Source organism: Zea mays, chromosome 10, assembly GCF_902167145.1.
Source record: "Zea mays cultivar B73 chromosome 10, Zm-B73-REFERENCE-NAM-5.0, whole genome shotgun sequence".
NCBI lineage: Eukaryota > Viridiplantae > Streptophyta > Magnoliopsida > Poales > Poaceae > Zea > Zea mays.
Window position 1 is genome coordinate 86,304,442 of NC_050105.1, and position 69,272 is coordinate 86,373,713.

At 45.0% G+C, this 69,272-nt stretch overlaps 5 protein-coding genes and 1 pseudogene across 57 annotated transcripts; 2 read left to right on the forward strand and 4 right to left on the reverse strand.

Annotated features, from left to right (window-relative positions):
- The first annotated feature begins 3,343 nt into the window (after window positions 1–3,343).
- On the forward strand, window positions 3,344–9,331 carry LOC100284258 (NOL1/NOP2/sun family protein). Of its 12 annotated transcripts, none has more exons than XR_004853046.1 (11): window positions 3,369–3,547; window positions 3,645–3,838; window positions 4,040–4,184; window positions 4,690–4,780; window positions 5,601–5,798; window positions 5,909–6,144; window positions 6,876–7,007; window positions 7,292–7,359; window positions 7,505–7,566; window positions 8,720–8,936; window positions 9,015–9,331. XR_004853046.1 is itself a non-coding variant. In XM_023301142.2 (10 exons), exons 2-10 carry the CDS (start codon window positions 3,678–3,680, stop codon window positions 8,851–8,853), a joined length of 1,227 nt encoding a protein of 408 aa, XP_023156910.1. In that variant the 5' UTR covers window positions 3,344–3,547; window positions 3,645–3,677; the 3' UTR covers window positions 8,854–9,013. The 12 variants fall into 12 exon arrangements, 10 of the variants coding, with proteins under 10 accessions (XP_023156910.1, XP_035818968.1, XP_020400678.1 ...); XR_002265456.2 differs by having other exon boundaries at window positions 3,388–3,547; window positions 3,616–3,838; XM_023301142.2 differs by lacking the exon at window positions 9,015–9,331 and having other exon boundaries at window positions 3,344–3,547; window positions 8,720–9,013.
- Window positions 9,332–9,579: 248 nt separating this feature from the next.
- LOC103641336 (non-specific lipid-transfer protein A) lies at window positions 9,580–17,239 on the reverse strand. 2 transcript variants are annotated; one of them, XM_008664692.4, is made up of 2 exons: window positions 16,732–17,239; window positions 9,580–9,826 (listed from the first exon to the last, which is right to left on the reverse strand). In XM_008664692.4, the coding sequence occupies exons 1-2, from the start codon at window positions 17,114–17,116 to the stop codon at window positions 9,798–9,800; spliced, it is 414 nt and encodes a 137-aa protein (XP_008662914.1). In that variant the 5' UTR covers window positions 17,117–17,239; the 3' UTR covers window positions 9,580–9,797. The 2 variants fall into 2 exon arrangements, with proteins under 2 accessions (XP_008662914.1, XP_023156969.1); XM_023301201.2 differs by lacking the exon at window positions 9,580–9,826 and adding an exon at window positions 12,493–13,012.
- On the forward strand, window positions 9,976–16,644 carry LOC100502448 (receptor-like serine/threonine-protein kinase pseuodgene; annotated as a pseudogene). The gene is made up of 11 exons (NR_159650.1): window positions 9,976–10,800; window positions 11,028–11,130; window positions 12,058–12,147; window positions 12,262–12,446; window positions 12,787–13,044; window positions 13,187–13,253; window positions 13,843–13,981; window positions 14,691–14,772; window positions 14,848–14,984; window positions 15,542–15,675; window positions 15,789–16,644. The product of NR_159650.1 is annotated as a receptor-like serine/threonine-protein kinase pseuodgene (transcript).
- Window positions 17,240–17,527: 288 nt separating the features above from the next.
- On the reverse strand, window positions 17,528–31,657 carry LOC100282873 (uncharacterized). Of its 40 annotated transcripts, none has more exons than XR_004853034.1 (20): window positions 31,040–31,657; window positions 30,687–30,771; window positions 30,517–30,601; window positions 30,145–30,434; window positions 29,190–29,302; window positions 28,942–29,004; window positions 28,569–28,698; window positions 27,991–28,100; window positions 27,777–27,824; window positions 27,052–27,221; window positions 26,699–26,766; window positions 26,483–26,587; window positions 25,500–25,596; window positions 25,119–25,299; window positions 24,920–25,032; window positions 23,780–23,843; window positions 23,647–23,713; window positions 20,332–23,432; window positions 19,975–20,129; window positions 18,443–19,319 (listed from the first exon to the last, which is right to left on the reverse strand). XR_004853034.1 is itself a non-coding variant. In XM_020545063.2 (4 exons), exons 3-4 carry the CDS (start codon window positions 19,294–19,296, stop codon window positions 17,689–17,691), a joined length of 1,518 nt encoding a protein of 505 aa, XP_020400652.1. In that variant the 5' UTR covers window positions 19,297–19,319; window positions 19,975–20,129; window positions 20,332–22,686; the 3' UTR covers window positions 17,528–17,688. The 40 variants fall into 40 exon arrangements, 2 of the variants coding, with proteins under 2 accessions (XP_020400652.1, NP_001149251.1); XR_004853019.1 differs by having other exon boundaries at window positions 23,780–23,938; window positions 27,991–28,108; XR_004853042.1 differs by lacking the exon at window positions 23,780–23,843 and adding an exon at window positions 23,848–23,938 and having other exon boundaries at window positions 28,569–28,862; window positions 31,040–31,651.
- LOC100501174 (RNA binding (RRM/RBD/RNP motifs) family protein) lies at window positions 23,138–28,129 on the reverse strand. Its single transcript, NM_001195965.1, has 9 exons — window positions 27,777–28,129; window positions 27,052–27,221; window positions 26,699–26,766; window positions 26,483–26,587; window positions 25,500–25,596; window positions 25,119–25,299; window positions 24,920–25,032; window positions 23,647–23,713; window positions 23,138–23,432 (listed from the first exon to the last, which is right to left on the reverse strand). Exons 4-9 carry the CDS (start codon window positions 26,514–26,516, stop codon window positions 23,406–23,408), a joined length of 519 nt encoding a protein of 172 aa, NP_001182894.1. The 5' UTR covers window positions 26,517–26,587; window positions 26,699–26,766; window positions 27,052–27,221; window positions 27,777–28,129; the 3' UTR covers window positions 23,138–23,405.
- A 475-nt stretch (window positions 31,658–32,132) lies between the features above and the next one.
- Window positions 32,133–34,122, reverse strand: LOC103642590 (formin-like protein 13). Its single transcript, XM_008665828.1, has 3 exons — window positions 34,090–34,122; window positions 33,599–33,670; window positions 32,133–33,318 (listed from the first exon to the last, which is right to left on the reverse strand). Exons 1-3 carry the CDS (start codon window positions 34,120–34,122, stop codon window positions 32,494–32,496), a joined length of 930 nt encoding a protein of 309 aa, XP_008664050.1. The 3' UTR covers window positions 32,133–32,493.
- Between the last annotated feature and the right edge of the window lie 35,150 nt (window positions 34,123–69,272).

The window sequence follows — 69,272 nt, forward strand, 5'->3', positions numbered from 1 at the left end:
CGAGAGAGGGAGCAAAACAAATCGCAAGCAAATGAAGAGTGTGACACGCGGATTTGTTTTACCGAGGTTCGGTTTTTGCAAACCTACTCCCCGTTGAGGAGGCCACAAAGGCCGGGTCTCTTTCAACCCTTCCCTCTCTCAATCGGTCCCTTGGACCGAGTGAGCTTCTCTTCTCAAATCACTTGGGAATCAAACTTCCCGCAAGGGCCACCACACAATTGGTGCCTATTGCCTCAATTACAAGTGAGTGTTTGATCACAAAAAAGGAATCAAGAAAGAAGGAAGCAATCCAAGCGCAAGAGCTCGAAAGAACACAAGCAAATCTCTCTCTCTAGTCACTAGGGCGTTGTGTGGAATATGGAGAGGATTTGATCTCTTTGGTGTGTCTAGAATTGAATGCTAGAGCTCTTGTAGTAGTTGGGAAGTAGAGAACTTGGATGCCATGAATGGTGGGGTGGTTGGGGTATTTATAGCCCCAACCACCAAACTTGACCGTTGGCTGGGCAGTCTGTTCGATGGCGCACCGGACAGTCCGGTGCACACCGGACAGTCCGGTGCCCCCGCCACGTCACCAGTGCCGTTGGAAATCGAGCGTTGGAGTTCTGACTTCTGGGTCCGCCTTGATGTCCGGTGGCGCACCGGACATGTACTGTAGAGTGTCCGGTGCGCCAGCATGGGCGTGCCTGATCTCTGCGCGCGCTGGCGCGCAATAAATGCGCCGCAGGTAGCCGTTGGCGCCTGAAGTAGTCGTTGCCCCGCAGATGCACCGGACAGTCCGGTGCACACCGGACAGTCCGGTGAATTATAGCGGAGCGGCTGGAGTGAAAACCCGAGGCTGGCGAGTTCCTGAGGACGACCTCCCTTGGAGCACCGGACACTGTCCGGTATACACCGGACAGTCCGGTGAATTATAGCGGAGTGGTCTCTGGAAATTCCCGAAGGTGGCGAGTTCGAGTTGGAGTCCTCTGGTGCACCGGACATGTCCGGTGGTGCACCGGACAGTCCGGTGTGCCAGACCAGAGGTGCCTTCGGTTACCTCTTTGCTCTTTTGTTGAACCCAACCCTTGGTCTTTTTATTGGCTAAGTGTGAACCTTTAGCACCTGTATAACTTATACACTAGAGCAAACTAGTTAGTCCAAAGATTTGTGTTGGGCAATTCAACCACCAAAATTATTTAGGAACTAGGTGTAAGCCTAATTCCCTTTCAGTAAGCCCCAATCCATTAACTTCCTCTACAAGAATATTGAGACGTGAGTACATGGCATTGGCATTTTCATTAGCAAGCATTTCAAAAGAATTTAACTTTCTCATGGCTATGTGATATCTCTCCTCACACTCACTTCTAGTTCCTTCATGTAGAGCACAAATGTCCATCCACAAATCATGAGCATTTTTATGATTTCTTACTCTATTGAACACATCTTTGCAAAGGCCTCTAAAAAGGGTGCTTTTGGCCTTAGCATTCTATTTCTCATAATTAAACTCATCACCTACAAGATTTGTGCGATCTCTAGGTTCGGGAAATCCTTGTGTGGTGGCTTTATAGACACCAATGTCTATAGCCTCTAAATATGCTTCCATACGAATTTTCCAATAAGGAAAATCGTCACCATCAAAAACGGGAGGAGGTCCATCCCCACCGGACATCGTAACTCTTAGCGGTTAAGCTAATCTAAGAGCAACAAGGCTCTGATGCCAATTGAAAGGATCACGATGCCCAAGAGGGGGTGAATTGGGCTTTTCTAAAAATCAACACTAATTAAAAGCTAAGCAAGAGCCCAACTTCACCCCAACAACTAGCACTAAGATAATAATACTAGAAATACAATAATGCTAAGACAATACTTCAAATACTTGCTAAACAAATACATAATGTAAAGTGTTTGAATTAAGTGCGGAATGTAAAGCAAGGTTTAGAAGACTCCTCCAATTTTTCCTGAGGTATCGAAGAGTCGGCACTCTCCACTAGTCCTCGTTGGAGCACCCGCGCAAGGGTATCGCTCCCCCTTGGTCCTCGCAAGAACCAAGTGCTCACTACGAGATGATCCTTTGCCACTCCGGCGCGGTGGATCCCTCGAGACCGCTTACAAACTTGAGTCGGGTCACCAACAAGATCTTCACGGTGATCACCGAGCTCCCAATGCCACCAAGCCATCTAGGTGATGCCGATCACCAAGAGTAACAAGCCGTAGACTTTCGCTTGACCAAGAGAAGTCTAATGCAAGTGGTGTGTGCTCTAGGTGGCTCTCGCTAGCGCTAATGAGGAACAAATGTGGGATTAAGATTCTCTAATCTCCTCACTAGGCTTTTGGTGCTTGCAATGCTCTAGCAATGTGCTGGAATAAATGTGGGGTGCAAGACATTGAATATGGTGGGTGGAGGGGGTATAAATAGCCTTCACCCACCAACTAGCCGTTACAGGCATTTCACTGCGCACGGGCGCACCGGACAGTCCGGTGCGCCACCGGTGCGCCAACGGTCGTTTCCAACGGCTAGTTCTGACAGTTAGCCGTTGAAGTCATGGCACACCGGACAGTGAACAGTCACTGTCCGGTGCACACCGGACAGTCCGGTGCACTGTCCGGTGCGCCACTATAATTCATTTCTGAACCAGTCGCGCTCGGGTTTTGCTGCACGTGGATACCTTCCCCTGGGCTGGCCTGGCCCACCTGGCAGATGGTGCACCGGACAGTCCGGTGCCCCAGGGCCAGAAACCCTACCTCTTGTTTTTTAGCTGATTTTCAAATCGGTTTTCGTTCTAACTTGTGAGTGAGTTCTAGAGTGACACCTAGCACTGTATGTGAGTGTGATTGTGCACCAACACTACACTAGAACTCTCTTGGTCAAACTACTCATCGACAACCCCTCTTTATAGTACGACTAAAAGAGAATAAAAGACCTAACTAAATCACGAGTGTCCACATCTCCTTGACACTAGGACTCCGTAGTCCTTCACCTTTTGTTTCGTCGTTTTAGCCGTCGCTTCGAGTTCTTATCTCCGGGATTGTTTTCACCGTTGTAGTACTTCTACCTGTAATGCGACCTAACTTACCATTTGTCTCTGCAAAACACACGTTAGTCACATATAACATTACGTTGTCATTAATCACTAAAACCAACCAGGGGTCTAGATGCTTTCACTAGTGTACAATTTATATTCAATGTTATAAAACACTTCTTTTATTAGGGTGTAGGTTTAAACCCCACCTTCTGTATCGCTATTTAACATTTTACGTCGAGTTGATTTAGAAAAAATGTAGTGTTTTTTTTAAAAAAATATGACATAAGACGAATGTTGAAACCTTTAAGTATAGTAGAGAATATTTTTTTACTAAAAGAATTACTATTCTTTTTTATTTAATAGAATACACAAGTAAAAATGTAAAATAATGACGGATCCGACCGTCCCGGCCAGCGGCGACGGCGAGCTGCCTTGGGGCCTGGCACTCCGGCAGAGTCGCAGAGAACAAACGGCTGCCACAGTGCCACGGCTTGCTCTGCGGCGAGCCTTGGGCACCGAGGCGCCTCCCATCCTCTAAGCTCCAGGTCCGTTCGCGCACACGTCATTCGAGATGAGCTCGGTTTCCGTTTTGAAGTTGTTTGCGTTTCTGCAGGATTCTCAAGTTTTCAAGTTGTTGCGCAGTTCCTTCTTCTCGGGGAAATCGATCCGGAGAGAATGGAAGAGCCGGATTGCCCAGAAGGTTCCGTTCCCGACCGCGGAGGAGAGCGGCGGACGGCTTCCCTGCCGCTGCCGGCCGCCTTCCTCGAGTTCCTCAGCGAGAACGGCCTGGACCCTGCGGTGTACTCAATGGCAGCCACCATCCCGCGCTACATAAGGTGACCGCCCCCCCCCCCCCCCCCCCCCCCCCCACTCGTGCTTGCTGTATTGCGCCTTTACACTGGTTGAGGTTGAGGGCCTCTTTGTTGCATATTTGTCTTGTATTTTGCATTTATGCTTGTTTGTTTGTTTGTTGCTATTCTAATTCCTTTTCTAAGTATGTTAAACAGGGAGCTTAATTTAGTTTTTCTTAATCCAAGGCTAAAACCAGGCATGGAGTCCAAGATCGCAGAGATTGAAGCCGAGTTGAAGTGTGCCCTTGACAAGGTTTTATGGCTGCCTGGGTTCTATGCGATTCCGCCGGAAATTCAGATTGCTGGCTCCAAGGCTTATCAGCAAGGGAAGGTAAGAGGAATTCACATTTGATTGTTCCGTTGTCCTGTTTAACGCCAGCATGATGCATTTTTTAATGTCCTATCTTTAAACGACTGTGGCAGCTAGTATAAATTGATGGCATGTGCTGTCTCATGGCGCATATGCAAAACTTTTCCAAGATGCCTTTGTCTGTAAATATACCCTATATTTTTTAGAAAAAGGAATAGTTCCGGCATCTGCGCGCACACAACCAAATTCTTATAAATTTGCCCTAAATGGCACTTGCATTCCATTTCCTTTAAAAAGTATAAATATTTGAAGAGGCGAGATGCAGTCAAACATAACTATATCAGTAAATGAGATGTTCAATTCGTAACAATGGGGTGTGAGTACAACTTATGCTGAATGCTCAACAAATACTCGCTACTGCAATTTGTGGCGGAAGCTGGAATTCCCCATGGCAAACCTACTATGTTATCATGTTTTTTCTTTTTTTCCATTTGCTTCAGCTGAAGATATTTTAAATGAATTGCAGATCTATGGAATTGATGCCGCTTCTGGAGCTGCTATATTAGCACTTGATGTTCGACCAGGAAATCATGTTCTTGACCTCTGTGCTGCCCCAGGTAAATTATCATATCAATATTTTTTTATTGGAGCATTGTTTTCTTAGTGTTAAATGGATACAATAATGACAAATGTGATGTGCTTGTTTAATGAACTGCATGGGTGCCACAGTGTAAAAGAACAACTTTAATGCATTACCATTACCATAAGAGCATGAAGTCAGTTCCAGGGTGATTGATCTTTGGTTAGGGAACATTTGATCCTGACATCCTGTTTTATCTATTGGGCCACATGTTCTATTTTTTTGATCGGAAAAGGCTATAGGGGAAATCCCTACAGCAACAAATTATATTAAATCAAAATAAACGAACTGTACAAAGAGCAAAGAGCAAAAGGAGAAAGAGAAGAACCAAAGAAAAAAGCCAAATGTTCCATTTGTATGAACTACCTGTAGTTTCAGCTATCCTTATTAAACGATAGGCTGTAACATGCAGTTTTGTGTTTTCTCCAGTAATACCTGTTGCATCCTTCATGTATTTCTAAACTTCACTCTGAGAAGTGGATGGTACCTGTGAAACTTGAGGCTGCAGCTATGTAGTCTTTCTAAAATCTTTTTGTCTATTATATTATTGTTATAGAATCATCTATTACATTTCTAAAGACTGCTGGCGTATGATTTTCCATATCTAGTGACACCCAGATGCATTCCTGTTTTCTTTGAACTATTACATCTTCAATTTAAACATGTACAATTGTTTTCTTAAAATAATGGAGCATCTTGCTATCAGTCTTGTAGCTTCTGTTAGGTTTTTCCTTTTTGTGATATTTATGTTATTCACTATGCTGACAATGCTGATATATGATATATTGGTATGCAAGGTGCAAAGCTTTGCATGCTCGCAGATACGCTTGGAACCACTGGTTCTCTGACTGGTGTTGATGTTGCAAAGCACCGCCTTGCGGCCTGTCGTACAATGTTGCAGAAGTATTCTCTTGGTGACCGTACTCGGCTCTTTGTTGCTGATGGAACTTTGTTTTCCCTTTTACCTGTGAACTCCAGGATGCAAAGAATGGAAGGTATTTTGGTTTTGAGGAACTCCTTCCCTTTCTTTCCTTGTTTCTGAAAACAGGAAAGGAAATGGCATTTTTTTGAGTTGATACATACATCTGCTTGCTGTCTGTCACAGGGTCAATTGGCGTTGAAGAAAATGGAAGCATATTCCCAGAATGGACTTCAAGGAGATCATGGAAGGATCGGCAGAAGACTAGGAAAGCAAATGCAAATGGTCAACAGCACCTACTGGCAGCTTCAGAACCTGAACTGATATACTATGGTAAACATTCAGGATTAGTTGGACAGTGTAAATCTGATGTCTTTTGTCCATCAGTTGATGATGAAGCTTGTACATCTGGCTATGACAAGGTATCCCTTTATAATCTCATAGCATATTAGCATCTTTTACTTGACGTGCGGGGATAAGATAGCCCCCGAATATTGTATTAAGAAAAAGACCTTCTCACACAGGTCGAGCAAACCACCGAACCCCTGCCCCACACATACACAGCGGCATTGAAGCCCATGTGAGAACGACCGCGACCGGGGCCGAGCCTTAGGTCTGTGCTTTGGCGTGGGACAGACGAGAGGATTTTTTTAACCACAGCCTGAAATTCGCTCCCACGGAGAGTCAAACCCAGGACCTGAGGACTAGGAGTGCTACTTAGACCACCTAACCAACTCAGCTAGAGGCCCTTTCACATATTATTAGCATCTTTTGCTTGGACTATAGCATATTAGCTCCCTTTTCTTGGTTAAATGTGCTTAGGATTATTTGAATTGAAGAGCAGTTGTGGTTCACTGGTTTGGTAAATGGTAACACTTAAGGCCTAGTTTGGGTAACTCTAGTATTGACTCCAATCCACATGTATTGACGTGGATTGGGGTTTAACTTAAACTAATTTACACCCTAATCCACCTCGTCACATGTGGATTGTGGTCAATACTAGAGTACCCAAACAAAGCCTAAGTTATTATCTTCATCTGCTGTGGTGCAAATATCTTTAGTGATGACTAATAAATTTTATTGTAACAACCTGTAGCAAGCAGCATGCACATGCTTCTCACTTTATTAGTTCATTTGAATGAAACATATGCAGGTCCTAGTGGATGCGGAGTGTACTCATGATGGATCCATAAAACATATTCAAAAATTTGAATTCTGGGGATGGAAAAGTCTAGATCGCCGCGTACTTGATGCTGAAAGAACTGAGAACCTTCTTCAGCTTCAGGTACCTCTTTCATTCAGGCAGTATCTATATTTTATCCAGTTAGGTACTTCCTCCAAATTGTAAGTCTTTTGGCTTTTCTAGAATCTAGATAGACATAGTGTATATCTAGGTGCATAGCAAAGGCTATGTACCCAGACTAGCTAAAACGACTTACATTTTGGAACAGAAGGACCGAAGGGGTATCTATTAATATGTCCTTGCGCTGAAGTTTCTGTTCCGCTACTTGTGAGATTTATGCTGTATATTCTCAACAGATGGTTTTGTAAACTTCATTTGTTATGCAGTTACATCTCCTCACAAATGGTTTTAAATTGTTGAAAACCGGTGGATCACTTGTATATAGTACTTGCAGGTGAGTAATATTTTTCTGGGAATTTGGCTTTATTGGAGTACAAACTTGGAACCTTATATATTTCTGACTCACCAAAATTCATACCCACTCCTGTGCCATTGTCATGCCATATTGTGTAATACCTACTGATTTTGTTTTCAAATAGCTTGACAGTTGCACAGAATGAATGCGTGGTTCAACAATTCCTTTCAACACACCCTTCTGCAGGTACAAACCATGTTACTCATAGTTCAGTGATTTTGTTCTATTTAGTTTGAAGAGTAGGGGCTCATTTTCTCATTTAGATTGTGTATCCTAGCTATTGTAACTTTCCTAAATGATATTCCTTATTCTTGTAAAAATGTTTAAATCAGCCGACCTCAGATTAATATGTGACCAGCATCCCAACTTTTCTTGGCCTGGTCTTCTTGTAGCTAGCCCAGTGGGCTGGACCTATATAGTTGACCGGTTGTGTCCAGAACTTAACTTGACTTGTCTTGACAAGACTCTTCCTGAATTCGTCCTGGCCTTTTAGCAAGGCATCTTAAATAATGTTTTGGTCTAGTCTCAACGTGCTGGATCTTTTTAACAGTGATCTATAGGATGACTGATGTAGGGGACAATGTTCAGTGTAGGCAACATTAGAGAAGTGTTAACTAATAAAACAAAGTGACATTAAACTCTATCGTGTCAACCAATAGAGAGAGGGCCTCTGGCGTAATGGTTAAGACTTCCGAATAGCACCTTCAGGTTCCGGGTTCGGTCCCCCTCGGGGGCGAATTTCTGGCTTGGTTAAAAAAATCTCCTCGCGGTGTCCCGCCCGCTCCCAGGTTACGTCCTGCACACCCTCCTCTGGCTAGGCCGTTGCAGAGTGGGTGGTGACGGTCCGTTAGTAATGGGAGGCCAAGGTTTGGAGATTTTCTCGGCCGGAATCATGTTTCGGTCTTTTCTTAATATAATACCGGGATGACGGTCTTTCCCTCTCCGCCCGAGTTTAGTATCAACCAATATGCGGAGAGCCTAAGACAGTAAGACATAATTAAGTGCACATATATATAAAAAAAGAAAAGTTAGATAATATGTTTTTTTAATTATGAACGACTCTAAAAGCGCAAACTTTGTTGTTTTGAAACTATTGATATTTCACTGATTGTTTATCTCAAAATGACCACATCTTCTCTAGAAAGTGCAAAATAAGGTTCGAGTAATTTTCGGTTGGAGTATGGAATTGCTGTCTTTATCCATGTTATTTGTTTTTAGTTCATTCAAGTTGATACCAAACTTCCTTGATAGCCTTCCATTATATGTTGCTTGTTTTTCCAGTTATGCTGATGCCCAGATCATGAAAATTATCCCTTGGTATCATGTTTTAAACTTCCAGATTTGCAGAAGATCAATTTGGCCGACAATTGGCCCTGCAGAAGTGGCGGCATCCCCAAAACACTGCGATTCGATCCTGCAGTTTCACAAACCAGTGGTCTTTTTGTTGCCAAGTTCTGTAAACTACCGACTTAAAGCATTTTCTGGTCTATCTTCCTGGACCATTCATGTCCTCTCACATGTAAAACTGGGTTTTCCTGTCAGCAACTAAATTACAAGTTGGTTCCCAATTCCCCTGCTTTTTTTTGTGATAAATTCTCATTTAATGTATGCTTCTAACTTTGGCGAGACAAAAGTTTCTGTTCTTGCAGTTGGATTGGTCAGTCAAATACCCAAACGATAGCAAACCAGGTACTCAAATGGCTGATGTTATCGGCATGAAACCAAATCAGTTCAAAGAGATTGGTGTTCTTTGTCCTCCTAAACGATGTTCTCTCTCCCATGATTCAAATTATGACTCATCAACTCGATTCTCTGGAAATTAGTATAGCTTTGAATATCTCCATTATTCTCTTGTAGATATATATCCAATATATACTTCTTCACTCGTTAGGCATTTTGCTCGATCCCAAACCTGGTTGTCATGCAAATATGCTATATATCGTTAAAAACATTTATGTGGTAGCTTATTAAATACAAACAAAACTTGCACCAAAACCGTGGCCTTGTGTATTGGACTTCTTTTGGAAACTTCATTTTGAAAATTAGTGCCGGCCGGATGCCTTCCACGCGTGCTCTTTCAGTCTTTCTTCATTCTTCTTCCTATGTGAACAATATAGGTGGTGGGACCCTGCTGGGGCTTATTCCTTATCGGAAATAGAGCAACAAGTTCACTTGGATAAAAAGAAGAAACAGCTTGCGTACGTATAACAAGGAGTCCTTTATTATTATTCTTATTATCTTAGTGTAAATATTATTATTATTAGGGGCGTTTACAGCGTAGCAAGTTCACTCTTGCAAGCAAGGGACTTTTACAAGAGCATGTAGCTAGTTAGTTCATTTGGAGTGTGAACATGTCTTATTTGCACACTTGCTTTTTTCCCCTCTCTTTATTTTCTCCATCTTCAGGATGGCTATTATTAGCTCCTTTGCATGCGTTCATGGAATTCTGCGTCAGAAAACCAAAACGGAAAATAGCATTATTGGTCAGTGTAATATACATGATATATATATGCTACGGTGGAGTTATTAGGATGATATATCTCTACTACTACTTATGTTAGTAGTGTAGGCGTCCACACACCCTCTCGGCGCATGGTTCTGCCTCTGCAGCCGCGACACCCGCGCGTGCCTTCGCCTCCGCCGCCGCGATGGCCGTGCCTCTGCCCCCGCCTCCTCCGCCCTCGCGACGCTGCGCCCTCCCCCGCGATGCCTGCGCCTTCGTCCCCGTGATGCTCGCGCCTACCCCCGCCTCCTCTGCCCCCGCGACACCGCGCGCGCAGCCTCCTCCCCGCGATGCCCGCCCAAGCTCCCAAATGCCGGCCCCCGTCTCCTCCACCGCGACTCCCCTCGCTCTCCCGAGACTCCCAGATGCTGGCCCCCGTATCCTCGGCCCTGATGCCGCCGCGATTCCCAGATGCCGGCCCCCGTATCCTCGGCCCCGCGCTCGCTCTCCTGAGCTCCGACGGGCTCCCGCCCTAGCCCCTGACACCATGTTGTGCCCAACCCTAAACCTAGCCACCACGCCGTCAACAACGCCACCTTCCTTCCTCGCCACCACACCTTCTTTAGATGGAAGGCGCGACTGGTGGCATCTTCCTGATCTCGGAGCACGTCTAATCCTCGCTCCAAATGCTGCTCCGCCCCCAATCCGTGCGGCATCTTCAGATGGAAGCCGGGACAATGCCCCATCCCCCTCTCCCGAGCCCCGACGACTGACATTCCAGGGATGTCGCTCTGCGATCCTCACCTCCTCGTCGTTGGCGGTCGCGCGACCTCCTGACCGTCGTCTCCGCCCGCGAGATCCCCCCGACTCGCCCACCTCTCCGTCCACAGCCGCCTCCATCACGCACCTCCACGCCGACGAGAAGGCTCGCCCACCTCTCAGTCCACGACTGCCTACGACGCGTCTTCTGAATAAAGGTCTATACATCTGATGTTTTGCTGAACGATGAATTAAGGAATCATCTCACAGTTTACAGTTTATTTAGATTACCATTTTTATTAGATTTGTTAATAAGGTTACAAGTAAATGTCTACTATCATGGATTGACTGGCCATTGAATGGAAATCTGAGTGTGAGATTAGTAATACTTGCGGATTGTTTGGCTGATTGACCTGGTTCGTTTGCGGTATGGTGGTTGGCGCAGATCTCTCGAAGCACCCGGTGGATGGGTTCTCTGCTGGGCTGGTCGACGACAGCAATGTCTTCGAGTGGCAGGTCACCATCATCGGACCGCCTGACACCCTATAGTGAGTCAGATCCTCTCCATCTCAAGCGTGCTTCCATGCCTTGTCAAGATGAATTGCTTGTTTGTTGTGTCGGTGCCATGAGCAATGGACTACGATGGTGTTTGTGTGGAGAACTGGAGATCTCGTCTGTGTGTTACTGTGGACCGGCATCTGGGACCATATGTTTTATAGAATATATTCCAAAAGCTTCACTTCTCAGAGCTAATCAAATTTGAGTTATCACGTTTTTAGTAGAACAATTCAACATATTCAGATCAGGGTCATGGATATGTTCTCGGTCAAGAGTCTTTATCTCTACTCGGTAAATACTTTCTTCAAAGATCAATCTATTAACTTGTTTACTGAGGCTACCAGATCACTCAACTGATTTTGTTCTGGCACATGGGAATATGCGTCTAAGATATGTTTTGGTTGAAAATTTGAATGGTTGAATTCTAGAATATTAAGTTTTTTTTCAAACAGAACAGTAGTAAAAGTCCTTTATTAGACAGTTAGTCTAGCTGATTTGGTTTGGCCGCAACTAACCCAGTCTTTAGCTGAGAGGCCTGAGGCCACCCGTCAAGTCTCCTTTGTTATGTAGGTCCACCGAATTGTCTACTATAAGGCAACAGTTTCATTACTATATCAACACAAGATGCATTGTATCCCCATCCTTTTCAAGATAAGTGGATTCGATCCACCACCAGTATGAGTTTTTGCTTGGCGTTTCCTTGAGTTGAAAGGGCAAAGAGTCGGTGAAGATGATGCAATGATTGTAGCAGATGTAGTTATTCTCTTATATGATCTTTTTTATTTTTTATCAAACACCCTTAAATAGAAAATTTCAATTCTAGGCCTTATCGCTGTGGAAATTAGAACCTATCCTTGCCATCTGCTGCTGCCACACTCTCATTTGGCTACAGCTGAATATGTCTCGCACTCTCGCAGGATTGGTTGTTGGACCTGTTTGGTGTTCTTCATGATGGGAAGAAGTCGTACCCGACCATTCTGGCATGTATGTTGGTAGTTTCTCTCGAGGTTTGTTTCCTGTCACTTCTGCTTAGCATCAGAATGGATTTAGTGTAATCGGTTTTTCATTTTTTCATACTATAGAACTTGGTTTGCAAGTTGTGAACAATGTTGATGATGCAGAGTTTATATTAGCCCATGGTACTGAAGTCTTTGGTTCACCTTCTAGCAATCCTCTTCCCAAAAGTCTCGAGAAGCTTGAGCAGGTTCTAATGCTTGGCCTAGAAAAGGGACTTCCAATGGTGCTGCCTAATCCAGAATTCCAGATTATGTCACTGTCGAAGCTTGAGATCTTCGTGTCATGTCTGGTATGTTTTTTTTGAACACGCTGGACATGTGTGTATCCTTATAGAGTAGAGAGATAAAATGAGAAACAATCCCATACAAAGCAACTTCTCCACCTTACCTAGGAGATAAGATAAAGTTGAAGCAAAACACCAAAGTTAATCATCTAATATACATGTAAACAATGAACCGACCTTACTGAAAACACTCGCACTGGACCCTCTCTGCGACCAAAAAAATAGCTCCTAGAGTTTTTAGGGACTAGAGGCTCAACTCATCTTTGTAGAAGTGTTGTGCTGATGGAAGTGATGGGGTTGCACCATAAAAAATGTTCCTGTAATTCCATAAGTACTTATACAATAGGGTTTGGAGGCTCGTCGGCAACCGGACAGGAAAACAGCAAGGCGGAAGGGCATTGCTCGATCGCTGGTCCGATGAGTGGCACTGTCAGGGAGCGTGACAGGGGCGACAAATCTAGACCTCCACGTCGGTAAGATGTTGTGGCAAAATGTCAGTGAGCTCACATTTTGAGGAGCTGAGGGTCAATGTCAGCGAGCTCACTGTTGAGGAGCTGAGGGTCCCTGAGTACCTGCAGTTCAAGGAACAACTTATGGAAGAAGGGTATGAATTCTTATATTCACCAATGAAGATGATCCTTTTGGTACTATTACAGGAGCAACAACAATAATAATCAATGGCACCTAAACATTTTCTTATCCTCTAAGTTCATGTATTTCATGTTTACTAATCATTCCTATTTTAGCTTTAAGGTTGAGGCTGGGAGAACTTACCATCGGACAGTTCTAGAGATACTTGACCAATTGGAAAAAGTATGTATGTTCCTAACTTTTCTATTTGAGTATATTTATATATATTGGGTTGCTTGTTGGAACTAATTTTTTGCGCTCCGAACTTCTGAAAATCTTTGCCATATCCATTTGATGATTATGTTCTGATTAAGTGATGGTGTCTAAGCACCAAAAATGAAAGCACCCTGACTCCCGCAACTGAAAATTGATATCAAGGTCTTTCTGTTTGATCTTGTTCACTGAGAATATGATGTACCCATTCACATTCTTTGCTTTCCCATATATTTTTCTAGCTTTCAATAGGATCCTTGTGAACCCAATCCACTATCATTTCTGCTTAAGTTGTCTCCCTAAAATGAAAGAAGTATAGACATTGACTTAGGAAGCATGACGAGGTAAAATGAAAATTAAACAAATCCTGACTATAGCACACATTCACGCCAAAGACCTTAAATTGCTTCATGTTTTAGCCCATTTCCCAGTGTGTGAATGGTGTTGTTGATCCTGAAATAAAATTGTTGGTTTTCTGTGCTGTTTTTCTTCACAAATTCTGGACAGTAGGTATGATTCATTTTTATCACTGAATATATTAGAATTCTTATCTTTTCAGTGTGCAAAATCATGTTCTCCTATTGATAGAAGCATTTATTTAGATTTGGCTTACATTGATGGATGAATATGATTTATATGAAGTTCCTGGTATCTATCGGCTTCATGGTATATCTCTACTACTCTTAAGAAGATACCAGGTATGTTCCTTTCCTTTCTTTTATTTTCTTAGCCCCATCTTTATCATGTTTTCACCATTACAGAGTTTGCCTACCGCCCCCGTTCGCCCGCAAGCAAACTCTAGCCGAGGAAGACGCGGTTTCTCACCTCTGCGCCCTCGCCAGTCCCACGAGCCCCGCCTTCCCTAGCCTCTCAATGCCTCCAGATTCTCTACCCCTTGCCCCCCAGTCGTTGTTTCCGCCCGCGCCGCTGACCCATGACCTCGCATGCGGGGCTAGGGTTTCCACATGCGATGGAAGTAGCGGTGATGACTTTGCTGTTGTTTGCATCTGCCTCGACTTCCTCGGTCCGGTCTTGCCATCTACCAGCGCTGCCTAGGTTTGCCTCTCCTGTCCTGCAGTGCTGAAGTTCCGCGTGTGCTGGTTGGTGTGTGTTACGCGTCTTGGAACGAGAGGGCAACTTCGATGCGGGGCTTTGATTGGCTGTTTTGTTTGTGGTGGGGGTAGTTGGGTTTGCGACATTTTTTAGGAAACCGATTGGTTTCGTTTCAGCTTGTTTTCAGAGAAGGGATAGTGGATTTGTCAACACTAGACTGGATTCCATAAAAATTTGATAGAATCAGTGCTTTCAGCTTTGAGCTAGACTACACATTTTTCTGTGAGGTTGCACCATTTTTCCCTAGATAACTTCTATGTTGAAATGGTTTAGTTCTGAAGCTGTCATTGTTAGATAATAACAAGGCAAATAGATGGTTACTGTGGCAGTCAAAAGTTTGAAGCCAGATGCGCTTCAAGGTCATAGAGAATGGGTGGTAAGTATTGTATGTCATTTTTATTTTTGAATGGAGTGTTGGAGGTATGGTTTTTAAAAATAATCACATTTCCAGGCAGAAGTTGACTTTCTGGGACAGTTGCATCATAAACACCTTATTAAGCTGATTGGATATTGTATTGAGGATGATCAAAGGTTACTTGTATATGAATTTCATGGCACGGGGAAGTCTTGAAAATCATCTTTTCAGAAGTAAGCAATCACCTAACAGAGTTAATGCTTTAAGTTGAGTAGATTTAGTGGCTTTATTAATAATTTGTTTCCCCACTTAGGCCTAACCAGTTTTTTTCTTCACTAAGTCTTCTTTCATTTTTTGAGCAACCTTGGATTTTTTTGGTTCTCTATCCTCTGTGACATCAGAGATAATTACATTCTAACTTGATTTGATTATGGTAATGTAGACCTGAACATTTTAACCTGCCCTTATTAAGTTTGATCTGTTCCAGTTACACCTGTTCAGATCTTCTTAGTTAAATACTAGATGAATTTCGCACACACAAAAAAGTTGCAATAGTACTGTAGTGAGCAAGGATACATGCCTACTACCAATGGTGGTGTTCATTCTATTGCTAACTTCTATATTGGTATTAGGTCATACCCATGTAACCATTATTATTTTGAAGGGGGGTAGGGACATTACCAGCTTTCCACAAAGTTGATTTTATTTTATGTGCCTAATCTTGTCGACCATAATTTTTCTATCTGCTCGTTCTTATGATCCTGTCATCTTACTTTGTTTAATCTTGAAGGGACTCTTCCCCTACCTTGGTCCAACAGGATGAAGATTGCTCTAGGTGCCGCGAAAGGACTAGCCTTCCTCCATGGAGGTCCCAAACCTGTTATTTACAAGGATTTTAAGACATTGAATGTTCTTCTTGATGTGGTACTTTATCTGTTCAATCTATTTCATATTGTGCCTAGACAATGCACGCTACCTTGTTAATTGTGGTGATTTTACTTCTTTTTTTTGAACATGTGGTGATTTTACTTCTGTAGGAGTACAACGCAAAACTATCTGATTTCGGTTTAGCAAAAGCTGGTCATCAGGGTGAAAAAACTCATGTATCTACTCGGGTTGTTGGCACCTATGGTTATGTTGCACCAGAGTATGTAATGACAGGTATCAGGGATAAACTTTTGACTTCAGTAGCTACCTATAGCAGAAATTATGTACCTTGTTTATCTGTTGCATGTTGGTTCTTTACACTGTTTTCTGAGCTTGTAGTTATTCTCGTGTTCACTCCATATTGGATAGTAAATTGGCTTAACATTTTTGTCCGAAGACATAAAACTAAGGTGCCATTACAAATGTTCTTCTTTCAAGTGAAACTGTGTTTTTCGTTTTTACATGCAGTAAAGGTTGTAAGGCTGTAGACTTATATAATGAATCTTGCGCTCCACTTCTTTGGGACATGATTTAACATTTCTTAACATTTCTCACTCTATAACGCTTTCAGATCACTTTTCATATGTTTTTTAGATGCACTTTTTTTTTGGAGACTAAGCCCTAAGGGCAACAATGGAGATGACCAGCGTCTTGGTTTATCAAGAGGAAGTTAATCCCTCTCAACTGAAACTCCCATCAAATTTGGGGCGTAGTGTGTCGATTCAGTTGTAACTATTATATGTCATTTTGGGTTAGCAAACTGTATCTACTAATTTCTCAGACTTATGCCTTTTGAGCTAGAAACTTGTGTAAGAATTTTTTGCACTCAGTGACATGCTGGATAGTGCGAGTAGCAGATTACAATAGTGACGGATGAACATTGTATTTTACTTTACATGATGGATTTTTTTGATGTGTAAGGCTTTTAAGGCATGTAAAAATTCTTAACTTTTAAAAGATGCTAACACGAATATAAAATTGCAATCATTATTCTTGAATTTCAATGTATCTTATCATAACATGTTCACTCCGTAGCAACGTACGGGCATTTACCTAGTATATATATATATACGCACGTGGTGCAGTCGAAGTTGAGGGTGAGCGGGAACGGCAGCGGCGCGCCGCACTGCGCGGGGAGGTCGCGGATGGCGTCGGCGTTGAGCGGCTGGTAATTGGCCGCCGCCTGCTTGACGCACTCGCACGCCTGCCGCCGCTCCGCCGGGCCGGACGGCATGGCCCTGATCCGCTTCACGCCGGCGCAGCACTCGGCGGCCGGGGCCGCCTCCTTGCCCGTCACGTAGCCGACGCAGGGGCGCAGGCTTGCGTCCACGTCCGCGCAGTTCACGTCCGCCCTAACCGCCGCCGCCGCCAGCAGGACCAACGCCACTGCTGCCACCGCTGTTGTTGCGGCGCCGCCCTTCTTCTTCATCATCGCCATCGATCGATCTGTGTCTCTCTCTCTCCCGAACTTGACTTGCTGCTGCTGGAGCTCGATCTTAGCTTGTTGCTGCTGCGTTCATGGAGCGGCTCGAGCGCTGGGGTTTTATAGGGCTTGCTGGGTCGGCGAAGCGGTTCAGCATCTTGTTGGTGCTGATGTTGCTCGTAATGGCAGCGCTTTGAGTGATGCATTGGTACGCCAAAACTGGCAGATGGATAGGGTCCCTTTTTTTTGGCCATACCGTGCATGAACGCCACGGCTAGCTGCCGTTGCAACCGTTTAATGCTTCGCTTCGTCGCCAGCTACAGCTAGCTCACCTCTCTGCTACCTCGTTACCTGGGCTGGGATCGCATTGTTACACTACTACATACCTAGAGTATATGGCTTATCACTAAACGGAGGGAAATGATGTTAACCATCAATTATATCTTCTCATATTGAAACCATAGAACGACTACATTTCATTCATCGTTTGGTTTATGCGGTGTATTGTATATGGAGGGAAGTACATCATGCGTATAATGACTAATGAGACTGGCAGTGCAGCGCACGTGCGTCAAAGTGTCATCGAACTAAGGAGCCGAGCTGCCGCCGCCGCCGCCGTACAAGTGCGGCGGCAGGCGCGGAGTGGCGACGGCGACGAGGGGCGTGGCCTTGGGCATGGTCATGCCGTACACCTCCCGGGTGTCCACGTCCTCGGGGCGGAGGCCGTCGGGCGGGGACCAGTCGAAGCAGTGGAAGAGCCTGGCGAGCGCCATGAGCACCAGCGCCACGCCCAGCGGCGCGCCGGGGCACTTGCGCTTCCCGGCGCTGAACGGCAGGATCTTGAAGTCCGGCAGGTGGCTGATCTCCACCCGCGCCCCCTCCTCCGCCGGCAGGTGCCGCTCCGGCCGGAACTCGCCCACGGAGTCCCACACGCGCGGGTTCCGCCCCAGCGCGTGCGTGTTGATGAACACGCGCGTGCGCGCCGGCACGTGGTACCCCATGATGGTCGTCGCCTTCAGCGACTCGTGCGGGATAAGGAACGGCCCCGCCGGGTGCATCCGGAATGACTCGCGCACCACGCACCGGAGGTAGGGGAGGTGGGCCAGGTCCGACTCCGCCACCATCCGGTCGCGCCCCACCACCGCGTCCAGCTCCTCCTGGACGCGCCGGAGCACGCGCGGGTTCTTGATTACCTCCGCCATCACCCACTCGTTCGTCACCGATGAAGTATCAGTAGCAGCAGCGATCATGTCCTGCCAAGAAGTATTACTCATAATAACTAGCTTCAACAAAATGAATTGAATTCCAGGGTATGCAATAGCAAAGCATACACATACACACACCTGCATCAACGCTTTGATCTCCATGTCGTCCATGTGCTCCTTCCCGTTCTCACCAGGCAAAGATAACAGCACATCGACGAAGTCCATCTCATCTTTGCCGTTGCCGCCATCTTCCTCAACGGAGGAACGACTCTTCCTGGCCTCCCTAGCTCTCCTGTGCTCATCAATGATCTTCTGGTGGAAGTCGTCCACCTTCTTCTCCACCTCCCTCATCCTCTTCTCACACCCGTACGGGTCGACCCACCTCCAAGCCGGCAAGTAGTCCCCGAGATAGATCAGGCCCAGCAGGAAGAACAGCTCGTGGGTGATGTGCATGAACTCCATTGCCTCGCCGGGGCCTGCCGACTGGATCCCAAAGTACTGCTTCCCCAGCAGCATCCGCGTGACGTTGTTCATCGAGAAGGCACCGAGAACCTCTCTGAGGTTCACGGGCTTCCCGGACTGAGATTTAGCCCACACAAACTGGCAGAGGTGCTCGGCCTCCTGAGCTCGGTGAGCAGCGAAAGACTCGAGCCGCCTGGTCGTCAGCAAGTGCTCCATGCAAACTCTCCTCATCCTTTTCCAGTTGGGTCCCAGTGGAGCTAGAGCCACATCACCACACCCATAGGCGAGATGGACGGCAGCCAGTGTCCGAGGCCGCGAAGCAAAGACCTCATCTTGCCGGATGAGTATTTCACGGATCACTTCGGGGTCATCAGTGGTGATGGCATCGATGGTTCCCAGGCGAAGATAGACGAGAGGGCCATATTTGGTGCAAAATTGGGCAAAGTCTTTGTGGGGAAGAGGGCTCAACTGGAGAAGATTGCCGAAAATTGGCCATGTTGGAGGTCCCGGTGGAAGTCTTAGCCTCATGCTGTTCAGCCTTCTCCAGTACACTACAACAAAGATCGATGAGCATAAGAGGATGGAGAGAACAAATGGATCCATGGTTCAGAAACAGATGGCAGCTAAAGTTGGATTGCAAATGCTGGCCTATTTATGGGACGTCTCAAGCTTCTTCGCTTAAGTACTAAGTAAATTGAGCCACTGAGGTTGAAGCAAATTGGTTACAGTATTAGATTGGTCATGGTTTTTGTGTTGATGTGTATGGTTAAGCATCTCAACTACCACCATGTATATAAAAACTGTCATGATCTTGACATGACTTGCGCAATGTAAACTGTAGATCACTGGGAAAATGCCAAGGAAAAAAAAAGAAGAGGACTAGAACAAAAAAAGGTCATGAAACATGACTATTAATCAAAAAGCAAGCTGACATTATGTTGCCATAATTAGGATAGTTTCCCCACTAATCTACAATTTCTCAGCCAAAAATAAGAGAAAACCCTTGTTTACCATAGTCCTACTCCACCTGCCACATCTATAACAAAGACACAGACAATCCCTATTTTTCTTGAGGAGAACATCCTTAGACCTCCATGAATTACTTGGAAGCTTCTATTGCTAAAAGAAAAGCCTAGACCTAGGGATCACCCAATTCACCTTGGTATGGTTGTCTCATCGAAATGAATGAATAAGCATAAAGATTACCTCTCTCAGCGACTCTTCTCTATCAATTGATGAGGAGAATAGATAGATCACGCAGCAAAATATTCTTGAAAGCATGCAGCAACCAATGATTTTCTTGTTGTTCAACAACAGTAGCAGATGAATTATTTGCAGAAGTGTCATCAACTCTCCAGTCTCTGAAAAAGGCGCAATAAACTTCACGATTGTAATGAATCTGAACAGCATTATATGGCATCATATTCTACTGTGGATAAGATTTACATCTGACAAAACTATTGTTTACAGGGAGAAAAAATATTTTCCATTATTCAAATACAACATCAGTTGCAGTACTGAAAATTCTATCCTGGAAACAGTGATATAAGAGGCAAGACTAACCAAAATTTGATCCAGACCACCTGGCTCTTTATTCTTCAAATCACTAGTCACCTTATCAGATATTCCTCATTCTCAGTTCTTAAGTACTAAAACTGACTCTGCACTAGCATACATCAACAAATTGATATCTCATCTTGGCGCTAGAATTGTTTTCTGTGAACCCAATATCCCTGTCTTATGAGTTATGACATGCCAGTTATCTGTAAATGGAAGTGCTCATTTTGGGCTAGTTATTTTCTGTAGTCTTATCCTGTATGATGAGGCTATACCCAGGCCTCTTACTAGCCATGTTGGACAATTGTGCAACTTTTACCATCTCTTCATCTCCCTTCAACCCTGCTGAGGAGAACATGTTTGTCAGGACCCTGTAAGCTGTTGTGTCATAAGGATCTATCTCAAGAAGCCTCTGTGCTGCTAGTTTTGCTAAATCAAGATTAGAATGGAGGCTACTAGAGCTAAGCAAAGCTGCCCATGCATCAGGATAATCTTTCTGGGGCATCGAATTAATCATTTCCAATGCTTCATCAAGGAAGCCTGCATGGCCTAAAAGATTAACCATACATGTGTAGTGGTCAGGGTTTGGTTGAATGCCATAGACTGATCTCATAGATTCAAAGTAGTTATAGCCTTGTTGAACCAAACCAGCTCGAGCACATGCAGTCAGTATTCCCAAGAATGTCACATGATTAGGCCTTTGGCCATCATATTGCATTCTGTTAAAAAGTTTGAGTGCATCTTCAGCCAAGCCATGTTGTGCAAATGCTGAAATCATAGAATTAATGGCAACAAGGCTTGGATTTCTAATGCATGAGAAAACACGATGAGCCTCAGCCAACCTACCACATTTTGCATACATTGTCACCAAAGAAGCATGGACAGCTGAGTCAAATATCCATCCCATGTTGACTGCATAAGCATGAGCTTGCAATCCCTGATTCAGCATAGCCAGGCTAGCCAAAGCACTCAGCAAACAACTAAAAGCAGCGGTATTAGGTCTGCATCCTTCCTGTGACATCTGACAAAACCAACGCACCACACTCACATGGTTTCCATTTGCAATAAAGCTAGAAATAACTGCAGTCCAGGCAATATCGTCTTTTACAGGCATTTGCTCAAAGAGTTCAACAGACTCTCTCATCCAACCTCTATTAGCAAACCCAACCACCACTGACGTCCAAGAAATAGCATCCCTCTCTGGCATCAACTTGAACAGCACATGAGCATCTTCAATCATGTTATTCTGAACATAACCAGTGATCAATGAGTTCCAAGATACTATGTCTTTCTGCTTCATGAAAGCAAAAACCCTTCTAGCATCAACCATCCAGCCAAATCTAGAATACATTATTATCAGTGAACCATCCAAAAATATATCAGTTACAAAGCCCATTCTCGTCATCAAGCAGTGAACCTGGATCCCTTCGCCGACAAGACTGGCCTGAGCACAACCATCTAGTACAACAGAGAGTGTAATCGCATTAACCTGAACACCTTCCCTTCTCATGTCCAGGAACAGCAAGAGACCTTCTCTGTACATCCCGCATTTCACATATCCTCGGACCATCGAGGTCCAGGACACCACGTTCCGCTCCGGCATTGCCTCAAACAGCCTCCTGGCCTCGGACACAGTCCCATACTTACATAGCCCATCAACCATAGAACTCCAAGAAATGACGTCCCTTGCAGCCATTGTATCGAACACCCTCAGCGCCATGTCAATCTCCCCGGCCCTGAGGTACCCTAAAATCATCGCGTTGGACCCCACGGGGTCCCTCAACCGCGGTGGCATCTCCCCATAAACCGCCTGAGCCTCCCGCAGCATGCCCGCCCTGGCGAGGCCCGTTATGATGACGCCGTAGGACACGGCGTTCTTGGCGGGCGTCTTGCAGAACAGCGCGTGCGCAGCCGCGGGCCGCCCCGCGCCGAGGTAGAGGGAGAGCAGCGCGTTCCAGGAGACGGCGTTGCGGCGGGGCATGTCGTCGAAGACGAGGCGCGCGGAGGCGAAGTCGCCGCCTTCGGCGTAGGCGGTGAGGAGGGCCGTCCAGGAGATGACGTCGCGGCGGGGCATCCGGTCGAACAGCTGCTGGGCGTCCTGGATGCGGCCGCGGCGGCCGTAGGACGTGAGCAGCGCGTTGAGGTGGGCCCTGTTGGGTAGAACCCGCACCGGCAGCGGATGCTCTGGGGTCGCGAGGCGGTGCGGAACGCCCGCGGCGGCCAGGCCGGCCGTGGCCGGTGCTCTTGATAACCGCAGCGCGGCCATTGCCGCAATGCCGCCACCCGCCGTTGCCAGAGGCTAGAGCGAGCACTCGGACGTCACGGTTTTGTGTGTCTCACGCTGACGAGTGACGAATGCCTCGTCTTTATTTCAGTTTTGACAACAAAGAAAGATTAAATTATTCAAATCACTTGCAATTCGCATCACTGCTGGCCTATAAAGAGTTCCAAATCATCTTATATGGCGACCTAGTTCTGTGCCTCCATTAATACTAAGACCCCATTCAAATGGAGGAAAAAATTCATGTTTCCTATGTTTTTCACTAGGTATATGCCCGTGCGTTGCAACGGAGACATATAATACATAAGTCCCGGGCACTCACCTAGTGAGAAGAATGAAGGCAAAAGCATCAGGTATCTTGCTACCAGGAACACCGTCAGGGAGAATAGCAGATGGAGTTGCTGACGAGGGGGTTTCTCGGTTGTCGATGTTCCGCGCGGCCACTCGCCCTTCTCTATCTTTCGCCGCCAGGAAGAAGCGAGGGAGAAACAACCCCAAACGTACGCACGGCGAACTCAAATAAAATAAATTGATGTCGAACACACATTACAATATCATATATATTATTTCTAAAGAATCAACATAGAATTACATGAACATATAATATCATGTAATTTATGTATACGAAGTACAATTCCGACTTTCTAAAGCTTGTGTGGTGCTTCAGGGTGTCGGTCGAAAGGAGGGTCCTCTTGAGAGTGACATTAAGTTGCTCAAGCAAACCAGTTGTAGTGAGCAATGGTGCCGCTAGATGAGAATCAACCTACTCATCATTGATGAGGCACCGTCTCCCCCACATTTATATCTGAGATGTATGAACATCAACCTGCAAGGAGCCAGGGACAAACAATTATAATCAGGTAAACGAGGTCATCAAAAGGGGACAAATGCAATAAGAGGAGAATGTGTCATACTGAAAATAAGCATAAGTGAATACTGAAAATAAGCATAAGTGAAACTGATGGTGGCACTGTTAAAAATAACATTATTTCAATAAGAAAGGATGCTAGAATTGTAGTTTGCAAGGAAAGCTGCACAACCTGATGGAGAATTGTTGTAACTGTTCTTGTAGATGCACATATAATTCTGACGCTCCACGTATATCTCCTGAAAGATAATACATTATGAGCTCATATTTGTCTAGACCCGCAACAAATCAGTAAAAGAACAGACCCAATGCTGACGGCTCCCGCATGAGTCGGGTCTGGGGAAGTAATAACCAAGGCAAGCCTTAACCCTACATTTTTGCGCAGAGGCTGCGTCAAACCCAGGCCCTTTGGCTCAGTGGAAAGGCCTCTCACCACTGCACCAGGCCTGTCCTTCAGGGAAAAACTAATTGATTTATGTAACAACATGCATGTATAAGGATAGCTAAACCAAGGAGTCACGGGAACATACCAACATATTGAAGAATTATGTAGAGAAAGTAAAGATGAGGAGCAGTGTGTGTTCTAGAAGACCACCAGAACTCTAATTTCACATGTTCTTCAACAAAGATACCACTCAAATATAATCTATATTAGACATGTTGCAAGCATGCACATTTCAGTATACACAACGTTTTCTACACTACAAAAAAAGACATCCTAACTCCATTTTGGTTAATGCCTTAATGATAATCCCTAACTCAATTCTGGTTAATGATAAAACAATGCATGTTTCTGGCACAACAAAGTTTCAGAATACATCGAAACACTATCCTAGGATTTCCAAGAGAAATCACCCATAAAGAAAAAAAACACATCCCAGGAGAACAATATAAAGTACTCAAACCGAGAAAAAAATAGACATTTCATTAAAAGATGATTTTTATCTATATCTGCACACACAGGATTGGGTTCTGATCCTATCCCACAAACAGATATCTTGCATCTATCTGATTCTTTGAATTTCACACCAATAATACAATACATATCCTAATGTCAGCAATGAGGATAAAAATGTTACTTTCAAGCACGGGCTGTGCGGCTATGCAAATCAAGAGGCTACAGGAAAATCACACTGCTAAGTAGCCTAGATTAAACTTAAATGACTGAACTGCTTGCAAGGATATGGACATAATTATCACATTTTCACCAGGTTCAATAGAAAACCACATAACAATATTGAAGTTTGAATTTACTTTCTTATAATACCAATGTTCCAGTATTACAAGGCAGCATTAGAAACTTGAAACATGCAATTGCATAGAATCAGTAGATAGTTATTTGATATTCCATCAGGCTAATTGACCAGTACTGAAAGTATAAATCTAAATTCATATGAAGTATGAACAGATCATGCATGTACACCGTATAATTCAGAGAGACATACACACTAATACTGCTGTTTGCTGATGCCTGCTGAGAGGGAGGCCCAGTCGGACGGGAAACTAAAACCTTCAAAACTTTCCCATAATGACCAAAGTACTCCCTACGCTCAAGTACCTAAACAAGAAATAATAGTAGAGTTGATATGAGAAGTAAAATTTAAACATATCACACGACTTGGACAAAAGTGGATGTGAACTCACGCTCTCATTGCATAAATGCGCAGGTAGCCCAATTATGTACACCAGATTTCTCTGGATAACCCTGATAGTAGCAAGATGCTTCTTAGATTCTACGGTTGATGTTGTTGTTGCTGTTGGTGCTGCCTTTGGCTTAACCCTTTGGGCCTTTTGCTTCTTCTCCGCATTTTTATCTGCCACTGTCCTGCTTCCATCACCAATGTAAAAGGTAAGTTTGAGACCTAGTGGCAAGGTCAACTTTCACAGATGGTTCCAATTATCTGAGACAGAGAGACCTACCTCTTCCTATTTCCCATGATATATAAAAGGGTAATCACTTGCAAATGTTGTAGTTTGCTTAAGTGAAAAAAATTGATTGGTAAGGAGAGAAGCATCAGGACGGACCTGTCACAAGTGGCGGCCATCTTGACGATCATATCCTTGTCATAACGTGTGTGGCAGGCAGGGCAGCGGCCCTTTGTTTCCTCCTTCTCAGCCATGTCTATGATGTGGTGCCAGTACGAAACACAAATCTGAGTTAAGTAGCAGTTATTTGATGATGGCGCACAGTGCATGCAAGGCAGGCTGCAATCTAATTGATCTGATCTGATAATGATTAGATAGGAGGAAGATCAAACTCGCAGGGCAAGTCATCTGACCAGCAGACTATGACCAGCAGGAAGAGGACAATGAACAAGAAGTCAAAGACAGTAGAATCTTCCCAACCAAATGTTGGAAAGGATAAAGAAGAGCTCAATGAAGAGAGTACCAAATGGCAATGTTCCCGCACCGAGCACATCTAGAGACAATTCCACAATTCCTGCTCACATTATGTGCCCGTGCGTTGCTACGAGAGTTAAAAATTAGTGCTACCAAGAAAGCTTGATTGCTTAGAGTGCATGTAAAAGGATCAATTGTCATATTATCTGTGAGAGGTGATGGCTTCTTCTATACTCCTGAATCCTGATTATAGTGCTGAGACTATGCCCGTCTTACACTGCTTTAACTACAGCTCTATGAGCTTTCTTGTGTCACTTCAACAGGTTACATTATTGCATGGCCGACCAGCTAGCTTGAAAAAGAAGTGCACGTAAACTTGTTAAGCATGTGCGCCTAAAGATAATAATATATTGGATATTTATAAACACCTTAGGCTAAACACCAAATAAATTCATACATCATTGAGTCAAAATAAAGTATGAACCCCATTCAATCCATTGAAACACCATGTCTTTATATTTATAGTAGTTGCAACAAAACTAATGTGTATGATTTCATGAACATCACAAGTGCCCATATGAATGTAGAAAGGTACATCACCAAAGCAGCCTGAGCCAGCAACCAAAATTTTATTAAGGTGTTTCCTAAGTTGCAATTTATTTTGTTACCTGAGCAATAACAACATATCAAGCAAGTCCCCATGCGACTTTCTTCACTGCTAATGCAGATGGACCACAAGGGATGCTAACAATAGTCCTGGAGAATATCAGTACCTATAGAAACATCAGAAACAAAACATCAATTAGATTAGTTGACACATGCATAATTAGAGTATGAACGAACCACTTTGCGAAGCGTGCCCCTGCTTATAGTACTCAGCACACCTTGAAGTCGAACCATCAAGACCTTGGCACCATGATTCATTGATGGGTCCAGGCAATGGAACTAAACCCTGATTCATGAAACCAAAGCAATCATAAATATAAAATACTCGGTCCCTCATAGCTATTGGTGAATTGACATGAGACATGCAGGTAGCGACAACATATTTATCACACTCAAGCAGATAGTTTCAAGTATTGTTGATTCAGAGTTGGATAACAAGGAGAGACACATGGCAATAATCCTAGCTATGTTCATTGAAAATGGTTATCGTTTGCCCTTTGTAGGACACCAGATAAATAAAGGTCACAATTGTAGAGACACTCTAGGTGTAATTGTTTAGATTCAGTGAAACCTGTGTCCAATGGTGCTGACTAAATCAATCCCGCACTGGTAGATTTCCCTCGAGGAAACACGAAGGCTTCACCCTAGGATCACCGTCATGGGGGATGACGGGGGCCGTCAGTGGTCCACGTCCCAAGAAAGGTCAGTGACTTTCCCTCGAGGAGACACGAAGGCTTCACCCTGTCAAAGAACAGGGAAAACACCATGAAGGTTACCAGGAGAATACAATCTGTGTACAGTCATGCACCACAAACAGAAATACATATTCCATGGACTCTATAATATGTGTATGGTCAACTACGATTCTCTATTGTTAGACTATTGTCTTCTTTAATACCAATAAATTCCTAGAATTTGTATTCCAATCGACCAAATATATGAACTCAGAAGAAAAATCTAACCAAATAAGCATCATGCATTCATAAAAAAGTATACCTCTGGCACACAAAACACACAATTTCATGAGAACATTCAGCCTAAGCAGGATAGTTCCGTGAGAAAAGATGATCTTGTTTGGCTCGATTGCGTTCTGGCTTTGTGATCTAAAATGGGATGGACAACTTAAAAAACAAACATGTACTACAATTGCTTACAAAAACTGAGGCGGGTACTGAATATTGATGATTTCTAACGAATATGATGTCCACACTCCACAGAGTTGTCCATATCCAATCATATAGCAGGTAGTTCAATGCAGACAACAAGGCAAGTAACCAGGCAAAACAATCATGATACCTGCAAATACGGAGCAGATCCCAATCCCATGACCACCGCACTATGATCCTACAAGCATATACGGAACACAGATCAAAATGTTCACGACAAGAGGACTGCCATGTAGGCGCTAAGCTAAAGCAATCTGAGATTCAGGTTTTCAGGGGATATAGGTCACAAACAGTCAGAGATTCAGTATTACCTACGTTCACAAGAATTACCGATCAACACTTACCATTTATTCTGGAGCAACATATAGGAAAATAATCAGTGAAGAGTTGGCAATTACAAAAGTGGTCCCAGATAGCTTTGTCAACCTTGACGCGTCCTGGTACCGTTGCTCCTCTATAGCACTTTGCGAGAATGCAAGAGCACCCAAACATAACAGATGTAGTTAGAAAATTGTAACATACAATGGTGGGGAAAGATACACACCTCAACTAAAAATAAACAACACAAAACAGTTCTAGACCACCCTGATATAATTGGATAATGTGCAACAGTGCTTACAGATGCTAAAATCTTTTGTGGATTTATTTTGAGACCAAAACAACACTCATATTTCACAAATACCTGAAATTTACATTGCATACGAGAGAAAGATACAGCTTATTGAAAGAACAACCTAAGAGAAATAGACAACAAATTAAAAAATTTGGTCAGGACAACAAACTATGACAGAAAAACATAGCGACTTTGGGAGAGTGATGGCAGTGATGTTATTATCCTAAAGCAACATATAGTCATCCTCATTTCAGGATAGGTGTACACAGTACATTGGCATTTATTCCTAGTACGAACAAAGGGAGGTACCTCTTCCTTTTCTTTTTAGTTTTGTTTCTTCGCTTCTGGTCATCACTCTTTTGTTCCTCTTCCTCTCCTTCCACTTCTTCCTCGTCGTCCATTATGAAGTCACCCTACTCAAATTAATCTTGACCATCCTCTGCACATACCCCGTGATCCATATAAATCAAAATACAATTGCTTTTAGGAATATGTTTTAGGGTGCTTGTGTGATAGAAAAGATATTTGCTAGCCAATAAACCAGCATCCATTCAGCAGGAGCGAAGGACAGAGGGTCATGCCTTTGATGAGATTATCCTTTTCCTACCAGTGCAAATGTGGTATATATATTGCAAAAATCCAAATGATCGTAACAAAGTAGCACATAATTGTTAATATCTACCTCAAGAACAAGGCTTGAAATAAAATCATTTAGCTTCATTTGACTATCAGACATGTCATAGACCTACAACAAAGATATAAAGGAGTCAATCATCAATAACATAACTGAAACAAAGATATAAAGGAGTTAATCATCAATAACATAACTGAAACAAAGATATAAAGGAGTTAATCATCAATAACATAACTGAAAAAAAACCAAATAAATCTGATCATTTTCATATCATCCACAAAATTCTAGGTCATCACCTTCACTAAACATGAAAAGAGCTTCCAGGTATATGATGATCGCCTCCATTCGTCTCTGGAATGGTTCCTGTCACTTCATTTGAACTGGATGAGACATGAACACTGCCTTCCTTCTGCAAAGAGAATGGAGATTAAATTAGATTAATAACCGGTTCATGCATAAACAAATCTGGTTATAAATGTCCTATTTTATTAGGATATCTGACTATATTCAGAGTGATTACAAGCTGACATAGTCAGGATATCTAAAGCGAGGGGAAGTAGGGAGTGGGGATGCTGCTAGTGGTCGCCACCAGTGATTTAGATGGATCTAGGAGGGGGCTAGGAGAGGGGCCACCTAATGCTTGCAGCTAAAAGTATTGTGCTGGAGGTGCAGGGTTCATGTTTGCTTCCATTTGCTACCTGCAGTTTTTTCCCACTACAATCTGATGAAAATGCTATGCTTCTAATTCTATCCTGAACAAATTCTTCTTAATCTTTTGTTCATCTTTGTCGGTCTCAAATTATAGTGAATACTTGGTTGGGGGTGTCTATCCTCGGTTTACTTGAAGTTGTTTCTCAGTAATGAAAAAATTATCAAACTTGGAACTGAAAGATAAATAATTACCCAATATTTATGTATAATTTCTGAGGTGTCATAGGTTTGACGAGTGGTGGCAGTCATGATGTGCAATGAACTAATCATCAACTGTTTATGAAAGGAAGAGTTTCATTTTTATCAATTAAAAATTATATGACCCCTTTAATATAAACCTACTATCAAACTTGGAACTGAAAGATAAATATTTTCCCAGTGTTTATGTATAATTTCTGAGGTGCCATAGGTTTAATCTTCTGTTTATCCAAACAATGTTTTTCCATTTTTAGCTTTTAGTAAGCAGAACAAGGATGAAAACATATTTGTCGTGAACAAGAATTAAGTTTAGCGTTAAAAAATAAGAAGTCAAAATCTCACCACGTCAGGAGTATCAAGTCCACGGGCAGCCACATTAGTACACAATAAGATGCCCTTTCCTGCCTTGCAAAAGCTAAAGAATGTAGTAGTTCGCTTCAGTTGCTTCTGTTTTCCATGGATATCAAAACACTCTATCCTAAAGAAATTCAGAAGTTCAACGTGGAACTTTACTGAATTACATGATGAGAAGAACACCATTATCTTCTCTTTCTTAGGAAAGCATACAGAACCAAGAACCTTTTATCGCTAGAAATGACACAATAACCCTGCTGCAGGCCTTCAACAGTAGCCTGACAAAGCACCATAGTTATTTTTTTTCTACAGAAGACTCTTGGAAGGACAGTTGAATAACCAGGTAAACAAATTCCTTACCTTTGACTTATCATCATCAACTCCAACATAATCAGGCTTTTTTTACTTCATTTTTCTCAAATGACAGTTTAGCAATTTTTTCAACCTGTGGGCATCACCGCATAAGAAGAGCAAATTATATAAATCATGAATGAAAAGTTGACTACAAGCAGCATAAAAGATCTACTAACATCTAGAGTCTGTGTAGCAGAAAAAAGAACAGTCTGCCTCAAAGTTTTGCTCAAGTATGCGATCGGCTTCATCAATGACAAGGCACTGCATAATTACATAGATGCACAAAGTAAGTTGGAGAGGGGATCAATCAGCCATGGTGTGTTGGCATTCATAAACATGCCAAGGTTACCCTGACAGAGTTGATTACCTCCGGAGGCAAGAGTCTAGCAATTGTTAACGAAGAAAAAAGCAAATTACCTTCCCCCATCCACATCGGGGAGACCACGACGCTGAGAAATGGGATGGAATTTGGCGACGTCCCAAACAAAAAGGAGAAGGAATCAAACAGCATCAATCGGAGGGCCATTACCTTCTATGGCGGCGACGGAGGTCCAGACATGGCTATCGCACCTCCAGCAAGACGCTCTGCCCGGCAGCGTGCACCTCCAGCTGGGAATGGAAGACGAAGGGGGAAGGGGTGGTGCGTGCGTGCGTCGTCGCTGACCTCGGTTTGAACTGGGGGAGCGGCGTCGTGCGTGCGTAGGCCACGACCGCTCCCACGGCCTCCGCGCCTTCGTGCCCGACCTCGACTCGACGCCGCCGTCGCTGACCTCCTCGCCACCGCGCCGTCGAAGGAAGGAGTGCGAGATCCGCTGGCGTATGGGCGAGATCCACGGTGGGGGAAGGGGCGCGCTGTAGGTGTGCGGCGGGGGCAGGCGGCGCAGTGATGGGGAGAGGAGGAGGTGGTAGATCTAGGGCGTCCATGGCGGCGCCTTCGGGCGAGATCCACGGCGGGGACTGCGGGCGTTGCTGGCGTGGGGTCCAGGGGCGCTGCGGCCGCGAGGACGGCGGCGGGGAATGCGGGCGCTAGGAGGGGAATCGAGCGGGCGGAGCTGGCACGGCGGATTTGCGGGACCGAGGGCGCGGCGGATTTGTGCGCGGCAGCAGCCGATGCGCGGGGAGGCAGAACAAGGTCCTGTGCACGCCTACAATAGTAACATATAGAGTAGTAGAGATTTGAAAGTTAAACAGATACCTATGAAATCCATGTACAATTTCTACATTCCAAACTTAATTTCTACATTCCAAACTTCAAGTGGGTCCCTAAATGTCGTTCCAATGTTTGAAAACGGTAGTTTCGTATCTACATACCTGATTTTGTAAATAATAAATTTGGTATGGTTGCGACCCCAAAACTCGGAAGCATATATAAGTAAAAAGATAAGTAGCATGTGAAGCATTATTTCCTTTTTCCCAAGATCCTGTAAGCAGCAAACTGTTTCATGTGACATTCTTTGAAATTTCTCATCAAATTTGTTTCATACATAGTCCATTTCAACAAAGTTTTTGTTTTGTCAATCTTGGCATAAGATTATAAAACTAAAGTATAAGAAAAAGCGACTGAAACAAAGTAATCCTGAAGCTTTCAGCATCAGGAGATTGCAAAGAGCAGGGAACATTTTGTAGTTATAACTTATATATAACAAAATAATGGAGACGTACAACTCATCTGGACATTCTAATCTGGCCTACCACATCAAAATTGGATCAATTACAAGAACAAGGACGCCAACACCACAGTTGGACCAATACAGATCGTGTAAAAACACTAACCAACTGGTTGGAGCTTCCTAAATCTTCAAGCTCCTACCACACCCATGCATTTAGCTCATATTGAGTCGGCAATGGAGGAGCAACAACACCTACACTATCGATGCTGATCCGGTGATCATGTCAAAAAGGAGAACACCAGCCAACCAAACTAAACCTGGCTGGGGTATGATGAAGCGAGGACAGCATCCAGCAATCCTTTGCTTCGCTTAGCTATCTGTAGTTACAGCAGGATGCCTGACCACGGATCAACTTATCCCACAAGCACAACATCTGCCTAGGTGACTGATAGTGGGCCGTGTAGTAGTTCTCCAGGCAACCATACTGGCAGAACTTCCAGCCGTGGGAATATTGGACAGGCTTTGTTGCATTGAATTTCTCGACATAGGCCGCAGGGGAGGAAGACGACCCGGCCCCGCGCGCGCTGGGAGACCGCGGAGGGGCACTTGGCGGCGTCGGAGGCGCGGGAGGTGGCGGCGGCGAGCAGCGCCCAGGGGTCCCCCGCGAAGGTGGCAGCGTCCTCCCAGGCGGTGAGGCCGAGCGCCCAGGCGTCGTCGGCCATGCGGTCGAGCGCAGAGCGGTTGCGGGACGCGAGGTCGGGCCGGGGAGGGACACGCGATCGTAGCGGTGCCAGAAGGGGCGGACCGGGAACGGAGAGGCTGTGGAAGTGGCGGTGGCGTCGGAGGACGAGGAGGACCCGAGCGGGGGCAGGTGGTCGTAGGAGGACGGCGAGGAGAAGGCGGCGACAGCGGCAGCGGCGGTGGGGTCGCCGCGAGGTCGGCGGCGGCCAGGTCCAGCACGCGACAGAACTTGAGGGAGATGAGGAGGAGATAGGTCGCCGCCACCGCCAGCATCAGGTGCGACGGCCGCACCCGTCGCGCCATTGCCTGCCGCCGCCTCCCCTCGGGAGCAGGAGCGGCCGGATGCCCCTCCCCTCTCGGCGCCCCCACTCCGACGACGACGGCAGCAGCGGGAGCGGTTAGGGATTGGGGAAGCGGGAGGGAGGCGCGGGCATGTTTGGTTCGTGCCTGCTCCACACTTTGCATAAGTTTAGTCGTTCGAATTGAAAAACTAACCTTAGACAGAAAAGTTAGTTAAAGTGTGGTAAGTTAGATAGCGAACTAAACAGATCGCGACAAGATAGGTGGGGCGGGGGGGGGCGACAGAAACGATGGTGGATGCTGGCGGGTGGCGCAGGACATAGTAAAGGAAATGGATAAACCGTTTTTTTCTTTTTGCATTTTAGCCTTTTTCGAACTTTTTTTCACAACTACATCTTTTTGTTTTATTTCATTCATTTCATAAAATGGATTCTTACCTCGATGTCATAATTATTGGTGCCGAGGTTACATGTCTTGGCATCAATAACGATGGTGTCGAGGTCTTCGACCTAGGATTTGAGCGGATGATTACGTGACAACATATCAGCGCCACAAGTATTTGTCTACTAAGTGATGAACGAATACAAGAACACACAAGGGTTTAGAGTGGTTCGGGCTGCCGGAGCGTAATATTCTACTCCACTGTGTGATGTATTGAGCTTGAGAGCTTGTATGAACTTGTGAGCCTGAGCTGGGTCTAAGTGTGTCTGAGTGAGCTTGAGTCCCCTTTGTAGCGCTGCATGCCTCCCCTTTTATAGCTCAAGGGGGGCACGTACAAGGGTGTTGAGCCACGACATGTGGGCCCAGGAACATAACAGATGTAATACTTGGAGCTACCAACGCCCGTTGCTAGTGCCATCTCCTTGCGCCCTGATATCCACAGTCTGCGTAGCATTGGCGTGCAGCGGAAGCTTCCCTGGCAACATACGAGTGATAATGAGCACAGTGCACTCTGCAGCATGGGCGTACTGCCTGCCAATGGAATAGATAGGCACGCCGCCTGCGGGACGGCCTGGTCGCCGCCTGCCAGCGGAGTGGACAGGGCACATTAAATGCTGAGACGGCACACCGCCAGCCAGCGGAGTGGACAGGGCTCATTAAATGCTGAGGCGGCACATCACCTGCCAGTTTGACAGGCGGCGTGCCTCATCCGCAATAAATGTGGAGGATGCGCGGCCCAGAGGCCTTTCGTCAGGTTGCGCCCGTTGGCTTACGTCACGGGCAGCTGGCCACGTGGCAGCATCGAGGCTCCGCCTGAGCGGGGAGCAGATGCGTACACGATATGGTCCGGACACGTGTTGGCTCCGGGCCCTGCCTGGCCTTGATTAAGGTCCAAGTACTCCTTCTCCCAGAATCCCGGGACCTGTTGTGAGTGGCCAAGACCCCCCCACCCGAGGGGTCCGGTTTTGTACCTGTGGAGGTTCTGGACCTCGCCCGGAGGTCCGGTCTGTGTATCCAGGGGTCCGGCACTTCCCCGTGGAGGTCCGGACCCACTGTTGACACCTTGGAGTATATCGTCTCCTCTGGCCACGTGGTGCCCCCGGAGCCGCCCACGTGGTGGGGTCGGGCGCTGTTTGCCACGTGATTAGAGATAGTCGTATGGACTCCGCGCCTTCATACTGTAGTAAGGGGTACCCCGATTCAGGGTACCGACAGTGGCCCCCGGGCCCACCTTAGGGGAGGAACGAGCTTGCAGGTGGGGCCAAAGCTTGATTGGCGCGCTGCTTCCGTGCACTCGCTGACGTAATCACTGTCAGCCCGCCTTCGGTCACGCCAACTGCCACGCTTGTCCCCGCGACTGACTAACCCGTGGCCTCTGCACTTGATGGTTTTGCTGGGCCATGCGCGGGGTGCCTCGATACCACTGCATTGGTTTTGAAAATTCACCTTTTCTGTCCTCTACGGCGGCCCTGAGGGGGCGCAGTACTGGGGCGAGCGGCGGTTCGACTTTTTGCACCCAGGAACCGGCGCCCAAGGAGGCTGACTCGTGGGCCCGGGCCCGCACGTCAGAGACTGGGTCGTTGGCTTCGGCGGAGGTGAAGAGGCGCACTACCGCGGGCGGTGGCCCACTCCTCACACGGCGGTTCGCCTTCTTCGCACACGGAGACCGACGCCCAAGGGGAATGACTCGTGGGCCCGGCCCCCGTGTAAGAGTCTGGTCCGCTGCTTTTGGTGGAGATGGAGAGGCGCGGCGGTTCGCTCCCCACGTGGCGGTTCACCTTCTTCGCACACGAAGACCGACGCCCAAGGGGGATGACTCGTGGGCCTGGGCCCTCGTGCCAGAGACTGGGTCACCTTGGCGCGCGTCGGGCGAGATCTTCTGCGGCGTCTCGGGGCGTCAGTGGGGGAATCTTTCTTTAAAAAGGGATTCTCCCGAGCGCAGTAGCCATTCTCATCACTCGCAGCGCCCTTTCGCCCTCGAGTTCTCCGCGCTTTTCTGCCGTCGTAGCCGCCATGGCCTTGCTAGACCCTCCCGAGCGCCTCCAGCTCGAGGTGGCACTCAACTTGGTGCGCAACCTGCTCGGATGGGGTGTGCCGGCGTTCACCGGAAGGATCCGTGTCGGCGCCTCTCCTCACGGCGATCTCACCACCGGAGAGTTTGTGCTCTTCGTCTCCAACCTCCCCAGCGGGTTGGCGCTGTCGATCTCGTCTTTCTTCGTGCTGCTGCTGGAGGAGCTCGGCCTCCAACCTCAGCACTTCACGCCCTGCTTCATCCTTCAGGCGGCCATCATCGCCTACCTCTGCAAGATGTCCGTGGGGGCGACGCTTCTTCCTCCTGCATTCGGTTTCAAGGATGTTCATCAGCCTTGCGGAGGTGGAAAGCGAGATGAGCTGCGGCTCCATCTTTCGCGTGAGCTTCACCAGTGCCTCATGGCTTCGGTGCCGCCTCCAACGGTGATCGCTGGCCCGACTGCTGAAGACGCCGCCCAGGAGGTCGTACAAGACGTCGTGGAGATGGCAGCCGCACGCTTCCAGCGTGACCCTACTGATGTCGAGTAGGTCATACCTATAAACATAAGCTAGGGCCTCGCTTGAAGGTGGATGTAATAACTTTGTTTTTGTAAGGTACTTTTGAGTACTACTTATCAAGTAGTATTAGCACTTATATGCATACTATTTGTCCCTGTTGTGTGTGGCGTTGCCGACTCCTTCCTGGTACCTAGCCCCCCTGGGATGTAGGCTCGACGTGTCGAGGCTGGATACCAGCATACCTAAAAGAGTTGGCAACGACCCCCAGGAGGCAGCCTCGACTGGGACCTGGACCTGAACACAGCTTCGACTAGGGAGCGTTAGTAGCACACCCATAGGACCCATCGCCTGATACTAGCCATCCTTTGATGCAGGCACGAGACCTGCAGGATTTAGTCTGGGAAGCCAAGTTGTGTGTCCGGACCCCCTGGACCGCGGTTCTAGATACTAGGACACCCGTCTGAAAGGGAAATAGGCTTACACCTCTTCCTAAATGATTTTGGTGGTTGAATTGCCCAACACAAATAATTGGACTAACTAGTTTGCTCTAGATTATAAGTTCTACAGGTGCCAAAGGTTCAACACAAATCAATAAAAAGTCCAAGAAAGGGTTCAAATAAAAAGAGCAAAAGACAACTGAAGGCAGCCCTGGTCTGGCGCACCGGACAGTGTCCGGTGCACCAGGGAAATCAACTCCGAGCTTGCCACCTTCGGGTTTTTGGGATTGCCCTCTGCTATAATTCACCAGACAGTCCGGTGTAGCATCGGATTATCCGGTGTGCCAACAGAGTAATGGCTAACTGCTAGTCGCCTAGAGGGGGGGGGGTGAATAGGGCGAAACTGAAATTTACAAATATAAACACTACTACAAGCCGGGTTAGCGTTAGAAATAATAATAAGTCCAAGAGAGAGGGCGCAAAACAAATTGCAAGCAAATGAAGAGTGTGACACGCGGATTTGTTTTACCGAGGTTCGGTTCTCGCAAACCTACTCCCTGTTGAGGAGGCCACAAAGGTCGGGTCTCTTTCAACCCTTCCCTCTCTCAAACGGTCCCTCGGACCGAGTGAGCTTCTCTTCTCAAATCAAAACCGGGAACAAAACTTCCCCGCAAGGGCCACCACACAATTGGTGCCTCTTGCTTTGATTACAGTGGAGTTTTGATCACAAGAACAAGTGAGAAAGAAAAGAAGCAATCCAAGCGCAAGAGCTCAAAAGAACACGACAAATCTCTCTCGCTAATCACTAAAGCTTTGTGTGGAATTGGAGAGGATTTGATCTCTTTGGTGTGTCTAGAATTGAATGCCTAGCTCTTGTAAGTGGTTGAGAAGTGGAAAACTTGGATGCAATGAATGGTGGGTGGTTGGGGGTATTTATAGCCCCAACCACCAAACTAGCCGTTTGGTGGGGCTGACTGTCGTATGGTGCACCGGACAGTCCGGTGCACACCGGACATGTCCGGTGCGCCAGCCACGTCACCAAACCCGTTGGGTTCTGACCGTTGGAGCTCTGTCTTCTGGGCCCGCCTGGATGTCCGGTGGCGCACCGGACATGTACTGTAGAGTGTTCGGTGCGCCAGTATGGGCGTGCCTGACTTCTGCGTGCGCTGGCGCGCAATAAATGCGCTGCAGGTAGCCGTTGGCGCCAAAATAGCCGTTGCCCCGCAGTTACACCGGACAGTCCGGTGCACACCGGACATGTCCGGTGAATTATAGCGGAGCAGCCGTCACGAATTCCCGAGGCTGCCAAGTTCTAGAGCCGCATCCTCGTGGAGCACCGGACACTGTCCGGTGTGCACCGGACAGTCCGGTGAATTATAGCGCGCCGGCTCTGAGAATTCCCGAAGGTGAAGAGTTTGAAGTTGATCTTCCCTGGTGCACCGGACACTGTCCGGTGGCACACCGGACAGTCCGGTGCGCCAGTCCAGGGAGCCTTTCGGGATGCCTTTAGCTCTCTATTTTGAACCCAACATTGGTCCTTTTAATTGGCTTGTTGTGAACCTTTGGCACCTGAGTAACTTATACACTGGAGCAAACTAGTTAGTCCAATTATTTGTGTTGGGCAATTCAACCACCAAAATTATTTAGGAACTAGGTGTAAGCCTAATTCCCTTTCAATCTCCCCCTTTTTGGTGATTGATGCCAACACAAACCAAAGCAAATATAGAAGTGCATATTTGAACTAGTTTGCATAATGTAAGTGCAAAGGTTGCTTGGAATTGAGCCAATATAAATACTTACAAGATATGCATGGATTGTTTCTTCATTTTTAACATTTTGGACCACGCTTGCACCACATGTTTTGTTTTTGCAAATTCTTTTGTAAATCTTTTTCAAAGTTCTTTTGCAAATAGTCAAAGGTAAATGAATAAGATTTTACGAAGCATTTTCAAGATTTGAAATTCTCTCCCCCTGTTTCAAATGCTTTTCCTTTGACTAAACAAAACTCCCCCTAAATGAGATCCTCCTCTTAGTGTTCAAGAGGGTTTTGATATATCATTTTTGAAATACTACTTTTCTCCCCCTTTTGAACACAATAAGATACCAATTGAAATTTACCAATTGAAAATCTCCAATTTTAAAGTTAGGTGGTGGTGCGGTCCTTTTGCTTTGGGCTCTTACTCTCTCCCCCTTTGGCATGAATCGCCAAAAACGGAATCATTAGAGCCCTCGAATCACCCTCTCCCTTTGGTCATAACTAAATGAGTGAAGAATATACCAAAGATGGAGTCCTTTTGCTTTGGACTCAAGTTCTCTCCCCCAAGGATGGAGAGATTCGCGGAGCGACGGCGAAGGATGAGTTACGGAGTGGAAACCTTTGTCTTCGCCGAAGACTCCAATTCCATTTCAATACACCTATGACTTGGTTTGAAATAGACTTGAAAAAACACATTAGCCATAGCATATGAAAGAGACATAATCAAAGGTATACAAATGAGCTATGTGTGCAAATCAACAAAAGAAGTTACACGAATCAAGAATATTGAGCTCATGCCTAAGTTTGCTAAAAGTTTGTTCATCAAGAGGCTTGGTAAAGATATTGGCTAATTGATCTTTAGTATTAATGTAAGAGATCTCGATATCTCCCTTTTGTTGGTGATCCCTTAAAAAATGATACCGAATGGCTATGTGTTTAGTGCGGCTATGCTCGATGGGATTATCCGCCATCTTGATTGCACTCTCATTATCACATAGCAAAGGGACTTTGGTTAATTTGTAACCGTAGTCCCGCAGGGTTTGCCTCATCCAAAGCAATTGCGCGCAACAATGGCCTGCGGCAATGTACTCGGCTTCGGCGGTAGAAAGAGCGACCGAATTTTGCTTCTTTGAAGCCCAAGACACCAAGGATCTTCCCAATAACTGGCAAGTCCCCGATGTGCTCTTTCTATAGATTTTACACCCCGCCCAATCGGCATCCGAATAACTAATCAAACCAAATGTGGATCCCCGAGGGTACCAAAGCCCAAACTTAGGAGTGTAAGCCAAATATCTCAAGATTCGTTTTACGGCCGTAAGGTGAGATTCCTTAGGGTCGGATTGGAATCTTGCACACATGCATATGGAAAGCATAATATCCGGTCGAGATGCACATAAATAGAGTAAAGAACCTATCATCGACCGGTATACCTTTTGATCCACTGACTTACCTCCCGTGTCGAGGTCGAGATGTCCATTAGTTCCCATGGGTGTCTTGATGGGCTTAGCATCCTTCATTCCAAACTTGGTTAGAATGTCTTGAGTATACTTCGTTTGGCTAATGAAGGTGCCCTCTTGAAGTTGCTTCACTTGAAATCCTAAGAAATACTTCAACTCCCCCATCATAGACATCTCGAATTTTTGTGTCATGATCCTACTAAATTCTTCACATGTAGACTCGTTAGTAGACCCAAATATAATATCATCAACATAAATTTGGCATACAAACAAGTCATTTTCAAGAGTTTTAGTAAATAAAGTAGGATCGGCCTTTCCGACTTTGAAGCCATTAGTGATAAGGAAATCTCTAAGACATTCATACCATGCTCTTGGGGCTTGCTTGAGCCCATAAAGCGCCTTAGAGAGTTTATAGACATGGTTAGGGTACTCACTATCTTCGAAGCCGGGAGGTTGCTCAACATAGACCTCTTCCTTGATTGGTCCATTGAGGAAGGCACTTTTCACGTCCATTTGATAAAGCTTAAAGCCATGGTAAGTAGCATAGGCTAATAATATACGAATTGACTCAAGCCTAGCTACGGGTGCATAGGTTTCACCGAAATCCAAACCTTCGACTTGGGAGTATCCCTTGGCCACAAGTCGGGCTTTGTTCCTTGTCACCACACCATGCTCGTCTTGCTTGTTGCGGAAAACCCATTTGGTTCCTACAACATTTTAGTTAGGACATGGAACTAAATGCCATACCTCATTCCTAGTGAAGTTGTTGAGCTCCTCTTGCATTGCCACCACCCAATCCGAATCTTGTAGTGCTTCCTCTACCCTGTGTGGCTCAATAGAGGAAACAAAAGAGTAATGCTCACAAAAATGTGCAACACGAGATCTAGTAGTTACCCCCTTATGAATGTCGCCGAGGATGGTGTCGACGGGGTGATCTCGTTGGATTGCTTGGTGGACTCTTGGGTGTGGCGGCCTTTGCTCTTCATCCTCCTTGTCTTGATTATTTGTGTCTCCCCCTTGATCATTGCCATCATCTTGAGGTGGCTCTTTTGCTTGATCTTCTACTTCATCAACTTGAGCTTCATCCTCATTTTGAGTTGGTGGAGATGCTTGCGTGGAGGAGGACGGTTGATCTTGTGTATTTGGAGGCTCTTCGGATTCCTTAGGACACACATCCCCAATGGACATGTTCCTTAGCGCGATGCATGGAGCCTCTTCATTACCTATCTCATCAAGATCAACTTGCTCTACTTGAGAGCCATTAGTCTCATCAAACACAACGTCACAAGAAACTTCAACTTGTCCAGTGGACTTGTTAAAGACTCTATATGCCCTTGTGTTTGAATCATATCCTAGTAAAAAGCCTTCTACAGTCTTAGGAGCAAATTTAGATTTTCTACCTCTTTTAACAAGAATAAAACATTTGCTACCAAAGACTCTAAAATATGAAATATTGGGCTTTTTACCGGTTAGGAGTTCATAAGATGTCTTCTTGAGGATTCGGTGTAGATATAACCGGTTAATGGCGTAGCACGCGGTGTTGACCGCCTCGGCCCAAAACCGATCCGAAGTCTTGTACTCATCAAGCATGGTCCTTGCCATGTCCAATAGAGTTCGATTCTTCCTCTCCACTACACCATTTTGTTGTGGCGTGTAGGGAGAAGAGAACTCATGCTTGATGCCCTCCTCCTCAAGGAAGCCTTCGATTTGAGAGTTCTTGAACTCCGTCCCGTTGTCGCTTCTTATTTTCTTGATCCTTAAGCCGAACTCATTTTGAACCCGTCTCAAGAATCCCTTTAAGGTCTCTTGGGTTTGAGATTTTTCCTGCAAAAAGAATACCCAAGTGAAGCGAGAATAATCATCCACTATTACAAGACAATACTTACTCCCGCCGATGCTTATGTAAGCAATCGGGCCGAATAGATCCATGTGGAGTAGCTCAAGCGGCCTGTCGGTCGTCATGATGTTCTTGTGTGGATGATGGGCTCCAACTTGCTTTCCTGCCTGGCATGCGCTACAAACCCTGTCTTTCTCAAAATGAACATTTGTTAGTCCTAAAATGTGTTCTCCCTTTAGAAGCTTATGAAGATTCTTCATCCCAACATGGGCTAGTCGGCGGTGCCAGAGCCAACCCATGTTAGTCTTAGCAATTAAGCATGTGTCGAGTTCAGCTCTATCAAAATCTACTAAGTATAGCTGACCCTCTAACACACCCTTAAATGCTATTGAATCATCACTTCTTCTAAAGACAGTGACACCTGCATCAGTAAAGAGACAGTTGTAGCCCATTTTGCATAATTGAGATACAGAAAGCAAATTGTAATCTAATGAATCTACGAGAAAAACATTGGAAATAGAATGGTCAGGAGATATAGCAATTTTACCCAATCCTTTGACCAAACCTTGGTTTCCATCCCCGAATGTGATGGCTCATTGGGGATCTTAATTTTTCTCATAGGAGGAGAACATCTTCTTCTCCCCAGTCATGTGGTTTGTGCACCCGCTATCGATGATCCAACTTGAGCCCCCGGATGCATAAACCTACAAAACAAGTTTAGTTCTTGACTTTAGGTACCCAAACGGTTTTGGGTCCTTTGGCATTAGAAACAAGAACTTTGGGTACCCAAACACAAGTCTTGGAGCCCTTGTGTTTGCCCCCAACAAACTTGGCAACTACCTTGCCGGATTTGTTAGTTAAAACATATGATGCATCAAAAGTTTTGAATGAAATGTCATGATCATTTGATGCATTAGGAGTTCTCTTCTTAGGCAACTTAGCACGGGTTGGTTGCCTAGAACTAGATGTCTCACCCTTATACATAAAAGCATGATTTGGGCCAGAGTGAGACTTCCTAGAGTGAATTCTCCTAATCTTGCTCTCGGGATAACCGGCAGGGTACAAAATGTAACCCTCGTTATCCTGAGGCATGGGAGCCTTGCCCTTTACAAAATTAGACAATCTTTTAGGAGGGGCATCAAGTTTGACATTGTTTCCCCTTTGGAAGCCAATGCCATCCTTGATGCCAGGGCGTCTCCCATTATAAAGCATACTACGAGCAATTTTAAAATTTTCATTTTCTAAGTTATGCTCGGCAATTTTAGCATCTAATTTTGCTATATGATCATTTTGTTGTTTAATTAAAGCCATGTGATCATGAATAGCATTAATATCAACATCTCTACACCTAGCACAAATAGAAACATGCTCAACAATAGACGTAGAGGGTTTGCAAGATTTTAACTCTATAACCTTAGCATGTAATATGTCATTTTCACTTCTAAGATTAGAAATAGTAATATTGCAAGCATCAAAATCTTTAGCCTTAGCAAGCAATTTCTCATTTTCAACTTTAAGGCTAGCAAGAGAAATGTTCAATTCATCAATCCTAGCAAGTAAATCATCATTATCATCTCTAGGATTGGAAGTTGAAACATTGCAAACATGAGAATCAACCTTAGCAATTAATTTGGTATTTTCATTTCTAAGGTTGGCAATAGTGTCATGGCATGTGCTTAGCTCACTAGATAATTTCTCACATTTTTCTACCTCTAGAGCATAAGCATTCTTAATTTTAACATGCTTTTTATTTTCCTTGATTAGGAAGTCCTCTTGGGAATCCAAGAGATCATCCTTTTCATGGATGGCACTAATTAGCTCATTTAGTTTTTCTTTTTGTTCCATGTTAAGGTTGGCAAAAAGGGTACGCAAATTATCTTCCTCATCACTAGCACTATCATCACTAGAAGATTCATATTTAGTGGAGGATTTTGATTTAACCTTCTTCCTTTTGCCGTCCTTTGCCATGAGGCACTTGTGGCCGACGTTGGGGAAGAGGAGTCCCTTGGTGACGGCGATGTTGGCGGCGTCCTCGTCGTCGGAGGAGTCAGTGGAGCTCTCGTCAGAGTCCCACTCGCGGCACACGTGGGCATTGCCGCCCCTCTTCTTGTGGTACCTCTTCTTTTCTCTCCTCTTGCCCTTCTTGTTGTTATCTCTGTCACTGTCACTTGATAATGGACATTTAGCAATAAAGTGACCGGGCTTACCACACTTGTAGCAAACCTTCTTGGAACGGGATTTGTAATCCTTCCCCTTCCGTTGCTTGAGGATTTGGCGAAAGCTTTTGATGATTAAAGCCATCTCCTCATTGTCGAGCTTTGAAGCGTCGATTGGTTGTCTACTTGGTGTAGACTCTTCCTTCTTCTCCTCCGTCGCCTTAAATGCCACCGGTTGTGCTTCGGATGTGGAGGGATCATCAAGCTCGTTGATATTCTTTGAGCCCTTGATCATACATTCAAAGCTCACAAAATTCCCGATAACTTCCTCGAGAGTCATTAGTGTATATCTAGGATTACCACGAATTAATTGAACTTGAGTGGGATTAAGGAAGATGAGTGATCTAAGAATAACCTTAACCACCTCGTGGTCATCCCATTTCTTGCTCCCGAGGTTGCGCACTTGGTTCACCAAGGTTTTGAGCCGGTTGTACATATCTTGTGGCTCCTCCCCTTGGCGAAGACGGAAGCGACCGAGCTCCCCCTTGATCGTTTCTCACTTGGTGATCTTGGTGAGTTCATCACCCTCGTGCGCCGTCTTGAGCACGTCCCAAACTTCCTTGGCACTTTTTAGACCTTGCACCTTGTTGTACTCCTCCCTACTTAGAGAGGCGAGGTGTATTGTTGTGGCTTGGGAGTTGAAGTGCTCAATTTGGGCCACCTCATCCTCATCATAATCCTCATCCCCTACGGATGGTACCTGTGCTCCAAACTCAACAACATTCCATATACTTTTGTGGAGTGAGGTTAGATGAAATTTCATTAAATCACTCCACCTAGCATAATCTTCACCGTCAAAGGTTGGCGGTTTGCCTAATGGAACGGAAAGTAATGGAGTATGTCTAGAGGTACGAGGATAATGTAAGGGGATCTTACTAAACTTTTTACGCTCATGGCGCTTCGAAGTTATGGAGGGCGCGTCGGAGCCGGAGGTAGAAGGTGATGAAGTGTCGGTCTCGTAGTAGACCACTTTCCTCATCTTCTTAATTTTGTCACCACTCCGATGCGACTTGTGGGAAGAAGTCTTCTTTTCCTTCTTCTTCTCCTTCCTCTTCTCCTTGTTGCAGGACTCTCCCGATAGAGCTTTCTCGTTGCTTGTAGTGGGCTTTTCGCCGGTCTCCATCTCCTTCTTGGCGTGATCTCCCGACATCACTTCGAGCGGTTAGGCTCTAATGAAGCACCGGGCTCTGATACCAATTGATAGTCGCCTAGAGGGGGGGTGAATAGGGCGAAACTGAAATTTACAAATATAAACACTACTACAAGCCGGGTTAGCGTTAGAAATAATAATAAGTCCAAGTGAGAGGGTGCAAAACAAATCGCAAGCAAATGAAGAGTGTGACACGCGGATTTGTTTTACCGAGGTTCGGTTCTCGCAAACCTACTCCCCGTTGAGGAGGCCACAAAGGCCGGGTCTCTTTCAACCCTTCCCTCTCTCAAACGGTCCCTCGGACCGAGTGAGCTTCTCTTCTCAAATCAAAACCGGGAACAAAACTTCCCCGCAAGGGCCACCACACAATTGGTGCCTCTTGCTTTGATTACAGTGGAGTTTTGATCACAAGAACAAGTGAGAAAGAAAAGAAGCAATCCAAGCGCAAGAGCTCAAAAGAACACGGCAAATCTCTCTCGCTAATCACTAAAGCTTTGTGTGGAATTGGAGAGGATTTGATCTCTTTGGTGTGTCTAGAATTGAATGCCTAGCTCTTGTAAGTGGTTGAGAAGTGGAAAACTTGGATGCAATGAATGGTGGGTGGTTGGGGGTATTTATAGCCCCAACCACCAAACTAGCCGTTTGGTGGGGCTGACTGTCGTATGGTGCACCAGACAGTCCGGTGCACACCGGACATGTCCGGTGCGCCAGCCACGTCACCAAACCCGTTGGGTTCTGACCGTTGGAGCTCTGTCTTCTGGGCCCGCCTGGATGTCCGGTGGCGCACCGGACATGTACTGTAGAGTGTCCGGTGCGCCAGTATGGGCGTGCCTGACTTCTGCGCGCGCTGGCGCGCAATAAATGCGCTGCAGGTAGCCGTTGGCGCCGAAATAGCCGTTGCCCCGCAGTTACACCGGACAGTCCGGTGTACACCGGACATGTCCGGTGAATTATAGCGGAGCAGCCATCACGAATTCCCGAGGCTGCCAAGTTCCAGAGCCGCGTCCTCGTGGAGCACCGGACACTGTCCGGTGTGCACCGGACAGTCCGGTGAATTATAGCGCGCCGGCTCTGAGAATTCCCGAAGGTGAAGAGTTTGAAGTTGATCTTCCCTGGTGCACCGGACACTGTCCGGTGGCACACCGAACAGTCCGGTGCGCCAGTCCAGGGAGCCTTTCGGGATGCCTTTAGCTCTCTATTTTGAACCCAACATTGGTCCTTTTAATTGGCTTGTTGTGAACCTTTGGCACCTGAGTAACTTATACACTGGAGCAAACTAGTTAGTCCAATTATTTGTGTTGGGCAATTCAACCACCAAAATTATTTAGGAACTAGGTGTAAGCCTAATTCCCTTTCACTAACAGCACCAACGGTCGTCTGCAAAAGTGAATAGTGCAGACTGCGCGCGTAGAGTCAGAGCAGGCGCCAGATGGCGCACCGGACAGTGAACAGGACCTGTCCGGTGCACCACCGGACTGTCCGGTGGCCCACATGTTAGAAGCTCCAACGGTCGAACCCTAACGGTTGGGTGCTGTCCGGTGCTCCCTTCGACAACAGCCTTCCCCAACGGCCACTTTGGTGGTTGGGGCTATAAATACCCCCAACCACCAACACTTCAAGGCATCCAAGTTTTCAGCCAACACATTCAATACAAGAGCTAGTGAATTCAATACAAGACACAAATAGAGTGAATCAAAATCTCTCCAAGTCCCAATTCCACTCAAAGCAATTAGTGACAAGAAGAGAGAGTTTTGCCGTGTTCATTTGAGCTCTTGCGCTTGGATTGCTTTTCCTCTTCCCCATTTCTTGTTCCCAAGATCATTGTAATCAAAGCAAGAGACACAAAGTTGTGGTGGTCCTTGTAGTGGACTAAGTGTCCCGTTTGATTGAAGAGAAAAGCTCACTCGATCTAAGTGACCGTTTGAGAGAGGGAAAGGGTTGAAAGAGACCTGGTCTTTGTGACCACCTCAACGGGGAGTAGGTTTTCAAGAACCGAACCTCGGTAAAACAAATCACCGTGTCATCCGCTCTTATTTGCTTGTGATTTGTTTTCGCCCTCTCTTTCGGACTTAATTATATTTCTAACGCTAACCACACCTTGTAGTTGTGCTTAAAGTTTATAAATTTAAGATTTGCCTATTCACCCCCCTCTAGGCGACTTTCAATTGGTATCAGAACCCGGTACTTCATTAGAGCCTAACCGCTCGAAGTGATGTCGAGAGCTGAAGCATCCCCAATCCTCTGGGACTCAAATGTGATACAATTACTAGTCCCAAGAGGCTAGTAAACACATTTATACATCAGATGATTCCAGATCTGCTTAAACGAGACAAACCTATAAAGGTGGCGATCAACTTTAAGAGTTGGTCCACAACTCAGGACATATCATCAGAGTGGGGCTGAAGCAGCCCGATATACGCAGTGAAGCAAATCAGCGGTCCAACAGCCACAGGCAAGGTTGGGAACAGTCGTAACTCTTACCCGATCTTCTTTTTCTGAAAAACAACAAATAAGCAAGGGTGAGTACAAACGTACTCAGCAGCCCACCTTCACCCGCGGAATAGGGAAATCAGATATAATGCATGGAATATGTGGAGCTCAGGATATTTTGCAGAAACAACAATATTTTATGCAGGGGTTGTTTTGTAAAACATTTTGTATTTTTCAAAGCGCATCCTCTCCCAAAGGAGCAGGAAGTTTTTCAATATAGAATAAAATCCCTGGACTAAACCATCTAGGTATCTCAGCAGTTTCCCACTGGTTTTCTTTTTCAAGAACAGCTACTGGACTTCCCGTCCACCATAGCTCACGGCTCAACCGCCGGACCTTTTAAAAACCACATTTCTCAAATGCACCCTTTTTTGAAAACAAAACACTAATTGTCATACCACACCAGACTCGTCCATTCCTGTGGACACAGACTATTCGAATAGGTTTGAACTCCGCGCAGAGGGGTACACTTTACCCACTAGTCCGGCTCTGCGATCTCATAGCTAGTGAGACCCGAATCTGAATCTCTTTCCTTCCTCGCACGTCCTAACCTTAATAGCTATACCGGAAGGAGTCAGGCCACCGCCATGTCCAAACCAGACAAAACTTTCCCCCTCCTTATCCTCCCGGTGCTCCCCAGCCTTCATAACCCTGGGGTTGGACCGTACGAGTTCAGATTGAGTGACTGCCCACACAGTCTCGAGTGGTTGTACTTATCATGAGTACAGGTAGTGAAGGATGACAAACTGGTCCTTATGTGAGGGGACAATCCTTCTGCTCACACCTAAACCAGCTGAGCCGTCACCTTAGGCCCTTCCCTAAACCTGGGAGTCCCTGATCATCCCTACTCAAAGGTGATAAGGGTGAAAACCCTTCATCATACACATTTTGAAAAGCATTTTCTTTTGAAAACTCACACCTTTTCTCAAATCATTTGTAACAAATATATCAAGGATTGATTGCGGCAAGCGGCTGGGTGGCCATAATAACTTGTCTCAAAATCATATCATGCATATAATAACAGGCTGAGGGTTGTGGTTGAAAAATTATAGGTAATTTATGCATCAAAGGGATCTAGTGAGCTTGCCGTGCTTATCCGGCGAAGGGGGAAGGAGAGCTCGCGGAACTGGCTTCTGGCTCCACCGCCTGGCGTAGACTTGCAGATCTGGCCTCCACGAGACGACACAAACGCTCCGATAACTATGCAACATGAACAAGAAAACATACAAACAAGCAAGTATACCAACAAATATTTAGTATAGTGGTCAGAATAGCGATATATGGATGGGTAGAGTCTTGAGTAGAATATGTGTCATGTGGTGTTGAGATACTACTAGTGGTGGAGTGGAGGTGCTTACCAGGAGGGTGGACTGGAGGCAAAGCGACACTATGCGTGTAGCCGGCAGAGCGGAGTAACTGAGTGGGTGGGGTGTTTGCCTTGGCTGAGGGTGTTGAGTGTGTGGAGAGGAGAGGGTAGCTGGGTGTATTTATAGCTGGGTGTATGTGGTGTAGCACAGTGAAGTTCATTGTTGGTGAGAATAGTGACGAATGAATCATCTGACTTAGTATGAACAGGAGAGTTATAAGCAGAATATGGGACAAGAGTATTTTGGGAGTTTTCTGGAATATGAACCATGCTTAAGGGATGACATGGTTGGATAGGGAATAATTCGATAAGAATTTATAAACAAGAATTATTGGAATCGGAGTTTGGAAGCCTGGTTCGAAGGAATCTCAAAGTTAAGCATGCTCAACATGGAGAAACCTGGGATGGGTGACCAGATGGGAAGTTCCCACTGGAAGGAAAATCACAGTCACCGGAGTTCGTATGACTGAAATATTGGAGGTGGACTGGACAACATGACGGATGAGTAGTTGAAATTTGGGGTGATTGGATGATCGATGAATAGTAACGATGAATAGTGACAACGATAAGGCTGCCACAGATATCATCGATGAATAGTAACAGTGAATAGTAACGATGCTAAATAGTAGCAGTGAATAGTAACGATGAATAGTAATGGTGAATAGTGATGGTGAATAGTCGTATGAACGAACGATGAACGATGAATAGTGACGATGAACGAACGATGAACGATGAATAGGAACTATGAACGAACGGACGAACGATCGAATGATTGGACGAACGAACGATCGAAATTTCGGCAGCATAACGGCAGAACAAAGATTATCTAGAAGAACGATGAATAGGGACTATGAAAGAATGATGAACGATGAATAGGAACTATGAACGAACGATGAACGATCGAACGAACGAACGATCGGAATTTCGGCAGCATAACGGCAGGAAAAAGATTATTTGGACTAACGAACGGACGAACGATCGGACGAACGAACCATGAACGATCGGACGAACGATCGAACGATCGGACAAACGAACGAACAAACTAAGAACAGGGGGACGAACGATCGAAGAACGACCGAACGATCCTTGTGCTAGTGTGTGCTTGTGTGGAACATGGAGTGGGTGTGTGTGTGTGGGGGGGGGGGGGGAAGAGAGTTGCCATGAAATGGCTTGGGGTGGGATGAGAGGAGGCCCTTGCCCCTCTATTTATAGCCATGGTGGGGGGATTAGGGGGAGGGATGAGAGGATTAGTGGGAGATTAGCATGGATTTGTTTTACATGAGTGTAATTAGCTTGTAGAGCTCAACGTGTGACACCGGAGGCATACGTATACGTATGAGCATGAGGAAAGTTATGAAGAAAATATTTGGAGGGACTTGAAAAATGATTCTGAAGGTATTTCCGAGGAAGAAAATACTTGGAGATATATCGGTGGAATATTTGGATAGTATTTATGGAAAGAACTTGAGGGGATTACTCGGGAAATATCTGGGCGGTATTTCTGGAAAGAATTCGAGGGTGATCACTGGGGAAATAATTGTAGGATATTTTGAGGAGGAGTTTGGAGAGAATATAGACCACTATAATTTATTTGTTGATATCAACTTGCAAACAAACATTTTGAAATGAAATTTGAAATTCAATTTGAATTTAGAGCTAGTTTGAGAAAATTTCAGGATTTGAATTTTTGGGATGCTACAAATCTACTCCACTTAAAATGAATCTCGTCCTCGAGATTCGGCTTAGAAGGGTTATGGGTATAGGTTTACTTCAGCTACATATCTTCACTTTGCAACTCTTCGAGGAGATGGAACTTCAACAAGATCTTGCCTTGAGGAGCATCTGGTTGCCGATTGCAAACGCTGATTCTGGCTACTCAAAAATCATCTTCAGGCTTCAGCTTTCGCTTGGCAGCTAGCTTATTGAGGAAACATCGATGCCAACACACAAACCTTTCTCTTGCGAACTCCCCCATGGATTCCTTCCTTGATTGGTCTTCTGGTGCTTTATCAACGAAACTTGGGTGACCACCTCTCATCCAGAAACTTATATGCTTCGATGATCTGGTCCTCCACAAGCTTGCTACAGGCCTTCTTCTTTTTCTCCATAGCAGGAACTTTACTGGAACACCACCCCACTTAAAAAGAATGAGGGTAGAACTCTTGAATCTTGTGGATTTGAACTCCTTGAAGTACCTCATAACAAGGGTGTTACGGGGCCTTCTTCTGCTATTGCTGCTTGAGCAGGCTGCGGAGAGATGACTGACATAGGGTTGATTCTGGGAGAACCTTCTTCTTATCTTCTCTTCACTATCTTCTTTTCTCTTCTCACTTTTCACTGTCCCTTTCTTTCTCTTTGCTCTTCCCACTGGAGGATTCTATCAAAGAGTATTACCATCATACAAAGGAGGAAACCAAAGACTATGAACCATGTACAGCAGTCTTCAACCCAAGAATCACCAAGCATTGTGATCTTAGGGGCGAGGGAGTGGAAAATGGATTTGCTTGCGATTTGGCAGAGGGGATTTATCTGGAGTGTGCTTTGATTTGAGCGAGATGGGAGTTGAGGGAGCTGGTGGGGGGGGGGGGGTTTATAGGTGAGCGGGGGTGCTCGGGGGGGTGTGGAGTGGTAGTGATGGAGCAGGTGACACGAGGCAGCAGGTGCGACAAGGGGAAGGGGGCCTGTTGCCGGCGACAATGGCAGTGGGTGCGCTGCAAAAGGGGGCGTGGGTGGCGGTAGTGCGCTGCAAAGGGGGCATGGGGCGGTGGTAGTGCGCATGGAGGCGGGCACGGGTGATTGGTGGGGTCAATGACCCTGATGTTTGTGGTCTTTGGTTCCAAGAATCTTTGCCTCTCTGTATGGTAATAACTCCTTCTGTCCTCTTTTCCTGTTTACTTTGACTCAGGGGCAGTGCTTTGATTCTCAAGGTCGGTCCTTTTGACTGAGCGGCTGGACTGGTTTCTTTTCTAGCTTGTTCCAGGCTTCAAGGGTAAGCTTCCCAGTATCTTCTTGGGTAAGGTGTTTTTCTCTTGAGATGGGTTAAGGGGAGAATGGAAGCATAAGATGAGGATTATCTCTAATTGGTGATCTATGTTTTTAGAGAAAACCTTTCTTAAAAATAAAGAAACACACAAGCTCAGCAATGATAAGCACAAACAAATCAAATGTTTTGAATAAGGGAAGAATAGAGTTTTCCAAATCACAAACTACTCAGATTTGGGGGCTAAGCATAACTACTATGGCTTGGCTCCTGAATTGAGAACTATGCTAAATGCAACTTATGAGCAGTAACGTTAAAGCATCACATATACACTCAAAAGGGGAGAAAACATCAAGCGAAATTCATTTTGAAATGCCCTAGGGGGCCACACAATTAGAGTTTTGCAAAACACGAGTCTACACGATTACCTCTCATACATGCAGGGCTCTAGCCAAAGTGAAGAAAAACTTCACTACCCAATGCATGCAGAGGACTGGGCATAACTAACTTCAAATCAGGCAGCTTCTCTTCTGGCAAGGCTGGCGCACAACTTCAATCTGAGACATCTCCTGGATGGGTCAAGAGGGAGCTGATGTTGATGACTTCTTCTGGCAGCGACTGAGATGGCAAGACGTGGTTGAACTCTTCTTCAAGCGGGACTGGCTCTTGCAGCTCCTTAGAGGGCGGTGGTGCTGGTGGGGTGCTTGCAGCTTCTTCTTTGATCTCAAGGGAGGGTGCTGAAATGTTCTTCATGGTGAGGGGCTCAAACAACTCTGGCGGGGGATCTTGGGAGGACTTGGGGTGCTCTTGCTTATCCATAGCCTGAGGGAAGACTAGAATTCCTTCCAAGACTACGGCTCCTTCTGGGAGTTCCCAAGCCTTCTTCTCTCCTCTGATAGAGACCGGGTGACCTTCAAGAATCTAGGGATCTTCAGCTCTCATGGGTTGAACTGGGTTGGATGAAGCGGGCTCTTGGATCCGCAGGGCTCTATGTTGGTTATGGGTTACCAAGTAGGCCTCCATCAACTTCTGGATATGCTCATCCTTGGCTTGCTTCAGGGCTTGAACAGCAATGACTTCACGACTTTCCAAGGCAGTTGCACGGGCTTGAGCTGAGGTGAGATCAACATGGAGCTGACGGTTGAGCTTCTCTGCATCTTCTGCTCGGGCAATCATCTGATGGTGGTGCCGAGCCAAGAAATCATATTGGGCATCCAGGGTTAGCAGGTATGCAGTGAGGTACACGACTGTGGGGTCGTCCTCAAGCAGCTGCTAACCTTCCAAGGCACGCATCCTGGCCAACCAAACGGAACGGACTCTCTGAAATGGCGGAAAAATCTGAGCGGGGTGTCGGCCACTTCTTCTTCATAGATCTGACACAGGGCCCTCAATGCCTTGCGGGCGACGACTTGGCAGGTGTCTTTGAATCTGTGCCCAGCAACAGTGACACTCCATTCCACATGGTGCAGACTGGATCCAATGTATACAGTCACGACACACTTCTTTGTGCCATGCTTGACGAATTCATGACCATCATACTCTGGTTGGCTCCTGATTCCGAGGCGAACTGTGCATGCTCTCAGCAACTTGGGGAAACCATCTTCATTCTGGCAAAAGCTGGTTTGGCAGCGAACCTCCATCTGACTTCTGAGAAAAGGAAAGGGGGAAAGCATTTTTGAAATGGAGGGATGAGAGCAAGAATTTTTTTAAGAAAATAGTTTTGACTCAAAAACTTTTGGATCAGGCTAAGGGTTACGTCCTGCGGCCAACCTAACAGCTCCGATACCACCTGAAGCGTCCCCAATCCTCTGATACTCAAATGTGATACAATTACTAGTCCCAGGAGACTAGTAAACACATTTATACATCAGATGATTCCAGATCTTCTTAAACGAGACAAACCTATAAAGGTGGCGATCAACTTTAAGAGTTGGTCCACAACTCGGGACATATCATCAGAGTGGGGCTGAAGCAGCCCGATATACGCAACGAAGCAAATCAGCGGTCCAACAGCCATAGGCAAGGTTGGGAACAGTCGTAACTCTTACCCGATCTCCTTTTTCTGAAAAACAACAAATAAGCAAGGGTGAGTACAAACGTACTCAGCAGCCCACCTTCACCCGCGGAATGGGGAAATCAGATATAATGCATGGAATATGTGGAGCTCAGGATATTTTGCAGAAACAACAATATTTTATGCAGGGGTTGTTTTGTAAAACATTTTGTATTTTTCAAAGCGCATCCTCTCCCAAAGGAGCAGGAAGTTTTTCAATATAGAATAAAATCCCCTGGACTAAACCATCTAGGTATCTCAGCAGTTTCCCACTGGTTTTCTTTTTCAAAAACAGCTACTGGACTTCCCGTCTACCATAGCTCACGGCTCAACCGTCGGACCTTTTAAAAACCACATTTCTCAAACGCATCCTTTTTTTGAAAACAAAACACTAATTGTCATACCACACCAGACTCGTCCATTCCTGTGGACACAGACTATTCAAATAGGTTTGAACTCTGCGCAGAGGGGTACACTTTACCCACTAGTCCAGCTCTGCGATCTCATAGCTAGTGAGACCCGAATCCGAATCTCTTTCCTTCCTCACACGTCCTAACCTTAACAGCTATACCGGAAGGAGTCAGGCCACCGCCATGTCCAAACCAGACAAAACTTTCCCCCTCCTTATCCTCCCGGTGCTCCCTAGCCTTCATAACCCTGGGGTTGGACCGTACGAGTTCAGATTGAGTGACTGCCCACACAGTCTCGAGTGGTTGTACTTATCATGAGTACAGGTAGTGAAGGATGACAAACTGGTCCTTATGTGAGGGGACAATCCTTCTGCTCACACCTAAACCAGCTGAGCCATCACCTTAGGCCCTCCCCTCAACCAGGGAGTCCCTGATCATCCCTACTCAAAGGTGATAAGGGTGAAAACCCTTCATCATACACATTTTGAAAAGCATTTTCTTTTGAAAACTCACACCTTTTCTCAAATCATTTGTAACAAATATATCAAGGATTGATTGCGGCAAGCGGCTGGGTTGCCATAATAACTTGTCTCAAAATCATATCATGCATAAAATAACAGGCTGAGGGTTGTGGTTGAAAAATCATAGGTAATTTATGCATCAAAGGGATCCAGTGAGCTTGCCGTGCTTATCCGGCGAAGGGGGAAGGAGAGCTCGTGGAACTGGCTTCTGGCTCCACCGCCTGGCGTAGACTTGCAGATCTGGCCTCCACGAGACGGCACAAACGCTCCGATAACTATGCAACATGAACAAGAAAACATACAAACAAGCAAGTATACCAACAATTATTTAGTATAGTGGTTAGAATAGTGATATATGGATGGGTAGAGTCTTGAGTAGAATCTGTGTCATGTGGTGTTGAGATACTACTAGTGGTGGAGTGGAGGTGCTTACCAGGAGGGTGGACTGGAGGCAAAGCGACACTATGCGTGTAGCCGGCAGAGCGGAGTAACTGAGTGGGTGGGGTGTTTGCCTTGGCTGAGGGTGTTGAGTGTGTGTGGAGAGGGAGAGGGTAGCTGGGTGTATTTATAGCTGGGTGTATGTGGTGTAGCACAGTGAAGTTCACTGTTGGTGAGAATAGTGACGAATGAATCGTCTTACTTAGTATGAACAGGAGAGTTATAGGCTGTGACATCCCAGATGTCTATTTCGTGTTATGTCGGAAGATTTATTCTAATCGCAGATGCTAAGTAAAAAATCTCTATTTCTCGCTCGCGTATGTCTCTGATTATCCAGACTATTCATACACATTTCACCGAATTCGGAGTTACTCAGTCTCACAGAAGGCCAATTTTGGAGCCTGTTAAAACTTTTATCCTCGGCACGAATGCGAACTCAAAAATCATTCTCGAATTATAAATCTCATCTGAAGCTCATTTAATCAAACTCTCGACGACAGTTATTTGATCTGAGCCCAAGTCTAATTCCTCAAACCTCGATCGATGTCCGACTATTTTAATCCGGGTCCGTACTCTCAAACGGAATGCTCAATATATCGTCCTCTAATCAATTTTATCCGACTCGGCCAAATATCTCATGTCCGAACCGAACTCAAAACCCCCGTATCGACAGCAATTTTAAATATCACGATTTGCCTTCTCCGACTAAAATCCAAAGCCGATCAAATCTCAGGACGATTTATGTTCGAATCACGTGTAGGGAATTATTTTCGAGCGAAATCAAATTAGACTCTCGGCCGAATTAATCGCTCGATCGTCCATTCGTCCGAACTCTATTTCGCTCTATTCTCTGTAGAGACGAAATCCACAGGAGCATTTTTATTCCGAAAAATATTTTAGCGCAACCCGATTACGTGTTTTGGGCCAAGCCTAACCCAGCCCATTTGGCCCACTAAAAACCCTAGCCCTCACATGGCTATAAATATGAGGCCTCCCCTTGCAAGTTGGAGAAAATTACCACTTCCTACCCCTAGCCACCACTCTCTCTTCTCCCTTTTTCCTCTCACGCACAACTCTCTTCTCCTCTGTTCAGCGTGCACACGGCTGCAAGCAGGGAGCAGCCGCTCCCATGGATGGCGCCCAAGCCCTTCTTCTTCCTCAAGCCAGCGGCGCCCTCATTCCTCCCTGCGCAACGCCCCTTTTCTTGTACCTCCAGCAGCAAGAAGCCAGCGCCCCTCTCCATTTTCCCCCACGTCTCTTCCCTCTGTTTTTCCTGTACGTGCGCAGAGCGCTTCCTTCCTGGCCGCCGGCTCCTCTCCTCCCATGGCGCCGGCGAAGCTCGAGCAGCCAAGCACCCAACTATGGCGCCCCTCCCCCTTCTTCCCTATGGGCGAGCAGCAGCATCATCTTCCTCCCCCCAAACTACTCTTGCCATGGCCGATTCTTCCCTGCGCCCAGCTCTTCGATCCAAAAACAGCAGCCCTGCGCGGAGCCCCTCTCCCAAGAACAGCACCCTTGTCGCCTTCCTAGGACAACCCCTTCCCTTGCTTCTTTCCGATGTGCGCAGGGTGCTCGACGAAATGTGCAGCAGCCCCGACGGCTCCGCGCGCTGCCGGCTTGCTGTTTTGTTGCGCAGTGAGCAGCATGCCGTGATGCCCGTCAGTGGTTTGCTGTTTTTGCGCAGCCCCATCCGCGACGCAGTCGAAACCCGTGGTGAGAAAAACCTCCGCTGTCCTTGCTGTTTATTTTCCAACATGGGTGATGTTCCATGAACTGCCGCCAACAAATTTTTGTGTGTTATCGCAGCTAGTGGTCGACGCCGCGCTTCGCGCCTTGTCCGTTCGGCGAAATGTTGAGCCATGTGGACAGCCCCCTGTGACTAGTCCCATTTCGCTCAGGTTATTCTCCTTGTGGTTTGTTCTACTTGTAAAAAAAAATTGGTCGATGATGTGCATGTGTGATTATGTGTGAAAATAAATTTGTATGAATGGAGGCGTGTAGAGAAGAAAAAGAAGTAGAAAAGAACTCAGATGTTTTTATAGTTCGATAGGAATATATGCGGTGTGTTGTTTAATGCGGGGACTAGGTTACAAAATGCGGATTTTGTTTTACGGATGCATCGATAGGCGTCTATGTGAAAAGTGTAATTGTTTTATGCATGTGATCGATGATTGGGATAGTCGAGGCAAATGAGGTGTATGATTAATCCTGTTGGAGTCACTAGTGCGGTTGATGTCTTGTGCGTAATATAGGGACACGTATGTGCGTGTGTGTCGTGGTGTATATTATAGTGGTGGTGGCGTAAGGTATTTGAGGTGTGCGGGTATATGCCGTAATGTGGTTATACTCGCGACATGGAAAGATGTATGTATTGTATAACACAATGTTTATGTCGCTGTCGTAAAATCGAATAAAGGATGCACATGATGGTCATGTGACTAAAGAGTGGTGTAGTGGCAAAGAGAGAAGTAAGTTTAATATTTTTAAAATGATTAGTTGATAGCATCTATTGGTGTTGTCATGCTTTCTATTATATGGTGGATCGATGCCTTGCTTGGTCAATTATTGCATTCCATTCCCTTTGGATAAATAAATGTCTTGTTGATCGATTAGAGGTCTGATATGAGCGTTATCGCAGCCCAATAATTATTGGAGGCGAGTAGCGTTCATGAGCAGTCCTTGTTAAAATTGAAGAACAATCCGATAACATATGCACATAAGTGCTTTAGGTTCTTCAGTAGCCAATGTAAGTCTTATGGAGTTTTACGCCATATGTAAATGCCTCTAGGTTAGACCCCAACAATGTGTTGTTTTAGGTGACTGGTGTGTTAACTAAATTAAGTTGAGCCATGGGTAAGAAACGCTGATTAATCTGCTCCAAACCATGTTTTGAGTTGCGATGTCTAAAATAGTTTGCTAAGTCTTATTCTGTGATTAGCCAACTCATGTTAAGTAGGAGTCGATTTCGTTGAGTGAATGTTATATACATGTTGTGTCTCGGATTTCGATAATAATAGGCTAGTCGACAAGTATGATGTATAGCGGCCTAGGTTGTTGCTTTGGTTAACCAACTTGCTAGATGGCTTTGGTTAAGCTCATAGTCACGATGATTTGCTTGTTGTAGTCTAGATGCGCATGGTTATGGTCGCGGGTAAAAATTAGTAGTGCTCATGTGGTGTCTAAGCTAAAATGCGAACTAGTGGGTGAAAAAACGCTTCGATATACATATATGCCATATTTGATGATTGTGGTGAATGCGTTGATTGAATGTGTATGTTAGTTCTAGCACGCGAAATAACTTGTATAAAAATTAGTAAGTCTACTTGTTAGTTCTCACTTGGTTAATTTAACTCTAACAATTGTTAAAGTGTTAGAATAATTCCAATCTCTAGAACAAGGCAATTCTTGAATTATGTAGGAGCTGAAATTTATTGATTGCTGTTTTGGGCTGCACACATTGTTTTCGTTGTGCTGTTTGTTTGATAAACCAAATCATGTTTCTGTAGAAAAGTCATATAGAAGAGTTGTAGATAACATGATTATCTTACTTGTGTTAAAATTTGACAGCCATAGGTCTGACAGTTTAGGAGTTATGATTTTTACAAATTCAGTAACTGAATCTGTCCACTTTCTGTACAGATTTCAGAAACTGCACTGTTTGCTTAAGTTAATGTTACAATCTGTTCATGGTCATTATAAGAAAGTTGTAGGTGTTTTTCTTATCTTGCTTGTGTTAAAATTTCATAACCATAGGCCTGATAGTTTAGGAGTTATGAATTTTACAGACTGGTTGCTGTGTTCTGTCCACCGTCAGAACAGATTTCGAAAACTGTGTTGTTTGATTTAGTTAAACATTGAATCACGTCTTGGTGATTATAAAAGTTGTGTAGTGCGTTTGCTGAGCTTTCCAAAACGTCTTGGATCACTCTTTTTGGTGGTCTGAAGCTTAAGTTATGAATGTTTCAAATATGAAGACTAAATCTGTCTAGTTCTGGACAGCAAAGTCTTTTAGTGTCTTTTATCCTTAGTTAAACATTGAATCACCTTGAGATGTTTATAAATGATATGTAGACAATTTCATTACCTTTCCAGAAAATCTAAAATCACTTTGTTTGGATGTCTGAATCTCTAGTTATGAGTTTTTAAAGTCGCAAGTCTGAATCTGTCCAAATCTGGACAGAGCTGCTGTGTTTGCATAATTTGACCTTGCTAAGAGTCTAATCATATTGAGATGATAATACCAAAATTGTAGAACAATTTTTAAGCTTTCCAGAAAGTCATAGTTTGCTATTTTTTGATTAATATTTGAAGAGTTATGATTAAAACAAGTAACTGCTGTGCTGCTGTCCTAAAAATCTGCAAGTGTCCATTTGATGGTTGAGTTCACTCTTTTTGGCTAAAAATACTTAGTTAGCACTTAACAGAACATAGACTGGTAATGGCTAAGCTTAATAATGCATGTGTGTCATGTTTTATATGTTTCTTCTCTAGTTGATTGTGATATAGGATTTTCCATAGACATTGATGCCTATATCCTCTATTGAACTTGTGTGCTCGGTGATGCTTTTGCGCGATCAATAGGAGAACTAATGAAAAGCCATGTCCAAATAAATAAAATGCGCGTACTTGTGGTGTCGTAGTGGTGTTGCGTAAATACATAAAATATTTGTTGTCTTTTAATGGTATTAATGTTGAACGTCGATAGTGTGTAGATAACTAAAGCGAACATGTGATTGTTACAGTGTCTTCCATTTTATTGTTTAGTTCGCCACTGCGTCCTTGTATATCTTGTGCTACTTTTGTGCTACTGTCATTATATTCATACATATGCATCTTGCATCTCATTTAGGACTGAGAGATGACGCTCATGCAAGTGGTGTGGTGCCAACCACAAGATGTCGTTGGTGGACGACCTAAAGAATGGACTTAACCATTGGATGCTCGCCAAGCGAGTACCTCCCCCAGCAAACACTATCTAAGTGTTAAATTAAAGGCAAGCCCCGGTTTTATGCATAACCGTTATATATTCTATTTTACTGCACTTAATGATTGTAGGTTTGTACTGTACACTTAAGTGTAGGAGTTGACTGAAACCTTAGTTGCATGAACTCAGGATACCTTTTGAGATGGATACTAGTATGCTAGGTCGAGTAGCTGCTTTACTAATTAGGGATCTCGGTAGAAGTCGAGTGATTTTTCTAGCACTCGCGCGAGGTCAGGAATTGAATGTATCCATTTTTATATCAGAATGATGATGGTCTGTGGACACGGATCCATGGGGATGCGTGGTCTACGAGATGAAATTGGAATAAGGATTAACGTGCGGATACCTGTGTCAAGCATTTGAACGTACTAAGCACATGCCGAGAAATATGGTAAATCGGTAAGCCTAGTACCTGATTGAACCTGGCAGTAGACTTTGCCCCTCACGCGACCTGAGACGTGGTCTCCCATTCCGGTTATGGTGGGTACAAGTGCGGTCACTGCACGACGGCAGTCGGGGTTAGTGAGGCATTGTACGCCAAGGCGGTGAGCCCTGATCTGCTGACGGCGAATCGATGGGGACAGTTGATGTGTGTGGGGACGGAGTGCCTCGCCACGTCGTGTGTTTAGGTTTACCTTGCAAGGATAAAAACTCGATTCGAATCGTCTGCTTCTCGCAGCTAATGAGACTGCTTGATCCATTGTACTGCATTGAGTAATAAGTGGAAATGAGGTGACTGGCAAAAAGATGTTGATTGCAATAATGTTTGATACCATGTATGAATAGCTAGGTACACATCTAGTTTAAAAGGATCATACTAAAACTTGAAAAGCTAAAATTTGATTTTAGACTCAGCTAGTGCTTTTGGCAAACCAAACCCCTCAGCCAAACAGCTGCATGTCTAGAGGTAGAGGAGTAGACTCCTCACACCGGGTAAGTCTAGCTGAGTATTAGTATACTCAGCCTTGCTTGTGGCATAATTTTTGTAGGTACCTCCTTGATTTGGTTGATGGTGTGACTTGGCCTCCATCCCTGCCACCGGGATAGACGGTCGAGTGGGTTATTGCTTCCGCAGGAGAGGACCAAGAGGAGTAGTGTGGCCAGGCTTCGCCATGTTACTCGGTTTTTCTCCGTTAGTTATTTCCGCTGCATTAAAATTTATGATTATTATTTCTAAAACTCCGATAATGTAATCACTACTAATACTTATTAAATTTGTGGTATTATGTTTTATTGTATTTCTCTGTGCCTCACCTTCGAGTGAGCTAGTGGTATTCGATCCTGGTAAGTGGCTTTATCGGACTAGATCCGAGGGACTGACGGGTTATTCCTGTTTAAGTGTGTTGCTGCCCTTAAGGGTGCGACTTGGGCACTTAAGCTGGAATAATTCGGGTCGTTCCGCCACATAGGCAGAATATGGGACAAGAGTATTTTGGGAGTTTTCTGGAATATGAACCATACTTAAGGGATGACATGGTTGGATAGGGAATAATCCGATAAGAATTTAGAAACAAAAACTATTGGAATCGGAGTTTGGAAACCTGGTTCGAAGGAATCTCAAAGTTAAGCGTGCTCAACATGGAGAAAACTGGGATGGGTGACCAGATGGGAAGTTCCCACTGGAAGGAAAATCACAGTCACCGGAGTTCGTATGACTGAAATATTGGAGGTGGACTGGACAGCATGACAGATGAGTAGTTGAAATTTGGGGTGATCGGAGGATCGATGAATAGTAACGATGAATAGTGATGGCGAAAAGGTTGCCACAGATATCATCGATGAATAGTAACGATGAATAGTAACGATGCTGAATAGTAACATTAAATAGTAATGATGAATAGTGATGGTGAATAGTTCGTATGAACGAACGATGAACGATGAATAGTGACGATGAACGAACGATGAACGATGAATAGGAGCTATGAACGAATGGACGAACGATCGAATGATTGGACGAACGAACGATCGAAATTTCGGTAGCATAATGGCAGGACAAAGATTATCTAGAAGAACGATGAATAGGGACTATGAACGAACGATGAACGATGAATATGAACTATGAACGATCGAATGATCGAACGAACGAACGATCGGAATTTCGGCAGCATAACGGCAGGAAAAAGATTATTTGGACGAACGAACGAACGATCGGACGAACGAACCATGAACGATCAGACGAACGATCGAACGATCGGACGAACGAACAAACAAACTAAGAATAGGGGGACGAACGATCGAAGAACGACCGAACGATCCTTGTGCTAGTGTGTGCTTGTGTGGAACATGGAGTGGGTGTGTGTGTGGGGGGAAGAGAGTTGCCATGAAATGGCTTGGGGTGGGATGAGAGGAGGCCCTTGCCCCTCTATTTATAGCCATGGTGGGGGGATTAGGGGGAGGGATGAGAGGATTAGTGGGAGGATGAGAGGATTAGTGGGAGATTAGCATGGATTTGTCTTACATGAGTGTAATTAGCTTGTAGAGCTCAACGTATGACACCGGAGGCATACGTATACGTATGAGCATGAGGAAAGTTATGAAGAAAATATTTGGAGGGACTTGAAAAATGATTCTGAAGGTATTTCTGAGGAAGAAAATACTTGGAGATATATCGGTGGAATATTTGGATAGTATTTCTGGAAAGAACTTGAGGGGATTACTCGGGAAATATCTGGGCGGTATTTCTGGAAAGAATTCGAGGGTGATCACTGGGGAAATAATTGTAGGATATTTTTAGTAGGAGTTTGGACAGAATATAGACCACTATAATTTATTTGTTGATATCAACTTGCAAACAAACATTTTGAAATGAAATTTGAAATTCATTTTGAATTTAGAGCCAGTTTGAGAAAATTTCAGGATTTGAAATTTTGGGATGCTACAGGAGCTCACGCCAAGAAGGAGATGGTGACCGGCGAGAAGCCCGCCACAAGCCACGGGAAAGCTCCATCGGGAGAGTCCGGCAACAAGAAGAGGGAGGAATCACCTCCCCGCGTCAAGTCGCACCGGAGTGGCGACAAGAAGAAAATGAAGAAAGTGGTCTACTACGAGACCGATTCTTCATCACCATCCACCTCCGGTTCTGACGAGCCGTCCGTCACTTCTAAGCACCATGAGCGCAAGAAGTTTAGTAAGATCCCCTTACGCTATCCTCGCATTTCCAAACGCACGCCTTTACTTTCTGTCCCACTAGGCAAACCACCGGTTTTTGATGGTGAAGATTATTGTATGTGGAGTGATAAAATGAGGCACCATCTAACCTCACTCCACGCTAGTATTTGGGACATTGTTGAGTTTGGTGCGCAGGAACCATCAGTGGGGGATGAAGGCTATGACTCGGACGAAGTAGCCCAAATCCGGCACTTCAACTCCCAAGCCACCACTATACTCCTCGCCTCTCTAAGTCGAGAGGAGTATAATAAGGTGCAAGGGTTGAAGAGTGCCAAGGAAATTTGGGACGTGTTAAAGACCGCGCATGAAGGAGACGAGGTGACCAAAATCACAAAGAGGGAAACGATCGAGGGGGAGCTTGGTCGCTTCATGCTTCACTAAGGCGAGGAGCCACAAGCCATGTACAACCGGCTCAAGACCTTGGTGAACCAAGTGTGCAACCTCGAGAGCACTAAGTGGGATGACCATGAGATGGTCAAGGTTATTCTTATATCACTCGTTTTTCTTAATCCTACTCAAGTTCAATTAATTCATGGTGATCCAAGATATAAACTAATGTCTCCCGAGGAAGTGATAGGAAAGTTTGTGAGTTTTGAGTTGATGATCAAAGGCTCCAAACAAATCATCGAGCGAGGCGCCACCTCCACACCCAAGGTGCAACCCGTCGCCTTCAAAGCGACGAAAGAGAAGAAAGAAGAGTCTACTTCAAGTAGGCTCCCCATCGACGCCTCCAAGCTCGACAATGAGGAGATGGCTTTAATCATCAAAAGCTTTCGCCAAATCCTCAAGCAAAGGAGGGGGAAGGACTATAAGCCCCGCTCCAAGAAAGTTTGCTACAAGTGTGGTAAGCCCGGTCATTTTATTGCAAAATGTCCATTATCAAGTGATAGTGATAGGGGCGACGACAAGAAGGGAAGAAGAAAGGAGAAGAAGAAGTATTACAAGAAGAAGGGTGGCGATGTCCATGTTTGTCGGGAGTGGGACTCCGATGAGAGCTCCACCGACTCCTCCTCCGACGAGGACGCCGCCAACATCGCCGTCAACAAGGGCCTCCTCTTCCCCAACGTCGGCCACAAGTGCCTCATGGCAAAGGACGGCAAAAAGAAGAAGGTAAAATCTAGAGCTTCCACTAAATATGCAACATCTAGTGATGAGGCTAGCTCTAGTGATGATGAGGATGATTTGCTCACCCTTTTTGCCAACTTAAACATGCAACAAAAAGAAAAATTGAATGAATTGATTAGTGCTATTCATGAGAAGGATGAACTCTTGGATAGCCAAGGGGACTTCCTTATTAAAGAAAATAAGAAGCACGTTAAAGTTAAAAATGCTTATGCTCAGGAGCTAGAAAAATGTGAAAAATTGACTAGTGAGCTAAGCACTTGCCATGACACTATTTCCAACCTTAGATTTGAAAATGATAAATTGATTGCTAAGGTTGAGAAATTAAATGTTAGTGATGATTCTCTTGTCAACCTTAGAAATGATAATGCTAATTTGATTGCTAAGATTGACAAATTGAATGCATCTCTCTCTAGCCTTAAAATTGAGAATGAAAAATTAATTGCTAAGGCTAAAGATTTAAATGTTTGCAATGTTTCTATTTCCAATCTTAAAGATGAGAATGCTATTTTAAATGCTAAGATTGTTGAATTAAATACTTGCAAACCCTCTACATCTACCGTTGAGCATGTTACTATTTGCACTAGATGTAGAGATATTAATGTTGATGCTATTCACGATCACCTAGCTTTAGTTAAACAACAAAATGATCACATAGCTCAACTTAGTGCTAAGATTAATGAGCATGACTTAGAAAATGAAAATTTTAAATTTGCTAGAAGCATGCTCTATAGTGGGAGACGCCCTGGCATTAAGGATGACATTGGTTTCCAATAGGGAGGCAATGTCAAGCTCAATGCCCCTAAAAGATTGTCTAACTTTGTTAAGGGCAAGGCTCCCATGGCTCAGGATAACGAGAGTTATATTTTATACCCTACCGGTTATCCAGAGCACAAAATTAGGAGAATTCACTCTAGGAAGTCTCACTCTGGCTCTTATCATGCTTTTATGTATAAGAGTGAGGCATCTAGCTCTAGGCAATCAACCCATGTTAAATTTCCTAAAAGGAAATCTCCTATAGCATCAAATTAACCTAATATTTCATTTAAGACTTTTGATGCTTCTTATGTGCTTACTAACAAATCAGGCGAAGTAGTTGCCAAATATGTTGGGGCCAAACACAAGGGATCAAAGACTTGTGTTTGGGTACCCAAGGTGCTTGTCTCTAATGTGAAAGGACCCAAGACCGTTTGGGTACCTAAGAACAAGGCCTAAATTTGTTTTATAGGTTTATGCATCCGCGGGCTCAAGTTGGATAATTGATAGCGGGTGCACAAACCACATGACCGGGGAGAAAAGAATGTTCTCCTCCTACGAGAAAAACAATGATCCCCAAAGAGCTATCATATTCAGGGATGGAAATTAAGGTTTGGTCAAAGGACTTGGTAAAAATGCTATATCTCCTGACCATTCTATTTCCAATGTTTTTCTTATAGATTCTTTAGATTATAACTTGCTTTCAGTTTCTCAATTATGTAAAATGGGCTACAACTGTCTTTTTACGGATATAGGTGTTACTGTCTTTAGAAGAAGTGATGATTCAGTAGCATTTAAGGGAGTGTTAGAGGGTCAGCTATACTTAGTTGATTTTAATAGGGCTGAACTCGACACTTGCTTAATTGCTAAGACTAACATGGGTTGGCTCTAACACCACCGACTAGCCCATGTTGGGATGAAGAATCTTCATAAGCTTCTAAAGGGAGAGCACATTTTGGGACTAACAAATGTTCATTTTGAGAAAAATAGGATTTGTAGCGCATGTCAAGTAGGGAAGCAAGTTGGTGTTCATCGTCCACACAAGAACATCATGACGATCGACAGGCCGCTTGAGCTACTCCACATGGACCTATTCGGCCCGATAGCTTACATAAGCATCGACGAGAGTAAGTATTGTCTTGTAATTGTGGATGATTTTTCTCGCTTCACTTGGGTATTCTTTTTGCAGGATAAATCTCAAACCCAAGAGACCTTAAAGGGATTCTTGAGACGGGCTCAAAATGAGTTCGGCTTGAGGATCAAAAAGATTAGAAGCGACAATGGGACGGAGTTCAAGAACTCACAAATAGAAGGCTTCCTTGAGGATGAGGGCATCAAGCATGAGTTCTCTTCTCCCTACACGCCACAACAAAATGATGTAGTGGAGAGGAAGAATAGAACTCTACTTGACATGGCGAGGACTATGCTTGATGAGTACAAGACTTCAGACCGGTTTTGGGTGGAAGCAGTCAACACCGCTTGCTACGCCATCAATCGTCTCTACCTTCATCGAATCCTCAAGAAGACATCGTATGAACTCCTCACCGGTAAAAAGCCCAATGTTTCATATTTTAGAGTCTTTGGTAGCAAATGCTTTACTCTTGTTAAAAGAGGTAAAAAATCTAAATTTGCTCCTAAGGTTGTAGAAGGCTTTTTACTTGGTTATGATTCAAACACAAGGGCATATAGAGTCTTTAACAAGTCCACTGGACTAGTTGAAGTTTCTTGTGACATTGTGTTTGATGAGACTAATGGCTCTCAAGTAGAGCAAGTTGATCTTGATGAGCTAGATGATGAAGAGGCTCCGTGCGTCGCGCTAAGGAACATGTCCATTGGGGATGTGTATCCTAAGGAATCCGAAGAGCCTACACAAGCACAAGATCAACCATCATCTTCAAATCAAGCATCTCCACCAACCCAAGATGAGGACCAAGCTCAAGAGGATGAAAATGAAGATCAAGAAGATGAGCCACCTCAAGAGGAGGACAATGATCAAGGGGGAGATGCCAATGATCAAGACAAGGAAGATGATGACGGTCCAAGACCGCCACACCCAAGAGTCCACCAAGCAATACAACGAGATCACCCCGTGAACTCCATCCTCGGCGATATTCATAAGGGGTAACCACTCGATCTCGTGTTGCTCATTTCTGTGAACATTACTCTTTTGTGTCTTCTATTGAGCCATACAGGGTAGAAGATGCATTAAGGGATTCAGATTGGGTGTTGGCAATGCAAGAGGAACTCAACAACTTCACGAGGAATGAGGTATGGCATCTTGTTCCACGTCCTAATCAAAATGTTGTAGGAACCAAGTGGGTCTTCCGCAACAAGCAAGATGAGCATGGTGTGGTGACAAGGAACAAAGCCCTACTTGTGGCCAAGGGATATTCACAAGTCGAAGGTTTGGATTTCGGTGAAACCTATGCACCCGTAGCTAGGCTTAAGTCAATTCGTATATTACTTGCCTATGCTACTTACCATTGCTTTAAGCTTTATCAAATGGACGTGAAAAGTGCCTTCCTCAATGGACCAATCAAGGAGGAGGTCTATGTTGAGCAACCTCCCGGCTTTGAAGATAGTGAGTACCCTAACCATGTTTATAAACTCTCTAAGGCGCTTTATGGGCTCAAGCAAGCCCCAAGAGCATGGTATGAATGCCTAAGAGATTTTCTTATCGCTAATGGCTTCAAAGTCGGAAAAGCCGATCCTACTCTCTTTACAAAAACAATTGCAAATGATTTGTTTGTATGCCAAATCTATGTTGATGATATCATATTTGGGTCTACTAACAAATCTACTTGTGAAGAGTTTCATAGGATCATGATTCAAAAATTCGAGATGTCCATGATGGGGGAGTTGAAGTATTTCTTAGGATTTCAAGTCAAGCAACTCCGAGAGGGCACCTTCATCAGCCAAACCAAGTATATTCAAGACATACTCACCAAGTTTGGAATGAAGGATGCCAAACCCATCAAGACACCCATGGGAACTAATGGGCATCTCGACCTCAACACGTGAGGTAAATCCATAGATCAAAAGGTATACCGGTCGATGATAGGATCTCTACTTTATTTATGTGCATCTTGACCGGATATTATGCTTTCCGTATACATGTGTGCAAGATTCCAAGCCGATCCTAAGGAAGTTCACCTTAGGGCCGTGGAAAGAATCTTGAGATATTTAGTTCATACACCTAAGTTTGGTCTTTGGTACCCCAAGGGATCCACTTTTGATTTAATAGGTTATTCAGATGCTGATTAGGCAGGGTGTAAAATTGATAGAAAGAGCACATCAGGGACTTGTCAGTTCTTAGGAAGATCCCTGGTGTCTTGGGCTTCAAAGAAACAAAATTCAGTAGCTCTTTCTACCGCTGAAGCCGAGTACATTGCCGCAGGCCATTGTTGCACGCAATTGCTTTGGATGAGGTAAACCCTTAGGGACTATGGCTACAAATTAACCAAAGTCCCTCTCCTATGTGATAATGAGAGTGCAATCCGCATGGCGGATAATCCTGTTGAGCACAGCCGCACTAAGCACATAGCCATTCGGTATCACTTTTTGAGGGATCACCAACAAAGGGGGGATATCGAGATTGCTTATGTTAGCACCAAAGAACAATTAGCCGATATCTTTACCAAGCCATTAGATGAGAAAACTTTTACCAAACTTAGGCATGAGCTAAACATTCTTGATTCTAGGAATTTTGATTGATATTTTGCACACATAGCTCAATTATATACCTTTGATCATGTCTCTTTCATGTGCTATGACTAATGTGTTTTCAAGTGTATTGTATGCTAAGTCATAGATTGAAAGGGAAAAGGGGTCTTCGGCGAAGACAAGGCTTCCACTCCACTCCATTGAATTATTCATCCTTCGTCGTCGCTCCGCACCGCTCTCCAATTTGGTATAATCTTCACTCATATATTATTTACCAAAGGGGGAGAAAGTTTGAAAAAGGGCTTATATTTCACTCACAAGTATCTGTTTTTGGCGA

Excerpts from the sequence above, each read along its gene's own strand:
- LOC100282873 (NM_001155779.1), bottom strand. The coding sequence starts at position 19,371 with ATGGATCCATTTGTTCTCTCCATCCTCTTATGCTCATCGATCTTTGTT. Across the intron at positions 18,355-18,444 it reads AGATCAAAGCGTTGATGCAG|GACATGATCGCTGCTGCTAC; the intron begins GTGTGTGTATGT and ends ACTTCTTGGCAG.
- LOC100501174 (NM_001195965.1), bottom strand. The coding sequence starts at position 26,516 with ATGGGGACTTGCTTGATATGTTGTTATTGCTCAG. Across the intron at positions 25,597-26,482 it reads GATATGTTGTTATTGCTCAG|ACATGGCTGAGAAGGAGGAA; the intron begins GTAACAAAATAA and ends ACCACATCATAG. Across the intron at positions 23,433-23,646 it reads TTACAACAATTCTCCATCAG|GTTGATGTTCATACATCTCA; the intron begins GTTGTGCAGCTT and ends GGCTCCTTGCAG.
- LOC103641336 (XM_023301201.2), bottom strand. The coding sequence starts at position 17,116 with ATGGCGATGATGAAGAAGAAGGGCGGCGCCGCAACAACAGCGGTGGCA. Across the intron at positions 13,013-16,731 it reads CGTATATATATATATACTAG|GTACTCAGGGACCCTCAGCT; the intron begins GTAAATGCCCGT and ends CTTGAACTGCAG.
- LOC103642590 (XM_008665828.1), bottom strand. The coding sequence starts at position 34,122 with ATGCTGCAGAGTGCACTGTGCTCATTATCACTC. Across the intron at positions 33,671-34,089 it reads CACTGTGCTCATTATCACTC|GTCGAAGACCTCGACACCAT; the intron begins GTATGTTGCCAG and ends CTCAAATCCTAG. Across the intron at positions 33,319-33,598 it reads CCAATAATTATGACATCGAG|TGTGGAGCAGGCACGAACCA; the intron begins GTAAGAATCCAT and ends ACTTATGCAAAG.
- LOC100284258 (XM_023301142.2), top strand. The coding sequence starts at position 3,678 with ATGGAAGAGCCGGATTGCCCAGAAGGTTCCGTTCCCGACCGCGGAGGA. Across the intron at positions 4,781-5,600 it reads TGACCTCTGTGCTGCCCCAG|GTGCAAAGCTTTGCATGCTC; the intron begins GTAAATTATCAT and ends TTGGTATGCAAG. Across the intron at positions 5,799-5,908 it reads CAGGATGCAAAGAATGGAAG|GGTCAATTGGCGTTGAAGAA; the intron begins GTATTTTGGTTT and ends TGTCTGTCACAG.